The sequence below is a fragment of the Scyliorhinus canicula genome, chromosome 4 (genome assembly GCF_902713615.1).
Source record: "Scyliorhinus canicula chromosome 4, sScyCan1.1, whole genome shotgun sequence".
Taxonomy (NCBI): Eukaryota; Metazoa; Chordata; class Chondrichthyes; order Carcharhiniformes; family Scyliorhinidae; genus Scyliorhinus; species Scyliorhinus canicula.
In genome coordinates, this window is record NC_052149.1 from 106144198 (window position 1) to 106216286 (window position 72089).

Here is a 72089-nt window from a genome sequence, read left to right on the forward strand (position 1 = left end):
AATCCTACATCATCCCAGTTAGAACCGTACACACTTACCAGCACCACCAGCCTCCCTTCCAATGCCCTTGTCACCTCCACATACCTACCTCCCTGGTCTGCAACCACTTTCTCCATCTGGAATCGTACTCTTTTGCTAACCAGTACTCCTCGAGCCCTGCCATCAAATCTCGAATGAAACACCTGGCTAACCCAGCCCTTCCTAAGCCTCACCTGATGCTTCACCCTCAAGTGAGTCTCCTGCAGCATTGCCACATTGGCCTTCAAACCTTTCAGATGCGCCAGCACACTTGATCTCTTGACTGGGCTTCCCAACCCCCTCGCATTCCACGTAACTACCTACCAGGGGGTCTCTCGCTCCCCCCCCCACCCTTCTTATCCACCATCATAACTCTGAGTCCTGCCCCATGAGCCTGACCCACCCCTATCCATTGTTAACATCGAACCCCCTCCCTCCCTGCCAGAATCCCCCTGCACTTCCTCTCAAAAAACAACCTCACCCAGTATCGATCCCCTATCCCCCTTTTTCACACCTCTTAGGTCTATCGAAACCTGCTCGCCAGGCTCTAATGTCCGCAGCCCCTCCCCTCACCTCAACTCCGTTCACTAGCCGACTTAAGTTAGCTAGCGCAGGGGCCCCCACCCAAGGCTTTCCCACCCCTCCCCTCCAGCCCAGTCCCAGGAAAACAATCAAACCCAAACATCTCACCAAAATAAAATAAAACCGTCGCAACAAAGAATGATAATCAAAAAAACTTAACCTCTATAACAGCGTAAATTAGAAAATAGCAATACAGGTCAAACAAGAAACATTTATACACTCTCCCACTCCCCATTCACAGTCCACAACCCATCTTCAGTTCCATTCTTCACTTCTGTCCCAAGCTGTCTGCCTTCATGAATGCCTCCGCCGCCTCCACTGTCTCAAAGTAGAAATCTCTGGCGTTGTAGGTCACCCTCAGCTTCACTGGATACACCACTCCAAATCACACCCCGCTGTTGTATAATGCTGTCTTCATTCGGCCGAAAGCCACTCGCCTCTTTGCCAGCTCCACCGTCAATTCCTGGTAAATACGAACACCCGCACCAGCCCACTGCACCTCCTGCTTCTGCTTCGCCCAGTTCAAAACCCTTTCCTTCATGTAGTACCTGTGGAAGTAAATGATCACTGCCCTTGGCGGCTCATTTAACTTTGGCTTCGGCCTCAGCGACCGATGGGCTCTGTCCAGTTCATACCGAGAAGGCTCCTCTCCCTCCCCCATCAGTTCCACCAACATCTTGGCAAAGTACTCCGTTGGCCTCGAGCCCTCCACCCCCTCGGGCAAGCCCACAATTTTGTCACCTCAAGTGGTTCTCCAAGTCTCCCAGCTTGGCTCGAAGCCCCTTATTTGCCTCGGCCACCCTCCGCAGCACATCCCCATCGAGGTGAGCTGATCACTGTGGTACGACATGGCCTCCTCCACTTTCTTCATCCTCGCGCCCTACTCCCATGGCCGATGTCTTTGCCACAGCTACTCTCACCGGGGCAATTGCAGTCTCTACCAACGCCTTCAAAGCCACCGCCATCTCCTTCCTCAACGCCTCCATGTGCTTCGCAAGCTGCTTCTCCAGCTCCAAAGACATCACCTCAGTCATCTTCTCTGCTGTGAGCAGTGCGGCCCCACCCAGCAGCCCAACCTCGCCATCTTGCTAACTCCCTGGTTGGCCCTCTCACGTGATGGTGAACATTCACTCTCTCCCTTCTTCACGGCGGTTTTCCTTAAACCTTTTGACATCCTTTGCCTTCTTTATATCTTCCTACATTTAATCATTCGCAAATTGCCCCAGGAACGAACTTTAAAGCTCCTATATACATGCCTCGAGCAGGAGCCACCCAACATGCGACTTCCCATCTGCATGCTGCCACCAGAAGTCTAGTGTTTGTGTTTTCTAATAGTTTCCTTTCATATTCATCTCAGCTCTTATAATTTTATTTCTAGTATTCTTTCGCTAAACCTTAAAGTTCTCCTAATCTTCCAGTTTACCACTAGCTTTTGCAATATGGTATGCCCTAGTTTTTGCCTTTGTGTCTTCTTTGACTTCCTTGGTTAGCCATGGAATGTTTTTCTCCCTTTTATAATTCCTGTTCCTCTCAGGAATGTACTTTAATTGAGTGATATTTAATATCTCCCTGAACATCTTCCATTGTTCCTGAATTGTCCTACCTTCAATTATCTGTGCCCAGTCTACTTGGGCCAAATCATTCCTCAGGCCTGTATAATTACCTCTGCCAAGGCTAAAACGCTAATATGTCACTCTGTCTTCTTCCGCTCAATCAGAGTTTGAAATTCTAGCATGATGTGATCACTCCTTCCAAGAGGATCATTAACGACAAGACTATTTTTCAAACCTTCTTCATTACATATACTCAATCTAAAATAGCCTGCTCTGTGGTTGGCTCCATAACATATTGCTCTGAGAAACAATCCCTCATAGTTGAATATGGTTGCCATCACAAAGGAGAAGGTGCTAGAGAAACTAAAAGGTCTGAAAATTGATAAATCTCCGGGCCCAGATGGGCTACATCCTAGAGTTCTAAAGGAGATAGCTGAAGAAATAGTGGAGGCGTTAGTTATGATCTTTCAAAAGTCACTGGAATCAGGGAAAGTCCCAGAGGATTGGAAAATCGCTGTTGTAACCCCCCCTGTTCAAGAAGGGAACAAGAAAAAAGATGGAAAATTATAGGCCAATTAGCCTAACCTCGGTTGTTGGCAAAATTCTAGAATCCATCGTTAAGGATGAGATTTCTAAATTCTTGGAAGTGCAGGGTCGGATTAGGACAAGTCAGCATGGATTTAGTAAGGGGAGGTCGTGCCTGACAAACCTGTTAGAGTTCTTTGAAGAGATAACAAATAGGTTAGACCAAGGAGAGCCAATGGATGTTATCTATCTTGATTTCCAAAAGGCCTTTGACAAGGTGCCTCACGGGAGACTGCTGAGTAAAATAAGGGCCCATGGTATTCGAGGCAAGGTACTAACATGGATTGACGATTGGCTGTCAGACAGAAGGCAGAGAGTTGGGATAAAAGGTTCTTTTTCGGAATGGCAACCGGTGACAAGTGGTGTCCCGCAGGGTTCAGTGTTGGGGCCTCAGCTGTTCTCTTTATATATTAACAATCTAGACGACGGGACTGGGGGCATTCTGGCCAAGTTTGCCGATGATACAAAGATAGGTGGAGGGGCAGGTAGTATTGAGGAGGTGGGGAGGCTGCAGAAAGATTTAGACAGTTTAGGAGAATGGTCCAAGAAGTGGCTGATGAAATTCAACGTGGGCAAGTGCGAGGTCTTGCACTTTGGAAAAAAGAATAGAGGCATGGACTATTTTCTAAACGGTGACAAAATTCATAATGCTAAAGTGCAAAGGGACTTGGGAGTCCTAGTCCAGGATTCTCTAAAGGTAAACTTGCAGGTTGAGTCCGTAATTAAGAAAGCAAATGTAATGTTGTCATTTATCTCAAGAGGCTTGGAATATAAAAGCAGGGATGTACTTCTGAGGCTTTATAAAGCACTAGTTAGGCCCCATTTAGAATACTGTGAGCAATTTTGGGCCCCATACCTCAGGAAGGACATACTGGCACTGGAGCGGGTCCAGCGGAGATTCACACGGATGATCCCAGGAATGGTAGGCCTAACATACGATGAACGTCTGAGGATCGTGGGATTATATTCATTGGAGTTTAGGAGGTTGAGGGGAGATCTAATAGAAACGTACAAGATAATGAATGGCTTGGATAGGATGGACGTAGGGAAGTTGTTTCCATTAGCAGGGGAGACTAGGACGCGGGGGCACAGCCTTAGAATAAAAGGGAGTCACTTTAGAACAGAGATGAGGAGAAATTTCTTCAGCCAGAGAGTGGTAGGTCTGTGGAATTCATTGCCACAGAGGGCGGTGGAGGCCGGGACATTGAGTGTCTTTAAGACAGAAATTGATAAATTCTTGATTTCTCGAGGAATTAAGGGCTATGGGGAGAGAGCGGGTAAATGGAGTTGAAATCAACCATGATTGAATGGTGGAGTGGACTCGATGGGCCGAATGGCCTTACTTCCACTCCTATGTCTTATGGTCTTATACACTCTATGAAATCTCCCTCGAGGCTACCCTTGCCAATTTAATTAATGTGGTCAATATGCATGTTAAAATCACCCATGATTACCATTGTGCCCTTCTCACAAGCCCTCATTATTACTACATTTATACTATGCCCCATTTGGAAGTATTGTTCAGGGATCTGTAAATTAGTCCTACCAAGGACTTTTTTCCTTGTTTTTTATATCCACCCAGATCAATTCAACAGGTTGTCTCTTAGTGCCAATATAATTTCTTATACAGCCTTGATGGCATCTGTAACCAATAAACCATCTCCACCTCTTGTTCCAACCTGTCCATCCTCTCAGAATACTGAATACCCCAGGACATTCAACTCCCGTCCTTCTGTAACCATGCTTCAATAATCCCTACCAAATCATACCCATTTGTGTCTGTTTGTGCTGTCAGCTCATTGACCTTATTGTGCATTTAGGTACAATATTTTCAAATATGTCTTTCTGATTTGTCTTTCCCTTGCAGGATTTTGTTGCGTACTATGCTTTTCACACATTCTGACCTTCTCCTTTATTAATCTCTGATAATACTCAGTCTTAGGTTGAGGTATGACAAGGTTTGGAGAGGGAATTCCAGAGCTTCGGATCTTGACAGTCAATACCATGGCCACCAGTGGTGGAGTAATTAAAATCAAGGATGTTCCGGAGGTCAGAGTTTGAAGCATGCAGGTATCTCAGAGGGCAGTGGGGCTGGGAGGTGATTACAGAGATAGATGGGATGATGTCATGGAGGGAATTGAAAACAAAATGAGAACTTTTAAATCAAGACATTGATAAACTGAGAGCCAGGACAGGCCAACGATCCTACGAGTGATAGACAAATGGGACTTGGTGTGTGTAAGGAAGCAAACAGCATAGTCTTAGGTGAGCTCAAGTTTAGGGTAGAAAATGAAAAGGCAGCCAGGAATGCATCGGAATATCCATGATGTGGAGATGCCGGCGTTGGACTGGGGTGAGCACAGTAAGAAGTCTTACAACACCAGGTTAAAGTCCAACAGGTTTGTTTCAAACACGAGCTTCTGGAGCACTGACCTGACAAAGGAGCTGCGCTCCGAAAGCTCGTGTTTAAAACAAACCTGTTGGACTTTAACCTGGTGTTGTAAGACTTCTTACTTGGAATATCCAAGTTTAGTGGCAATAAAGACATGGATGAAGTTTTCAGCAGCAGATCTGACAGAAACAGTCAGGCAACATTAATCAAGGGGAAGGAAGCAGTCTTTGCATTGACACAGTAATATGGTTGGAAGCTCAGGTTTGCCTGGTATTTGCTCTGGTTGATCCTCTGGCAGCGGCGAGGGCGAAGGATGTGGACAGTAATGAGTGAACAAAGTTTGTGGCTTTTAGTCTTCCCAATAGTCAATTGGAGAACATTTCTGCTCACCCGTTACCAGCTCGCAGGTAAGTCTGACAACTTAATAATAGTCAGGAGAAGTGGTGGTGCGGTAGGGCTTTGTGTCATCAGCGTACATGTGGACGCTGATGCTGTGTTTTCAGATGTTGTTGCCAAGGTGCAGCAGGTAGGTAAGAAATAGATGGGGGTAAACAATTCATCCTTGGGGACACCAGGGGTAATATTGCAGCAGCAAGAAGAGGAGCCATTTCAGATGCTTGACTGTGATTAGACAGGTAAGGATGAAATCAGGTGAAAGCAGTCCCACCCAACTGGGTAGAGGTAGAGAGGCATTGGAGTACAATGAGGTGGTCAACCATGTCAAAGGCTGTAGACAGGTTAAGAAAGATAAGGAAGGAAGGTTTATGTTTGTCACAGTCAGTTGGGATTGAATTTGAACTTGTATAAGTGCTGTTTTGGTAGTGTGTTGGGAGAACCCTGGAGTCTGCTCCACCGGCCCCCCAGCCACATGTCTCTCAGCGGTGTTCTGTTTACTGGCAGCAGGATTCTATCTTCCTGCTTCTTGTCAATGGTATTTCCCATTGAAGCCACCCCACACTGCCAGGAAACCTGCGCTGCCGGCAGGAAAAGAGAATCACCTTGGCAAGAAAATTCCGACCCTGATCAAATGGAAAAGGAAGCCCCAAGATAGCAAAAATGTGGTCAAGGACTTTGGTGAGGAAAGGGAGTCTGGAGATAGGGCAGTAGTTTACAAAACCTCTGGAGAGTTAAAGTTTATTTTGATGAGAGGGGTGATCTAAAGAGAATGCCTGAAGAATGCTTTTCAAAAGTCTGTATACATGGCATCCACAGCTCTACCCTTATCAATCTATCCCTTACTCCACCAAATAACTTGTTCAAGGTTGTCAATGATGTGAGGTCAAATTAATTGGAATTTGGAAAAATATGTGCAAAAAATAAATTATTGGCCTTTAATAAATCTGTATCAATTTTCACTCATAAACCTATACATTTTCAAATGCCAATTAATTTTGTCCCAGATTATTGTCTTTAAAGATTTCCCTACTAGTAATGTTAAGGTGCAGTTATGCATTTATTCCTTTCCTATATTTTTTGAACAAGGGTATAACATTTACAATCCTTAACCGCTCTGGCACCAAGCCCATATCAAAAGAGGATTAGAAGATTGTGGTCAATGCCTCCACAATTTACACTTCACTTCCCTCAGTAAAGTTCGGATGCATCCCAACCAAATCGGGTGACATTACAACTTTGAGGACTGCCAATCTTTTAAGTGCCTCCTCTTTATTTTTATCCTTTCCCATATCACCGCTGCCTCCCATTTTGTTTACAGCAGCCTCTTCTTGGTTCCTAAATAGACCCCCCCCCCCTCCCCCACCCCGTTTCTTTGACTACCTGTTTACTATTTAGGTGTTTATAAAATACATTTTGGGTCCCCTAAATATTGGCTACTTCACTGTTCAAATGTTCTCTCCTAGCCCCTACTATTTCCTTTTTTCACATTTTCTTTGTACTTTCCATTGCAGCTTGATTCATTATCATGAATTTGTCATAAGCCTCCTTTTCTCTGTTTCATTTTACTCTCTTTATCTTTAGTCATCCAGGGAGCGATATAGAATAACTTATTGTTAAGGTGAAAGTTTCCCCAATTTCCCCCCTTTTAAAATAAAAATACCACATGCAGCTTAAATCATGTTGAAATGAATCATGTCAGAGTGAAGTTCTCAAAATGAAAATGTACCTATTAGTCAAAAGCTGGATGGCTGCAAACCACAGGTGAATCTCCTTCCCACCCCAACCTCCCAACCATAGCTACCCAGGAGTGAAACGTAGTCCTGTGTAAAGGGTGGGGAAGGGAACCCCTTCCACAGAAATTCTTCATCTCAGGCCCTACAAATGGCAATAATTAGCAGTCATTAATTAATCTTTTTGGAATGGGACATTTATTCTCAACAAAGAAATTAAAACATTGATGAAGGCACAATGTGGCGAGCAATCCCGCACTAGTGTGACACCACTTGAGGTGATCAGTGGCAAGTAACATTTTTGCCATCCACGTACCAGGCAATTAACATCTCTAACAGGAGAGAATCTAACCTTCTCCCCTTAATATTCAATGGCATCTCAGCCATCAATACCCTGGGGTTACCATTGACCAGAAACTGAACTGGACCAACCATATAAATACTGTGGCTACTAGAGCTGGTCAGAGGCTGGGAATCCTGCAGTGAGTAACTCAATCCTGACTCCCCAAAGACCGTCCACCATCTACAAGGCACAAATCAGGAATGTGATGGAATACACTCCATTTGCTGGATGAGTGCAGCTCCAACCACACTCAAGAAGCTCAAGGCCATCCAGGCAAAGCAGCCCACTTTAATGGCATCCTATCCACCATCTTTAACATTTAATCCCTCTACTACTGGTGCACAGTGGCAGTTGGGTGCACTATCTACAAGATGCACTGCAGCAACTCACCAAACTGCCTTCGAGAGCACCTTCCAAACCCACGACCTCTACAACCAGAAGAATAAGAGCAACAGGTACATGGGAACATCACCAACCGTAAGTTCCCCTTCACATCACACGCCATTCTGACTTTGAAATGTACCGCGCCGTTCCTTTATTGGTGCTCCATCAGAAATCTGGAACTCGAGGTAGAGAGCACAGAGTCTCACTCTATGCGGATGATCTGCTCCTCTATATCTCGGACCCACAAAGCAGCATGGACGGAATCATCGCGCTCCTGAAAGAGTTTGGAGCCTTCTCGGGCTACAAACTCAACATGAGCAAAAGTGAGATCTTCCCAGTACACCCGCAAGGGGTGGGGGGGGCAGCACTAAAGGGGCTGCCGTTCAAACAAGCCCGACACAAATTCCGCTACCTGGGGATCCAAATAGCCCATGACTGGAAAGGGATCCACAAATGGAACCTCACCAGCCTGACGGAGGAAGTTAAAAAGGACCTGCAAAGATGGAGCACACTCCCGCTCTCCCTCGCGGGGAGAGTCCAGACGATCAAAATGAACGTACTGCCCAGGTTCCTCTTCCTGTTTAGATCCATTCCGATCTACCTCCCCAAGGCCTTTTTCAAAGCGCTGGACAAACTTATCATGGCGTTCGTATGGGGGGGGTAAAAATGCTAGGATCCCAAAGAAGGTCCTACAAAAAACAAAATCCAGGGGGGGGCTAGCCCTCCCGAATCTACAATTCTACCACTGGGCGGCAACAGCCGAGCGAGTAAGGGGATGGATCCAGGAGCCAGAAGCCGAGTAGGTGCGTGCGGAGGAGGCCTCCTGCATGGGGACCTCCCTCTGGGCCCTCGCCACGGCAGCACTCCCATCCCCACCCAAAAAGCACTCCAGCAGCCCAGTGGTGACAGCCACCCTCCAATCCTGGAACCAACTGCGGCAGCAACTTGGCCTGACCAAAATGTCGGACAAGGCTCCCATCTGCAACAACCATAGGTTCACACCAGCACTGACTGATGCCACCTTCAAAAGGTGGAGGCAGGACGGAGGGACACTGACAGTCAGGGACCTATACACGGACGACAGGATCGCAACACTGGACGAACTGACAGAGAAATTTCAGCTAGCTGGGGGGAACGAGCTACGGTACCTGCAGCTCAAAAACTTCCTACGAAAGGAGACAAGGACGTACCCACAACCGCCACGACAGACACTACTGGAAGACCTACTGGACGCAAGTATCCTAGAGAAAGGGAACTGTAGCGACATGTATGACCGACTGGTAGAAAGGGATGACACCGTACTGGACGCAACAAGAAGGAAATGGGAGGACGACCTGGGGATGGAGATAGGGTGGGGACTCTGGAGCGAAGCACTGCATAGGGTCAACTCCACCTCCACGTGTGCAAGGCTCAGCCTGACGCAACTAAAAGTGGTACATAGAGCCCACTTAACGAGAAACCGTATGAGTAGGTTCTTCCCGGAGGTGGAGGACAGATGTGAACGGTGCCAAAGAGGCCCGGCCAACCATGCCCACATGTTCTGGTCTTGCCCCAGACTTGTGGAGTACTGGACAGCCTTCTTCGAGGCTATGTCCAAAGTGGTGGGGGTGAGGGTGGAGCCATGCCCGATAGTGGCGGTCTTCGGGGTTTCAGACCAGCCAGATCTATTCCTGGGGAGGAGGGCGGACGCCCTTGCCTTTGCCTCCCTGATCGCCTGCCGTAGAATCCTGTTTGGCTGGCGGTCAGCAGCACCGCCCAGAGCTGCAGACTGGCTGTCCGACCTCTCGGAATCTCTCCAAATGGAGAAAATCAAATTCGCCATCCGAGGGTCGGACGACGGCTTCCACAGAACGTGGGAGCCATTCATGCAATTGTTCCGGGACCTGTTTGTGGCCAACGTACAAGAGGAAGAATAGTCGGGTGGCCAAGAATCAGGGGAAAATGGACGGGAATCGGGGGAAGGTAGCCGGGGGGGGGGGGGGGGGGGGGGGGGTTACGGGTTCGTTATGGGGGTTTGATGGCAAGCTAAGGCACAAAACCAAACTATAAATAAATGCCTATAAACATGTGCCTCGGCCATATTGGGGAATGTAAAATATGTATGCCGGCTAAAGGGGGCGGCCACAATTGTTGTTATGAAGATGCTTACCTGTAAATATACATGTTAAATTTTTGTGTTTTCTTTTTTTTCTCTCTAATAATTTGTAATTTGTCATATATAAAATATGAAAACTCAATAAAAAACATTTATAAAAAAGAAATCGGGAACTCCCTCCCTAACAGCACGTGGATGCACCCGATAACACAAACTTATTTTAAAATTAATTTATGGGATGTCGGCTTTGCTGACAGAACCAGAATTTATGGCCGATCCTTATTTCGCCTCGGGAATGTGGTGGTGGTGAGCCCCCTTTTTGAACCACTGCAGTCCATGTGGTGTAGGTATACCCACCGTGCTGTTAGGGAGGACAGCATCACATCATATTTCCACTTGTGCCTTGTAGATAGTGGACAGGATTTGAGGGATCAGAAGGTGACTTACTTGCCACAGGATTCCCAGCCTCTGACCTGATGTTGGAACTGCAACAGTTCAAAAAGACATCTCACCACCTTCTCAAGGGCAATAAATGCTGCCCCAGCCAGCAACACCCACATCCCAAATACAAATAATTTTCAAAAGTGTCAACTAGCTTGCTGACACTTATTTTCCAGAGGCATATATGAAGACTGGGCAACTCAAGAAGAAAGCAGATTGCTACTAGTATCTGTGACACCTGGGCTGGTTCAGGACAGTGCTTTCAAAATCTCTTGTTGAAACACTCGCACTAACAAAACGATCTGGTGATCGACGCACATTAGCTGCTGATAACGACAATGCACTAAACTGGCTGGAACATTACGTTCATTCTCTGTACATTAAATTGATATTAATAATAGGTATGTAGTAAAATGTGAAGAAACTGCCCTTGCAAACCAATGTTTTGTAGAAAACAGGGTGGTCCCATCAGGTTAGAAAGTTTCATAGATGGAACATTAAAAGCTTTGTTTCCCAGGAACACAATCTTTAAAAAAAACATTTGCAGATCACGCTAATAACTAGGAAGCTATTTAAGTTTCCAATTGTCAAGCAGAGAAGTGTTCCTCAGTTAAGGGTACTGTTAGGGTTCCCTGGAGTTGCCAGGAATTGAATATCAATCTCAAGGACACTGCTGTGTATAATCCTGGAAAAAAGTCTTAGGAACATTAAAAAAGATAGTTTTTAAAAAATAATTTCTTTGTACATTTCTCGTTCCCAGATATAAAACTATTGAAGAGAGATGGTGGGGGGGATAAATGCTGTTCGCATCATCCAGTTGGTCAATTAGTCATGTTGCCTTTCATTTAGCGTAGGAAGGTAGTACATCAAAAGAATGGATGTATTACCAGATAAAAGGTTGGAGAGTGGAGGCAAATCTTCTGATTAAATCTCCAGAAAGACATTTAATCAGATTTGGAAACCCTGGGTACTCTTCTCAGGTGTTCTTCACACTCGATATAATTGTTCATGAAGAGTGGCTCATTTGGAGAATGTTCATGGTGTACTTGGAGAACCAAGGCCAGAATGCCATCCACCAGAACTCAATGAAAGACTGTTGGATGCTTGTTTGTACCAAGTGGATTTCTGGCAAGATTGGAAGGCCATGGAGCAGATTAGGTCAACTCAAGAGAGAAAATGCAGGAAAATCTCAGCAGGTCTGGCAGCATCTTTAAGGAGAGAAAAGAGCTAACATTTCACAACCAGATGACCCTTTGTCAAAGCTAAAAGGCATAGAAAGTGGGAGATGTTTACACTGTAGGGTGAGGGAATGAAAGATTAGTCATAGTCACAGAAACCAAGGGAAAATGAAAAATGAAATGAAAAATGAAATGAAAAGAGTGCTAATGGCATTCCCCAGAGAGAATAAAATGTGTGAAAGGCCAAACAGTCGAGAAATTAATATCAGAGGATAAGCTGTGACAGATGTAGATGTGTGGGGGAGGGGGGAAATTGGTGGGAGGGAGGTAAAATGAGAAAAAGGGGGGTGAGGGGAAACAAAGTGGGGGGGGGAAGATAAGATAGAAGGAACAATTGGGGGGAAAGGTATATATACAGAAAGACAAGAAAGAAACAAAAGATTCAGTTAGAATGAGATGGAATGAAAACAAAGGGGTTGAGGTGGGGTAGAGCTAATCATCAGAAGTTGTTGAATTTTATGTTGAGACCGGAAGGCTGTAGCGTGACTAACTGGAAGATGATACGCTTTTTTCTCTCCTTACAGATGCTGCCAGATCTGCTGAGATTTTCCAACATTTTCTGTTTTGGTTTCACATTCCAGCATCCGCAGTAATTTGCTTTTATTCAATTTTTATAGATTAGATGAACTAGTCAGGGGGCAATGGGAGAGTGGCACTGACAGATGGTGTGTGGGGCTAAGAGACGAGGGGAGAGCGCCAGTCAGCAGAACCAGGGAGAATGATGGGGGAGCACAATGTACATGGCACAGACATGTCATGTTATGGAGTTGCTTAGTTTGAATTAAAAGACAGGTGCCTATTGAGTCCTCTGCACAAATTACTTGCATGTGACCAATGCTTTTCCACCTGTCCAAACTTTGATGCATCATTGTTACATTGTGGCTCTCTGGCCTTCATACCTGTGATATGGGATGCATGATTGGCACCACACAGAGTCAACTTTAAATATCTTACCTTACTAAGAGAATAATTAGCTGCAAACTAATACTGCATCTACTCCACCTGTTCGGATACCGGACCAGGCCCCAACATGTATTCAGATACTAGACAAGAGCCCCAAACAACACAGTTCAAATCCCACTTTAAATAAAGTTAACAAAACAGATTTATTGCTCAGCTGTGTAGACTTTCAGGACAAATTCAGTATACTTCAGTTCAATCTAGCAGCATTTGGCAAAACTGCTGTGCAAATTAAAATCCTTCTGTCTTGTCAGGCACAAATCCTATGGCAAACTGTAGCCATCTAAGATGGACACTGGGCTACAAAATGGAGAACTGCTAAGACTGCAGGGAAAACAGTCACAGTGAGAACAAGCAGCTTGCAGAAGACTGTTTTGCATTCTGCATGTACAGAAACCAGTTTCTGGCCAGGTGCAGAGTTTCAGCCAAAGGTGCAAATGGGAAACAGATCTGCATAGTAATGAGGTGATCCAGATCCAGACCCCGGACAATAGAAACATTTAAGTATCAATGGATACTTTTCCATAGACGCCCAGACAGAATGGCGCCAAAGCAACCAACACAAAGAGCCGTAGGGACCGCCCCACCCATCGAGGAACGACCCTCAGATTGGGGAGTTTGAAAGATATCGATTGGGAGAGACCCAATCGATACCTGGCAGGTGAAAGAACCCGCCCCAAGGGGCACGGACTTCTAGGACCTATAAGAGTAGGTCCCGCACATGGTTCGGTCTGTTTTGCTCCGGCCCAGATCTGCTGTTGCTTCCAGACTCCGGCCCTGATCTGTTACATCGCATCCTGACTCCAGTTTCATCACCGGCCGTTGAGCATCAGCCATCGAACTGTAAGTGCCAACACAACGACCGCTACGTGATCCAGACCTTGCTAGCCTTGACAACTTTGCGAATCAGAAAGTTGCAGACCAAGAACGGGACGAAGGCCTTGTTCCCTGACCTTGCCTGTTCCTGTCTAGATAAGTATTTAGTTGTTTAGTATTAGAAGTAAGTTAGTCTCTTTAGCGTATGCATGTGTATTTATTATATTTGTTATAATAAACACCAATGGTTTGGACTTACTAATCGGTGTACGGATTTATTACTTTGAACCTGACCTTGATATACCTGTGACGGTGTCTCAATACGGCACCTGGCGACTCCGAGCATAATTACACATACAGAGCCATAGTACTGTTAAGCACGCGGCCTTTAAATGGAGGCGTGTTAATCACACTCCAGTAAAACGAGCAACAAAACTACAAAACTGCAGGCAGACCTGACTCCTCCCATTAATTATATAACCTGTATCCCACTAAGTTGTTAAGTGACCTACTTAGCTCGGACTAAATATAACCGCTCATAAATGTCCTACTCTCCAGGGAATCTACAGCAATCATAACAGTGTTCCATTAGCCCTCTATATAAAATTCTATAGTAAATGGTTAGAAACAATCATGATCTAACCTTTTATTACTTCTTAATTACAGCGTTAGCAGACATAGAGTCTGGATGCAGCAACCTAGGGTCTTTAATAATATTACAGCAGCAAATATATACCTTAATCCAGGTTTTTAAAACCTACTGTAACAGATATAAAATACAATATATACCAATTTCTACATTCATCACAAAACTAGCAATGCGCCTTGGGTCCACTCACTCAGAGCATCCAATTGCACCTGTGTAATAATTTCTCATTTCCTGCATCTTCTATCCTATCGCGTCTCTGAGTCAGATGATTGAATTGGGAATATTATGTGCTGTGGCCCACACCTACTTGTAGCTGGGTCAAGATTGGCCCAAATCATTTCACACATGGTTCTTACTATCATTGACATATGCAATTATAAATCCATTTTCATTAGACGCTATGGTGTAACCTTCAAACTTGCACTGAATACCATCTGACCATATATGCACCAACAACTTGCATTCATATGGCATCTTCAGCAGTGTAAAATGACCAACATGCTTTACGGGAATATTACCGAACAAAGAAGATATCAAGCACAGATTGTTATGTCAGAACAGATTATCAAAACCTTAGTCAAAGAGTTGACTGGAAAGTATGTCTTAAAGGAGGAAAGATGAGTAGAGAGCTGGAAAGGTTTAAGGAGAGAATTTGAGTAATTAGAGCACAGCTGCCAGCAGTGAAGAGATTGAAATCAGGCATGTGCACAAGTGAAGAATCGGAGTATTGCAGAGCTGTAGGAGGGTTGTTGGTTGGAGGATAATACAGAGACACAGAGGAACAAGGACATGGAGTAATTTGAAAAAAAGGATGAGAATTTTAAAATCAAGGCATTGCCAGACCTAGGTACAACATAGTACGGCAAGCACTGGAGTGAAGAATGAAAACTTTTGGTACAGGTTAGGATATGGGTTCCGGAGCTTTCAATGAGCAGAAGCATTCAGAGGACGGAAGATTTGAAATCGACTTGAAAAGGACTGGAATATAATGCTATAGTTACAAAGGCATGGCTGAAGGTTTCAGCAGCAGATGAGCTATGGCTGGGCTGGAGTCAGATGATGTTATAGAGATGGAAATTTGTAGTCTTTATGTCCATATTGATATGAGGCCAGAAGTTCATCCCAGGATCAAAAATAACTCCAAGATTACAAAGAGTCTGATTCGCCCTCAAACATGACCTGGGAGAAGGACAGAGACAGTAAGTAAGCTTTATGGCAGGGACAAAAAAAAGTAGCTTCAACCTTCCCCATAGTTACTTGGAAGCAAAACAGATCAAAAACAGCAGAAGGATTGCAGCAGGTGATGGGTAATGTTGAACATCATGCAGAATTATCTGTCGGAAATCTCAGGGAGTAAAATGTTGATAACTGAACTTCCTCATAAGGTACACCAAGATACCTTTGGACTGTCGGAGGAAAAAACATAGCTCATCTTCTGCTTTAATGTCTGAATATTTTCTGAGTAATTCCTATTCAAAGAAATAAGTGGCAGTAATAACGTCAGTGACTAGTGTAACAGCTTAAAGGCAGAGGGATCTGTTAACTGTAGCATGGAAAGATAAATATTACAATCCTTCTCTTCAAAGGATTTTAGAACAGTTAATTCAGGGAGACTAGTTTGAGAGAAACATCTTTCACAAACAAGTATGGCAATTTAGATGAAGTGATTGTCTTCAAAGGATTTAGGATCAGATATGCCATTATGTTTAATTCTGTCACAGGTACACAGAACAAAGAACAAAGAAAAGTACAGCACAGGAACAGGCCCTTTGGCCCTCCAAGCATTGGCCGACTATGCTGCCCGTCTGAACTAAAATCTTCTACACTACCTTTGAGTAGACAAAAGAAGGTGTACAAAGGAGCCTTGTTTTTAATAGTTCTTTGGAGGACTTTAAATGTTTAACCAGGAATCAAGCATTACTTTATGTGTTCAGTATAGATCTATACTGTATGTGAATAAGGCCTGTTCTATATATTCAGCCATTATGCAATTCATGCTCAAAGCATGAAAGTGTGACGACAAACAGGACGACTTCCGACTATTATAGACTGCACCGTGGGACAAGACAGGGGTGCCCCTTCTCCCCACTGCTGTTTGCGTTAGCTGTAGAGCCGCTGGCAATTGCTCTGAGGGCTTCAGAGGGTTGGATGGGGCTGGTTCAGGGGGGGTGGAGCATAGAGTTTCATTGTATGCAAATGACCTGCTTTTGTACGTTTCAGACCCAATGGCGGGGATGGATGGAATCATGGCGACCCTGGGGGAATTCAGCCGGTTTTCGGGGTACAAATTGAAAACAACAAAAAGTGAAATGTTTGTAGTTCAGGAGATGGGCCAAGGGGATCGGCTGAGGGAGCTGCCGTTCCGGTTAGTTGGGGACAGTTTCAGGTACCTGGGAATACAAGTGGCGCGGGATTGGGGTCGACTGCACAGGCTGAACCTGTCCCGGCTGGTAGATCAAATGCGAGGGGAGTTCCAGAGGTGGGAAGCGCTCCCGCTGTCGTTAGCTGGGAGAATACAGACAGTTAAAATGACGGTCCTCCCGAGGTTCTTATTTGTGTTCCAGTGTCTCCCCATTTTCATTCCACGTTCCTTTTTTAAGAGGGTAAGCAAGATCATTTTGGGCTCTGTATGGGCGGGCAAGTCTCCGCAAGTGAAGAGGGTGATGCTCAAGCGGAACCGGGGGGGAAGGGGGGCTTGCACTGCCGAATTTCAGCAACTATTATTGGGCAGCTAACATAGCCATGATAAGGAAGTGGGAGGTGGTGGGATTCGACTTGGGAGCGGGTGGAGGCAGCCTCATATAGGGGTACCAGTCTGGGGGCGTTTGTGACGGTGCCTCTGCCATTCCCGCCGGCGCGCTTCTCCACCAGTCCTGCAGTGGTGGCGGCCCTTCGGATCTGGGGACAGTGGAGGAGGCATGTGGGAGCAACGGGAGCATCGGTAAGGTCCCCGATATGTGACAATCATCAGTTTGCTCCGGGGAGGTTGGACGGGGTGTTCTGGGTATGGCGGAGTGCGGGGACCGAGCGGATGGGAGATTTGTTCTTGGAATGGAGCTTCCCTAGCTTGAGGGTGCTGGAGGACAAGTTTGGGTTGACGAGGGGGAATTAATTCCGGTATATTAATTTGCGGGACTTTTTGCGTAGGCAGGTGCCATCTTTTCCACTCTTGCCACTAAGGGGGATCCAAGATAGGGTAGTGTCTAGAGGATGAGTGGGGGAGGGAAGTGTCTTGGATATTTACAAGGAGCTCATGTGGGCGGAGGAGACGCAGACCGAGAAGCTGAGGCATAAATGGGAGGTGGAGTTGGGAGGGAGATTGAGGAAGGCCTGTGGGCGGACGCGTTGAGAAGAGTCAATGGGACTGCAACATGTGCCCGGCTTGGCCTGATTCAATTTAAGGTCGTCCACCGGGCCCACATGACAGTGTCCCAGATGAGCAGATTCTTCGGCGTAGAGGACAGGTGTGTAAAGTGTTTGAGAGGACCGGCAGACCATGTCCACATGTTTTGGGCTTGTCCAAAACTTAGGAGATACTGGCAGGGGTTCGAGGACATCATGTCTAGAGTACTGAACACGAGGGTGGCAATGGGTCCAGAGGTGGCAATTTTTGGGGTTTCAGAGGCCCCGGAAGTCCAGGGGGAGAAAGAGGCCAACGTCTTGGCCTTTGCTTCCCTGGTAGCCCGGAGACAGATACTTCTAGCTTGGAGGGAATCAAAGCTCCTGAAGTCGGAAGCCTGCTGTCAGACATGGCGAGTTTCCTGGGCCTCGAGGAAATCAAGTTCGCCTTGAGAGAGTCGTTGTTAGGGCTCGCCCGGAGGTGGCAGCCATTCATTGACTTCTTTGCGGAGAATTAATCAGCGGGGGTGTCAGGGGAATGTAGTATAGGGGGTTATTCAGGCGGGTCGGGTACGCTTTGGCGCCGCCCTTTTGGCACCGATCATTTGGCACCGCCATTTTGGCGCTAAATTGATTTGGCGTTCATTATTTTGGCGCCCAGCTGTTTTGCCGCCTTTGTTGTGTAGATGTTTGGTGTACTACGCTTTTCTATAGCTGTCAAATATCGCGACAATATTTATTACTGCTTCTCTGTCGGCGTGAAATGTAGGTGACGGCCTGTTTATTGACGCGTGCTGTCTGTCTATGCATTATGCTCTTATGTGAATAGAGACCAGGTTTTGAAAGAAGAAAATGTTTGAAATGTTTGTTACCTCAATATAAGCGCTCTGAGTGTGGATGACGGGGCGGTCTATTACTGTGCAGTTGAGGCACAGCGTTAGATAGCAGCTGGTGGCCCGTACAAAAACCTCAGCGAGTACTCACAACTCCACTGAATCTGCTTTCCTGCTCCTGTCTGCGGGAATTGTTTAATCCTGGATTCACAAACACAGTCAGGTCTATTTATCAGACAGTCATATTGGTGTCTCCGCTCTTCTGCGGGTGAACAGATGAGCAATTTGGGATATCATGACACTCACTTCCATACCGCGATGTTCATGGTAAATTAAACCTTGGAACACCCCCGTAGTAGCAGGGGTAATAACAGCTCTCAGATGTGGAAATAATGCAGCCGGAAATTATAGTTTGCTATTCCAGAACCGTTAACTCAGATGAGCCCAATCCCACTGAGCCTGCCCCTGGAATAAAACAGAGAATATGTCAAACTCTGCTGTTGTATTTCACACAGAAAATTCAGAATAAGAAATTCATCAGGACATAACAGAGCAACACGCTGCCTTTCACCCGAGTGCCACTGGTAGTCAGAGGATTGGCCGTCTCTGCTGAAATGAACAGAGACTGTTCTGATGGTCAGTACCCCGCTCCTGCTGCTACTTGAGCTGTGTACACCATTGTAGATCCTTCCTCTTCATGCGGTCAGACAGCTGCCCCCAGATGAAACATGAACGGCGCCAAAACAGATGAGCGCCAAAAGGTCGGCGCCAATTGATCGGTGCCAAAAGGGCGGCGCCAAGTAGTCCCATTTCCTATTCAGGAAGATCTAGGTGGGGCGGGCTATAACAATTGCACTATGTACTTTGTCTATTTACAGCCCTTTTGTTTTCTCATTCTGTAGAGTACTTGGTGGGCCCAATCCAACTCTGGAGGAGACCATTGCCTTCCCCGCCTGCATGGAGCTGATGCTCTCCATGATTTCTCCCAGATCTATTGGTGCTTCCAGCTCCCCCGCCTATCCTCCCCTGAAACTGGCATGTCCTGTTCACCGAGGAACTGTTTCATCCCCACGTCCCCAATGCGGGACTCGGAGGTGTACAGCGGTCAGTAGATGGTCTTAAATGTCCGATTGACCTCTTTTGGTTCCGTTACCAGTCTGCCTCTGCTAACCTTTACCTGCGGTATTTGCCCCGTGGCTGCTTGCTTTCTCAACTGGTGAGCCAGTAGGCGGCCAGTCTTTTTTCCGTGTTTGTAGAAGGACCCCACATCTGGCGGAGTTGGGACACTGCTTTCCTGATGGATAGCAGGTTAAAGTCCATTTGTAGATTTTTCCTCTCTGGTAGCAGCTCTGCGATCGGGGCCTTGGAGTACTTTCTGTCGGCCTCCAAGATGGAGTCAATCAGCTGTCGCCTGGCCACCCTCTCTTCCCTGTCTCTGCGTGCCTTGCAGGCTATAATTTCCCCTCTGATCAGAGCTTCCCAGAACGCGGAAGGTTCCGGTTGTTAGTCACGTAGTTGCCTATGGCCAGTGATATATTCTGGCAGAAGGCCTTGTCGGCCAGGAGATCGGTGTCCAACTTCCATGTGGGGCGTTGGGCACAGCTAATCTCTAACCTCACTTCCACATCGTGCAGGGCATAGTCACAAATGGCTATCGAGGACCATTCTATTCCTGGGAGCACCGATTTCCCCACTGCAAAGAAGTCGATTCGGGTCCATACCTTGTGGACTGGTGAGAAAAACGAGAATTCCCTCTCTCCCAGGTGCAGGAACCTCCATGGGTCCCCCATCTGTTCCATGAATGTTCCCAATTCCCTCGCCATGCCTGTCTTTTTCTCTGTTCTGGGGTTTCATCGGTTGGTCAATGGGTCCAGTATGCAGTTAAAGAGACCGTGGGTCACTCTTCTCACTATGAGGTCGTGCCCGTGCGCACCTGGGTTTCCCTTTTTCCAGGGGCACCCAACATGGCCGCCAACTGTGTGTACGCCACATGGGTGCGCCCCGACACTCCGGGGTTTCCCATTGTTTAGGAACCCTCCATAGTGGCTGCTTGCGGTGCCATCTTGATTCCTCGGCCTGCTCCCTGCCTACCGAAGCCAATTATGCTGCCAACTCTTTTCCCCTGTTCTGTCCCCTGTCTGCTCTGTGTTCCCCCCGTCCCCCATGCACCCCTCTCCCCATCTTCACCTCCCTGTCAGCCACCCCCGTCCCTGTGTTCCCTCTCCATACCGCTGTGCCTCCTCCCGACCTTGGGCAGGCGCTCCCTCTTCCCTGAGAGGTGTGCGTGTGGTGAATGTGATTCACACTATATATAGTTGCCAATATCACTCCATGTATATATGTTCGTTATCTACCCATTGTAAGTGCAGTTGCACTATCCGACCACCTGCGGGAGTCGCTCTGGGAGTACGCGAGAGTTTGTACTGGGCTCCTCCCTTGGCTTCGCCCAGGACTCCTCCCCCTGGGACCAATGTATAAAAAGCCAGCCTGCCAGTTCACCTGAAGTTCAACGATGAATAGGCTGGCTCTATTGTAAGTGTATTAAAGCCTCTGTTCAGATCCAACTACACGTGTTCGCTGAATTGATGGTTCCATCAATTTAATACACTTAAGAAGCTGCCGAAGTAAAGCATGGAATCCGCTCTAAAACCAGGACGTCTAGAACTCGATCCGCAGGATGCAGAGGCGAAAGAAACCTTCTGCCACTGGCTGAAATGTTTTAAGGCCTACCTGGCCGAAATCAGCACTGCTGAAACTACGGAGGAACAAAATCTCAGCCTACTGCATGCGAGGGTAAGCCACAGAATTTCTACACAATTAAATCCAGCCGGTTCCTACATCGCAGCGCTGGCGATTTTGGACAAAATGTATATTAGGCCCATGAACGAGGTCTTTGCCCGCCATGTCTTCACGACTCGCCGACAACAGGCTACTGAAACTTTAGCTGAATTTGAATGCGAGTTGAACAATCTCTCAAATGACTGCAATTACCAGGCCATAACCACGGCCGAACATAGGGAGCTTGCTGTGCGGGATGTTTTTGTAGCGGGCCTTCGATCCAGCTATGTACGCCAGAGACTATTAGAAAATGGGGCCCAGGTCATAGAGACTACCGTAGAGGCTGCTATCACGATGGAAGTTTCCTTCCGCAGACTCAACTCGTTTCCCGCGGACCCCGCTAACCCTGCATGGGCCCCCGACCTGAGGACCCCCCAAGCCTGTGCCGCAAGGCCCCAGCTATCACGCTGCCACAGCCGGTCCTACTGTCCCAGTCAACTACTCAAACTATCCAGCTGCTCCAGCTAATTACTCAGCTTCCCCAGCCAGCTACTCAGCTCGCCAAACCAGTTATTCAACTGCTCCAGCCTAGCACTATTCAGCTCCCCTAACCAGTTATTCAACTGCTCCAGCCTGCCACTTCTGTGGACAAAGCCAGCACCCGCGGCAGCACTGCTCAGCCCGATCCGCGACCTGCAGCAGCTGCGGGAAGAAAGGCCACTATGCTAAAGTGTGCCTCAGCAGAAGGGCCCCAGCCCTCAACACCCCAACAGTCCAAAAACAACGCCTCCAGCACCAGCAGGCCCACGGGACCCGCAACGCAGCGGCCTACGCTCAGGCTCCGCCCCCTCCCGCCACGTGCGATCCATGGGGGCCGCCATCTTGGCAAACCTCCACCATGCGGCCGGCCATGTGCGATTCATGGGGGCCGCCATCTTGGACGCCATCTTCATCACCACCCTCCACGTGCGATCCACGGGCCCTAGCTGCATCCCCAGACTCAAACAGCAAATCGGAGGAGTACAACCTCCCCGGGCAGTCACCACATGGCCCGCAACTCAGCGCAGTGCTCCTGCATCAAGCTCAACAGAACGCAGCGGCATCTACTCGACAGGACGCCCGATCGGAAGAATTCGACTCCCCTGGGCACCCACCACACAGCCCGCAACTCAACACGGTCACCCTCGACCAATCTCGCCCCAAGCATCTGAGAAATTCGATGACGGAGGTCCAGATCAACGGGTACAACACGTCGTGCCTCTTTGACTCCGGGAGCACAGAGAGCTTCATACACCCAGAGCTGGTAAGACGCTGTTCCCTCCCTATTTATCCCGTCAACCAAACTATCGCCCTCGCTTCGGGCTCCCATTCCATCCAAATCCAAGGCCGCACTACAGCAACGCTAACGATTCGAGGCGCTAGCTATTCCAAATTTAAACTGTATGTCTTGCCCGACCTCTGTGCGCCACTCCTCTTAGGCTTGGATTTCCAATGTAATCTCAAGAGTCTCACCCTCAGCTTTGGCAGGCCCCAGCCCCCACTCACTATCTGCAGCCTCGCCACGCTGTGCATCGCCCTCCCCTCCACTCTTCACCAACCTCACCCCGGATTGCAAACCGGTAGCCACCCGCAGCAGGCGGCACCCGCAGCATGCTGCACCCGCAGCATGACCCGTAGCCATCCTCGGCTACGTCGTGGAGAACGGAGTCCAGGGCCCAGACCCGGACCGCATGCGCACCCTCTTAGATCTCCCCCTCCCCCATGGCCCCAAGGCCCTCAAACGGTGCTTGGGGCTCTTTTCGTACTACGCACAGTGGGTCCCCCAATATGCGGACAAAGCCCGCCCACTCTTCAAGGCCACACTATTTCCCCTGTCTGCTGAGGCGCGCCAAGCCTTCAGCTGCATCAGGGATGACATCGCCAAAGCAGCCATGCGGGCCGTGGATGAATCCATTCCCTTTCAGGTTGAGAGCGACGCCTCAGAGGTAGCGCTAGCAGCCACTTTAAACCAAGCAGGGCGGCCCGTTGCACTTTTCTCCCATACCCTATCCACTTCAGAACTCCGACACTCCTCAGTCGAGAAGGAAGCACAAGCCATCATGGAGGCTGTCCGACACTGGAGGCACTATCCCGCAGGTAGGAGGTTCACCCTCATTACCGACCAACGGTCGGTCGCCTTCATATTCGACAACTCGCAAAGGGGCAAAATTGAAAATGACAAAATTCTTCAGTGGAGGATTGAACTCTCCACCTACAATTACGATATCAAACATCGACCGGGGAAGCTCAACGAGCCCTCGGATGCCCAATCCCGCGGGACATGCGCCAGCGTGCAAATCAGCCGCCTAAAAGCCATCCACGATGACCTCTGCCACCCGGGGGTCACCCGGCTCGCCCACTACATCAGAGCCCGAAACTTGCCTTTCTCCAACGAGGAGGTAAAAGCGGTCACCAGGGACTGCCCGACCTGTGCGGAGTGCAAACCGCACTTCTGTAGACCAGACAGGGCCCACCTGGTCAAGGCTTCTAGGCCCTTTGAACGCCTTGCGATCGATTTCAAAGGGCCACTCCCCTCCACTAACAAAAACATTTACTTCCTTAACATTATTGACGAGTTCTCCCGATTCCCCTTCGCCATCCCATGCCCCGATATGACCTCCCACACAGTCATTAGGGCCCTGCATACTGTCTTCACCCTGTTCGGTTTCCCCAGCTATGTGCACAGCGACCGGTGTGCATCCTTTATGAGTGACAAGCTGCGTCAGTACCTGCTCGACAAGGGCATCGCCTCGAGCAGGACTACCAGTTACAACCCCAGGGGGAACGGACAGGTGGAGAGGGAGAACGCGACGGTCTGGAAGACCATCCTACTGACCCTCAGGTCCAGGAAGCTCCAAGTTTCCCAATGGCAGGAAGTCCTCCCTGACGCGCTCCACGCAATTAGATCCCTCCTGTGTACAGCTACCAACCAAACCCCCCACGAACGGCTGTTCATTTTTTCCAGGGGCACTACCACAGGGGTCTCACTTCCGGCGTGGCTGAGGACGGCAGGCCCGGTTCTCCTAAGGAAGCACGTCAGGGCGCACAAGACCGACCCCATTGTTGAAAAGGTGCGCCTGCTTCATTCAAACCCACAGTACACATTTGTTGAGTTCCCGGACGGTCGCCAGGCACAGTATCCCTTCGGGACCTGGCACCCGCTGGATCCAGCCCCCCATATAGCCCCACCGAGGAACTCCTATCCCCGTTCCCTATGCGGCCGCCCCCTTGCGCCCCCGATTCTGCGAGCTCACCCCATCAGTCCCGAGCGCCAGCACCAGCCCGCCCCCCGCGCCCCCAGTCTCCATTCGACCAGGAGGTGTATGAGGCTCGGTCAAGACTCACCCCGGAGCCGGCAACCGTAGCCCAGACCTCGACGCCCGCCCAGCCACCGCAAGAGGCTGCAACCCTGGTGCTCCGCAGATCAAAACGGACAATTCGTCCACCGGACAGACTGACTCTTTGAGCCATCACCCCCACCGGACTTGATTTTTTAACAGGGGGTGAATGTGGTGAATGTGATTCACACTATATATAGTTGCCAATATCACTCCATGTATATATGTTCGTTATCTACCCATTGTAAGTGCAGTTGCACTATCCGACCACTAGGGGGAGTCACTCTGGGAGTACGCGAGAGTTTGTACTGGGCTCCTCCCTTGGCTCCGCCCAGGACTCCTCCCCCTGGGACCGATGTATAAAGATCAGTACCTTAGAGCCAGCCTGCCAGTTCACCTGAAATTCAACGACGAATAGGCTGGTTCTATTGTAAGTGTATTGAAGCCTCTGTTCAGATCCAACTACACGTGTTCGCTGAATTGATGGTTCCATCAGTGCTACAGTCCACCTGTCTTCTGTGCCAGCCCTCTCTGCTAGTACAGTGGCTGCCCTCCCAGGGCGGTCCAGCCTTTTGCCTTTATTGTCTGATTGCCTGCATTCTCTTCTCCTCCCCCTCACCTGCTTTCCCAGTCCTCTCTTCCTTCTGTACCTAGTGTCTTTATTCATAACAAGGCAGCGCAGTCCCGTGCAAACGTATAGCCCAGACTATAGTCTCTGATTTCATCTCTTTTTTTCCCCAGCCTTCATCGCGACCGAGCTTGGTCCCTGTCCAGGTCATTAGATTTCACAAAGTCCTTTGCCTCTGCCGGGGTGTTAAAATAGTCTTCTTTACCTTGGTACGTAACCCAGAGTCTTGCCATGAATAACATGCCAAACCGCACCCCACTCTTGTAGAGCGCCGATTTTGCCCTGTTGAACTTGGCCCTTTACTTTGCGAGATCTGCCCCAATGTCCTAGTAGACCTGGATTTTGCTCCTTCCCATGAACTCGCCTTCATCTGCCTGGCCCACTTCAGGATCCTTTCCCAGTCCTGGTACCGGTGCAGCTTTGCTATGACCACTCTTGACTGCTCCCTTGTTTTGGGCTTCGGCCGGTGCGACCTGTGTGCCCTGTCGAGTTCTCGAGGATTGGGGAAACTTTCTTTCCCAACTAAGTTGCCCAGCATTTGGGGCAATATAGTCTGTTGGGTCTCTGCTCTCAATGCCTTCCGGTAGGCCCATGATCCGAATGTTCTGTTGCCGGGACCTGTTCTCCTGGTCCTCGATCTTTCCCTTCAAATTTACTTGTGCTGCCACCAACCTTTTCACATCTGCCTCCAGAGCGACGATCCTCACTCTGGTCCGTCAAAGCTTTTTCAAGGTCCAGGATTGTTTTTTGCTGCGCCTCCACTTTCTTCCCCAGGATATCGATTGTGCGCTGGGGGGAGGCCACCGCCCCCATCACCACCTCTTTTACTGCCACCTGGATCTCCGTTTTTATTGCCTCCTTCATGGTGGCCAGTTCCTTTTTTAGGAAGCTTCGCCACCCATCCCCTGATGGGGAGGGGGAGGTTGTTGCTTGTATCGGCGCCAGTTCCGGTGAGAAGGAACATATAGGATAAGGAAAGTGGCGGACCCAGCCTTGGGTGGGGCTGCTCATAACACGGTGGAAATGCTGAATGGGATGATGGTGCAGGAGTTTGGAAAACAATTTGCGAAGCATTTTGAGGAGCAGGGGAGGGTGATGATGGAAACCTTAAGCAGTCAATTGCGGCGGCACTTGGCCCGATTCGGGAGAAGCTGGAAAAAACTTTGGAGACGGTGCAGGAGCATGGAGCGACGCTGAAGGGTGTTGAGGCGGTCTTGTCATGGCATCGTGAGCGAATCACCTCATTGAAAGATGAAACATTGCTGGTGGAGGAAAGGGAGAAGACTCTGAGGGAAAAGTTGGGTGACTTGGAGAACAAATCGAGGAGGCAGAAGCTCAGAGTCGCGGGGTTGTCACAGAGGGTGGAGGGCTCGAAGCTGACTGAGCACTTTTTCATAGAATTTTACAGTGCAGAAGGAGGCCATTCGGCCCATCGAGTCTGCACCGGCTCCTGGAAAGAGCACCCTACCCAAGGTTAACACCTCCACCCTATTCCCATAACCCAGTAACCCCACCCAACACTCAGGGCAATTTTAGACACTAAGGGCAATTTATCATGGCCAATCCACCTAACCTGCACATCTTTGGACTGTGGGAGCAAACCGGAGCACCCGGAGAGAACCCACGCACACACGGGGAGGATGTGCAGACTCCGCACAGACAGTGGCCCAAGCCGGAACCGAACCTGGGACCCTGGAGCTGTGAAGCAATTGTGCTATCCACAATGCTACCGTGCTGCCCACTTCTCTTCTTTCGGATGTTCGCCAATCATTTGGTGGGGAAGGGCGATGGTCCCCTCCAGAGTTGGATTGGGCCCACCAAGTACTCCGCCAGAAGCCTCGGGCGAATGAGCTGCCATGTGTAGTGATTATTGGATTCCACAGCTTCCAGGAAAAGGACAGGTTCTGCAATGGGCTAAAGTGAATCAGGACTCGGGGTGGGAAGGAAGTATCATCAGAATCTACCAAACTGAATGGAGTTGGTGAAGCGAAGTGCGGCTTTTAATCAGGCGAAGTCAGCATTATTCAGGAGTGGAGTCAGATATAGAGTGGTGTACCTGGCAAGGCTGAAGGTTACTTTTCAGTCAAAAGATTTTTTTTTCATACACGGAGGAGGTGAAGGCTTTTGTTAAGGAGCATGGACTTGGACTTGATTGAATGGATTCCATTGTGACTTTAATGGGGACAGTTGATACAGATTGGTTGAGATACGGTGTAGTCTATATCTGTTACATGTTTGGGATTGAGGGGGGGTGCGGTTGTCGAGGGGTAGTGGTCAGGGTAACAGTATGGGGAATATTTGCCTCCCCTGAGGGGAGTTTAATTATTGTAAGGGGATTGGACTTTGATTACTCATCCGTAGTTGGGGGAAACTGGGATGCGTCATTCTTCTTTGTTCTTTGAGCATACACACTGCATGGGGGGGGGGTTACCTTTGCGAGCTATAATGCTTCAGCTAGTCAACAGGAGTGAAGTGGGGGAGGGGCTGCGGCGAGTTGGATCTGCTTGGGCAAGGTTCAGTGAGCCTAGCTTATTTGTTTGGTGGGGGAGGTGGGTGAGAGAGGAGAGAGTCGTTTCACAGGAAAGTATTTTTTCAGTTTTATGGGGGAGGGGGATTGGGGAGCAGGGTGGGAGGGAGCGGGAGGGAGAAGTGGGGTAGCGGAACAGAGTGGGAGGGAGGAGTAGGGATTTTTGTCTCATCTTCAGGGTGGGGTTGGTGGCTGTCTTGGGTGGGTCCTGGGCCCGGGCCTACTGGAGGTGGTGACCTTGGTTTTCTATCTTTAAGAATTGGTCACAGTCAGTGGGTCCGGGTTGGGCGGGGAGGATTGATAAGGGGAGATTGTGGTTTTTTTTCTTTCCTCAAGGTTAGGGGTTTGGAAATGGTATCTTGTTTGTATGGATTTGTTTACTTTGTGTTTTAGAAAATGAAAACTTAAATAAAAATATTTATGTTAAAAAAATATACCGTGGGTGGAGCAAAGTTGCCAGGAGTTTTCTTTGCGTTCCAGGATGATGCTGAAATTGTGAGCAACTTTGGCGGAAGAGATTAGGGCCTGATAATGCGGTGGCGTCAAATCTGGTGATGAATGGCGGTTGTAAAAATTAATAATCAGACAGAGGATGTAATTTTCCCAGTCATTCTCATTATCCATTGGTAAGGCAGTTAGCTGTGACTTAATCGATGACAATATGAGGTTTATGACATATAGTGGGGATTAATTTCTCAGGAGAGAATAATGTTTATAAAGCTTGTTAAGTTTAAATGCTTTTCAAGGCTAAAAATTATAAATTGGGGGCATTGCAAATCCTGTGTTTGTCAATCAGCCCAGTATAATTATCCCATACTCGCTTTTGTGTACATATATTTATTGGATGTCTTTTTAGGTAGTCCCAGGATCGAGGATGATTTACTTCCACCCCTGTCTGATGGAGCCTGAGATGGTTGATATGTTCAGTGTGTGATGTGCAGATGCTTCCACCTGTGAGATAGGTGCTGCTTGAAGGATTATTTTGCAAATGACAAGTGCCTGCCATAAACATTCAGGTCTGCATCCCTTGGACTTAAAGGACATTCATATCAAGGGGAATGGCTAGGGTGAGGGGCACCATAGTGTTAATGCAGATAAGGGCATTATAGTGAATGTTTGAAGATGTGACTGATTAGAAATGAGCAAAAGTCATTGCATTCCCACTGCAGCATTCCTGGGCATGACACCTGGAAAACAAGCCTTTGCTTGAAGCCAGGAGATGGTAGAGCAAGGTGCTTGGCAGGGATGGGCGAGTCAGTGACCAGACAAAGGTGGAAGGGACAAGTGCAGGCAGTCCGGGTGCCTCCTAAATACGGTGCCCAGACCATCCCCCCACCCCCCACCCCCCCCAATGAGTTAACGGTGGGGATGGCAACTTCCTCCTGCCTGCACCCCCACACGAGAATCTGAGAGCTCCTCGCAAACATGCATGTAATGAGCTGGACAGCACACAATTGCACATGGTCAATCCTCCTACCCTCCACTGGAAATCGCTGCCACTTCTGCCCCTGCCTCTGAACGCAAGACTCCAGATTGGACTATACTGGAAGCCTCTACAACATTCATGCTAATATGTTTTCTATATCCAATAATAACCCATCACCACATCCTTAATAACACATGTTTAGTAATATTCTGTAGAAGATGCGTTTGCCCCGATCTATCAATAGCAATTGGCCTTTTAAAAGAATTTTGAATTAATTGAATGACATTGGTGTGGTGTTTAATGAGCTCGATTTGGTGGTAAAAAAAATTTAAAACCCAAATGCTAACAGTAGCGTTATCTTTAAAATATTTAATTCTAAGCTTTTATTTACAGAAAATATTTACAGTTACAAAAAGGGATGATTGAAGACTACCACTGATTTAAACAACAATCTTTGTCAGTGAATAAAGCCAATTCTCTGTGTTATCGGTAATACATTACAATGAGGAAAAGGTGACTTTGGTTGGCACTATACAGTAGTAACTGAACTGGACATTCGCTCGAGGTCTTGCAACGAGTTTGCTGATGGTCTATAACTTAAACAGAATCAGAAATGTTTCAGTCTCGCCATTCAGGACATGACCAGGGTTGAGTATGACCGAGACGGCTGCCCCTGCTCGCACTTTGCAAGTGGTTCCAAAGTATAAGGTGTTGGAACTCCCTGTGGAGTTTCGGGTGTGATAAGTCTTCCGCTCATCGACGCTGAATGTCACATTCTTCCATGTGTCTAACAACATCACCTGGATGTAGATGAAGTAATCGCCAGGGCTTTGTATTTCCAGTGAGTTTTTATTTTCATTGTACCAGGTGCAGTTACCGGTGCGAACATCGCCCATCGTGGTCTCCCAAGCGAGTGCCTGATTCTCGCCCTGTCTCTGTTTGGACGCTGTTGCGGTTTCAAAACAAAATATTATAGATAGTCAAACTTTGCGCATCATCCCCCCAGAATAAAAATGTTCGGTTATTACGGAGCACATTACTGAGAGAGAGAGAGAGAATACGCTGGCGGGTGCAATCTTTTCGTAGTTTACACACCAATCATGTTTGGGATACAATGATTGCATAAGGAGACTCACACCTCGTATAAATGCTGCTGATATCAGTGAAGTGGCAAAGCGTGGGCAGGGCTTTCTCTCTCTCTCTCTCTGCTATAGACGGGTCATAGGGACTCCAAACGTCAATTCTGTTGCTGGCTCCACAGATGCTGGCAGAACTGCTGGGTTTATCCAGCATTTTCTGTGTTTTTTAAAAAACTTTTAAGCCCCATAAACATACGCAATGCCGTTTACTCACTGGACCCACCCTCCACTGCAGGTCACACCTCGTTCAACGTGTTTACAAACAACAGCACATGGGAAATGACCTCGGGAAGATGTTGCCAATCATGAAAGACTGGGGAACACTCAATGCGGGTCAGGCAGCATCGGTGGAGAGAGAGATTAGAACAGCTTGGTTTCTAACTCCCTGGGCCAGGGAGGGGAAGGCAGGCGTTTCAATCTCCAACCCTTAAAAAGGTGCTTTTTCTCTGCACTGACCTGCCGAGCATTTGCAGCATTTTCTAGGTGCTTTCAATGTGATATTGGCAGGAATTTTGCTGGAATGAGAAACAAAATAACCGCGCCTTCCAGTCTATGAGAATAATTCATAATTAAAACCAGCCCCCCCCCCCCCCGACCAGCCCTCACCATCCCCCCCCCCCCCCCCAAAACAAAAACCTCCATAAGAAACCCCTCTTCAGCAAACATCGCAACCGCTGCCAATATTTCGGAGTTTATAGAAGCAGACAGCGGGTCTGGCAGCATCTGGGGAGGGTTCACGTTCGGAGCACTTTTTTTAAAATGTTTCAACCATACAGTTGGCACCAGATTGCAAGGGCATTAAACAGCGCCAGAGCTGAACAAACATATCCCACTTTCTGATATATATACTTACCAGCTGCCCAATGAGTTATACATTTCTCTCTGTTGGGTGTCTGTTGAGAGAAACAGAGCCATTAGAACGGGTTGGAGGGCGATGCTGAGTATCGTACTGTGAGTGTGATTTTAAAGTAAAACGTACCGCGACTGGCTGCTGTTGCTTTCTAAGGAAGTAAAAGGAGAGGCCGCTTGCTGCTAGAACCTGGGCCATGGTTACCATCATAATCAGAGACAAATAGAAAAGCGCTCTCGGGCACTTCCGACGATTCCCTGATGGGGCTTCCAGCTCACGCAAAGGCGCTGTCACTTCCATGGGCATTTCTCCTGGTATTTGCAAGGAGACTTGGATATTCAGGAGAGCTGGAGTGCAGCTTGACTGCAGTGGATGAGGAGCACCCACCTTATATACACATATGTCCCTTGCCATCCCCCCACTCTATGCAAATTGTCTCAGTGTGGTGCGATTTACCACACTTCCCACTCGCCGGCAAAATCGTCTGCCGTTCTTTTTCAATCCTGTGTCAGTGAAACTCAGCAAACCCTAAAGTCACTTTCACTTGGCAGCTTTCCACTGTCTGAAGACGTAAGTAGCAGCAATCGACCAGCAGGAGGAATATTCCAAAGGCAGCCCTGGAACAAATGAATGATCCACAGTGCAAAGTGCAAAAGGGGCAGTTTGACTGCAGGGAGCACTGAAAACTAATTCCCACACCAAAACCCAAGCTAAAGTTTCAGACAAATAATCAGATGAAATGGGTCAGATGGTTTGGGTGGAGAAATGCTACCACTGTGCACACGAAGCATTCGTATTGAACCCCGGCTATTTGGAGGAGGGCATTGACTGAAGGGAGTTCGCGGGTCCAGCTGTGTTAGAGCCCCATCATGAAAACAGAGGCATGTGACAGCCTGGGGTAGAGAACAGAACATTGATCACACTGTTGTTCCTTGGAGATCCTTTATAATAATCTTTCTTGTCACAAGTAGGCTGACATTAACACTGTAATGAAGTTATTGTGAAAATCCCCTGGTCATCATATTCCGGTGCCTGTTCGGGTACACCGAGGGAAACTTCAGAATGTCCAAATTACTTAACAAGCACATCTTTTGGAACTTGTGGGAGGAAACCGGAGCACCCGGAGGAAACTCACGCGGACGCGGGGAGAACGTGATGACTCCGCACAGTGACCCAATCGAACCTGGGACCCTGGTGCCGTGAAGCGACAGATTAGATTAGCAGACATATACCTACAGTTAGGTCAAGTCTCCCAAAATGTAGCAAAAAAGAACACCCCGCAGCGTTGCTCCAAAAAGTGGGCCTTTGCAGCTGCTTGGCCGCAAGCCTGTAGGCTCGCAACATCTGTGCAAAAAAAGATTAGTTGTATTTTGGAGCACCAAAAGTGGGTTTAATTCGCACAATTGGGTCTAATGTTGTGTTGGGGTCAAGGTTGGGGTTAGGGGTAGGGTTAGAGTAAATAGGGGCCCGATGGTCAGCATGGACACATTGGGCTGAAGGGCCACTTTCTGTGCTGTAAAAACTCTATGACTATAATGTGATATCACCTCAATAATCGATTTGCATTTGCAGTGTGCATAGCAATAGATCTATGTACATATATACATACCAAAAGACATATATACATATACATGTCCAAAGACATATACATACCCAAAAACATATATACTTCTACATGCCCAAAGACATATGTACATATACATATTTGATGCTTTTGAATGTGTCCCCACTTCCCAAATCCCAGCCAATTTTCCCAGAACTTCATGTTTGAATCCTTCAATCAGGTTTCCCTACTTGCCACAGTACCAGTATAGCTCTTACCAAAGTTACATGTGCCGTTCTCTGTGATTATAACAAGCAAAACTTACCCCTTCATCCTTCTTGGCCTGTCTTCAGCCTATGACACAGTTGACCGCACTATTTTCCTCGAAAACATTGCCTGCTGTCTTCTATCATCTGGTTCCAATCTTATCTATCTAATCATAGCCAGAGTATTGCATGCAATGGGCACCCCCTCGTACACCATTGCCACTTGTGTCCGCAAGAAGCTATACTTGGATTCTCCTATTTGTCACCTCCATGCTGCCCCCTCAGTGACATCATCAGAAAATAAATGTATGCTGATGACAAGATTTTAGCTCACACCCCCTCCCTGAAATTCTCCAGTTTTACTGAATCATCAGATAGCTATCAGATGAGCAGAAGTTTCCTCCAGTTAAATATTGGAAAGACAAAGCTATTCTCTTTGGACCCTTCAACAAACTCTGTTTTCTCGCTATTGATTCCATCTCTGTCCCTGGCAATTGCCAGACTTTTCACAACCTTGGTATCATACATGACTCCAAGATGAACTTCTGACCCCATAGCACACCATCACTGAGAAAACCTATTTTCACCTCTGTGTGGCACCATTTAACTTTGCCTCCGCATAGCTCCAGCTGAATCTCACTGCCATGCTCCAGTTTCAACTATTCCAACACCCTCCTGGCCAGCCTCATTCTATCTTTCATAAACTGGAGGTTATCCAAAAAACTCTGATGTCCATGTCCTTCCCCGCACCAAGTCTGTTTACAAGAAACAGCCTTAGCACACCAGAGACCACTAACCAACTCTATACATTCACCTACACTGTTTCCCAGTTGAGTGGCATTTGAATTTTAAAATTCTCATCCTTGTTTTCAAATCTCTTCATGACCTCACCCCTCCCCATCTTTGTCCTCTCCTCCAACTCCATAGCCCTTTGGGCTCATCTCATTCTGTCCTCCAGAACATTCCATTTCCGATTTTCATCTTGCACCTACTGGTGCATGAAGGCAGTCCTTTGCGTGTTTCCGTAGCTAGTAATTCCCGGAACAGGTTGCCAGTTTGTCGCCAGGGTCTTCAAGCTTGAGGGGCACTACTGCACATCAAACGTGGCTGACCAGGAGTTTCTCCCACTCTTACTGCTGGCCTTTGGCATGCTTGGAAGGATTTTGCAGGTTGACATTCAACCTGTTGGATTGCATCATGAACACGCCTTCCTTCGCCGCCAGTCCTGGGGTGGGACTCGATTCAGGAGCTTGTGGCTCAGAGGAAGCATTGCTCCACAAGAGTAACATCCCTAATTTTAATTGCCGTGCCTTTACCAGAAAAGCCCCAAAACTCATGAATGTGAGAACGTTCTATCTCTCAACTTCTCTTTCCTTCTTATCCTGGCAATCTATCTCTTTGACTATGGGTGTAGTCATCTCCATTACATTGTCTTACATAGTTTGGTGTAAAATTTTGTATTTTAGTGCTCCTGTAAAGTGCCTTGTGACTTATTTTTCGTATGAATGAAATTGTAAACTGTAGTTGATAATTTGAACTTGGGCTGAGGAATACAAGGGAAGTATTTGCAGATAATACGCAGGAAGGAAACATGATTAATTTTGTAAGGGATTGGAAGCAACATTAGGAAAATATTAAATCCAAATGAAATTTAATAGGAAAAATGTGGGATGTAACAAATCTTCAAACCAGTATTAACCATTGAAAATGCTTTCAAAAATCTTACAAACAGAGAAAGCTGCTAAAAAATAGGGCTGCTGAGATATAGATGAACCTATACAAAATATTGGTTGAGATTGCGTTTAGAATAATGGCCTTTATTTTGCTCTCAACTCTCGCCGTCATCATTCTGCTCAAACTCACAACAATCAGGGGCGAAATTCTCCCCCCCCCCACGACGGGTGGGAGAATAGCGGGAGGGCCTTCCCGACTTTTTTGGCGCCCTCCCGCTATTCTCCCCCCCCCCCCCCCCGCCGAAATCCCGACACGAATCGCTGCCGCCGTTTTTTTGCGGCCGGCAGCGATTCACAGCTGTTAGAAGGGCCGAAGTCCCAGCCCTTTACGACCTTTTTACGAACGGCAAACACACCTGGTCCTGCCGTTCGTAAAAACGTCGTGACCACCTGGAAAAAAATAACCATGGCACCGATTGGCACGGCAGTACCACGGCCGTGCCAAGGGTGCCGTGGGCCCGCGATCGGTGCCCACCGATCGTGGGCAGCGGGCCCGATGCCCGCGCACTATTTGTCCTTCCGCCGCCCCGCAGTATCAATACGCGGGGTGGCTGAGGGGCAACCCGGACCGCGCATGCGCGGGTTTCGCGCAAAACGCGATGACGTCACCCGCGCATGCGCGGGTGGAGTCTTCCCACCTGCGCATGCGCGGCTGACGTCATATGACGCGTCAGCCGGCGCTAAGTCCGACAAGCGGGCTTAACGATTTTCGTTAAGCCCGACTTGTCGGAGCCTCCGACGTCGGGCTGCTAGCCCCGACGGGGGACCAGAATCGGTCCCCCGTCGGGAAGGGGCGCGATGCCGTAAAACCCGGGCGGGTTTTACGGCAGTTTGACGATTTCTCCCGTTTTGGGAGAATTTCGCCCCAGGAGTTTAGTCATTCACAGTATAAGGTGGAAATCCAGAGGTATTCTCCACAGGATAAATAGTGTAAATTCCTGAGTAATGATGACTGAAAAGTTCAATTTGACCTCATGGTGTCCATGTAAAATCAGTCACACCCGGTAGCTTGAGACAGAACTGCTTGTGATGGCTGTGGTAGTCTGGTTAGAGGTATTACGGTACCTAGCAATGCTGGAACACCATTGGTGGATAATGCATGTTGTCTATTGGTCGAGACTGTATGGTAGCTCTGCCCTGCAAGGCGGGGTATAAGAGCCCGCGCAGCCCCAGCAGCTTCCCTTCTGTACCTGAGCTGCTGGGGAAACATCTAGCTTATTAAAGCCTTCAGTTGTACTACAACCTCGCTTAGTAGTCATTGATTGTGCATCAATTTAATAAGCTAGATTTAAAGAATGGAGCTCTGAATCAAGCCGGGGTGTCTGCAACTCAGCCCACACGCAGTAAACGCGGCGGCGACTTTCAAGCACTGGCTAGAGTGCTTCAACGGCAACCTCGGAACGGCAGAAAACACACCCACAAGAGAACAGAAACTGCAGTTCATACACTCGAGGGTGAGCCCAGAAGTCTACACCCTCATCGAGGATGCGAACGACTTCGATGCTGTGATGGAGTTGCTGAAAGGACATTACATTCGCCCTGTGAGTCAGGTCTACGCCCGGCATCTACTAGCAATGAGGCGACAAATTCCCGGTGAGTCACTAGAAGAATTCTACCGTGCGCTCCTAGTGATGGGGAGAAACTGCAGCTGCTCACAAGTTTCAGCAAACGACCACACTGACCTGTGGGAGCCGCCATCTTAGATGGACTCCCAGGACCCCAGTGCAGATGACCACACACTGCCCGACGAGAACACCCAGCTGCTGCCACGTTTAGCCGCGGTGACCCTGGACCAGTCTCGGCCTCGAACACTCTCAACTGCTACTACAATGGTGCTGTTCAATGGACACGAGACATCCTGCTTAATCGACTCTGGGAGCACGGAGAGCTTCATACACCCTGACACGGTAAGGCACTGTTCTCTCCCCGTCCACCCTGTTAATCAAAAAATCTCCCTGGCCTCCGGTTCCCACTCAGTAGAGATAAAGGGGTTATGTGTAGCAAACCTCACGGTCCAGGGAAGGGAGTTCAAAAATTACCGGCTCTACGTCCTTCCCCACCTCTGTGCAGCCACACTCCTAGGGTTAGACTTCCAGTGCAATCTCCAAAGTCTAACGTTCAAATTTGGCGGCCCTATACCCCCTCTCACTGTCTGCAACCTCGCGACCATCAAGGTCGATCCGCCTTCCTTGTTTGCGAACTTCACCCCGGATTGCAAACCCGTCGCCACCAGGAGCAGACGGTACAGTGTCCGGTACAGGACCTTAATCAGGTTTGAGGTCCAACGGCTACTGAGGGAAGGAGTCATTGAAGCTAGCAACAGTCCCTGGAGAGCTCAAGTAGTGGTGGTAAAGACCAGGGAGAATAATAGGATGGTCATAGGCTACAGTCAGACCATCAACAGCTTTACGCAGCTGGACGCGTACCCTCTGCCCCGCATATCCGACCTGGTAAACAGGATCGCGCAGTACAAGGTCTTCTCCACGGTGGACCTTAAGTCCACCTACCACCAGCTCCCCATTCGCATGAGTGACCGCAGGTACACTGCCTTTGAGGCAGATGGGCGACTCTACCACTTTTTAAGGGTTCCTTTCGGTGTCACTAATGGGGTCTCGGTCTTCCAGTGAGAGATGGACCGAATGGTTGACTGATAAGGCTTACGGGCAACATTCCCGTATGTTGATAATGTCACCATCTGCGGCCACGACCAGCAGGACCACGACACCTACCTCCGAAAATTCCTCCAGCCCGCGATAATCCTTAATTTTACGTAGCGTGTTTAGCACCAATGGCCTAGCCATCCTCGGCTACGTAGTGCAAAATGGAGTGATAGGTCCCGACCCTGAACGCATGCGCCCCCTTATGGAGTTCCCACTCCCTCACTGCTCCAAGGCCCTGAACCGCTGCCTAGGTTTTTTCTCTTACTACGCCCAGTGGGTCCCCAACTATGCAGACAAGGCCCGTCCTCTGATCCAATCCCTAGTTTTTCCCCTGTCGATAGAAGCCCGCCAGTCCTTCAGCCACATCAAAGCAGATATTGCAAAGGCCACGATGCACGCCATCAACGGGTCCCTCCCCTTCCAGGTCGAGAGCGACGTGTCCGATGTAGCTCTGGCAGCCACCCTCAACCAAGCGGGCAGACGCGTGGCCTTCTTCTCACGTACCCTCCAGTCTTCCGAAATCCGCCACTCAGTCAAAAAGGAGGCCCAGGCCATAGTAGAAGCTGTGCGACATTGGAGGCATTACCTGGCCAGCAGGAGATTCACTCTCCTCACTGACCAACGATCGGTCGCCTTTATGTTCGATAATGCACAGCGAGGCAAGATAAAGAACGATAAGTTCTTGCGGTGGAGGATCGAACTCTCCACCTATTACGACGAGATGTTGTATCGTCCCGGGAAGCTAAACAAGCCTCCTGATGCCCTGTCCCGCGGCACATGTGTCAACACACAAGTGGACCGCCTCCGAACCCTCCACGCGGACCTCTGCCACCCGGGGGTCACTCGCTTCTTCCATTTCGTCAAGACCCGCAACCTGCCCTACTCCAACGAGGAGGTCAGGACAGCCACCAGGAATTGCCAAATCTGCGCGGAGTGCAAGCCGCACTTCTACCGGCCAGAGAAAGCACACCTGATCACGGCTTCCCGTCCCTGTGAACGCCTCAGCATGGACTTCAAAGGTCTCCTCCCCTCCACTGACCGCAACACGTACTTCCTGAACGTGATTGACGAGTACTCCCGATTCCCATTCGCCATCTCCTGCTCCGACACGACGGCAACCACTGTCATAAAAGCCCTCCATTGCATCTTTACACTGTTCGGGTTCCCCGCTTACATACATAAGGATAGGGGGTCCTCCTTTATGAGCGACAAACTGTATCAATTCCTGCTCAGCAAGGGCATTGCCTCGAGCAGGACGACCAGTTACAACCCCCGGGGTAACGTGCAGGTAGGGAGGGAGAACGGAACGGTCTGCAAGACTGTCCTACTGGCCCTACGGTCTAGAAATCTCCCAGTCTCCCGCTGGCAGGAAGTCCTCCCAGATGCCCTCCACTCCATCCGGTCCCTGCTCTGCACCGCGACCAACCAGACACCTCACGAACGTCTCCTTGTTTCCCCCAGGAAGTCCTCCACTGGGACCCCGCTCCCGACCTGGCTGGCAGCCTCCGGACCCATCCTGCTCCGAAAACACGTGCGGGCGCACAAGTCGGACCCGTTGTTCGGGAGGGTCCGTCTTCTCCACGCTAACCCCCAGTACGCCTACGTGGCGTACCCCAACAGCCGACAAGACAAAGTCTACCTATGAGACCTGACGCCCGCCGGATCCCCGCGCACACCCCTTCCACCAGTCCCACCCACCATCCTACCGGGGTACCTTACAGCTGCCCCCTTCCCAGGAGGATCAGTTCTTCTGCCAGCCCCATCCAGGCCCCCACGCCCACTGACGCACCCCGCAGACGCTCCCTTCCCAGGTCAATCAGCTCCCCCACCAGCACCGTCTAGGAGTGTTGAAGCTGCCACAGAGATCGAAACCACGCTCCCGGAGTCACAGACGCCCGAACCTCCACCGGCGTCACCACCGAAGCTGCAACGATCACAGAGGACGACCAGGGCCCCCGATTGACTGATTGCTTCACTGTAATATGTATATAGTTAATTGTGAAATTGTAAAATTGTAAAATATTGTGTAAATAGTTATGATTATAAGTCAAAACGCTGTACGGAGGTATTACGGTACCTCCATAACCATAAATCCTACCATGTTGCAAAGTTATAATACCAAGCCACCACCCCCGCCGGACCTCTTTTTTAACAGGGCGTTAATGTGGTAGTCTAGTTAGAGGTATTACGGGACCTAGCAATGCTGTAACACCATTGGTGGATAATGCATGTTGTCTATTGGTCGAGACTGTATGGTAGCTCCGCCCTGCAAGGCGGGGTATAAGAGCCCGTGCCACCCCAGCAGCTTCCTTTCTGTACCTGAGCTGCTGGGGGAAACATCTAGCTTATTAAAGCCTTCAGTTGTACTACAACCTCGCTTAGTAGTCATTGATTGCGCATCAATGGCATGCCAACTTTATAATTATTGCTGCATTACTGGCCCTGAACTACATATTGTCATGTTTTAAATTTGGAATGTCAAATTTATCCAATATGATAGAAAATATTCCACATATTTATAAAAACATGTTACTTTTCTTTTAAATTTGTTTGTCTTTATTTTAGCCTCTTTCTGAATATGGTCAAACGTATATTTCACTTTCTCAAATTTTACTTAAAAACAAAAGATTTTAAGGGTTTTTAACTTCCTGGTTTGCTGTCTGTGAAAACGTCAAATGCACCTTCATGAACTTCTTGAATATTCTACTTGAAACAAAAATGCAATAGTGACAAGATTAATTTCATAAAGTCGATATAGATGTTTGAAAGGTAAAAGGGAAGGACCTGGGATTGGGTCTAAAAGACCAGGGGCGGGATTCTCTATCAGCCGACGCCGAATATTGGGCGGAGGTTCGGTACCATGCTGAAATCACAGCGAGCACCGATTTCATGCCAAATCGCTATTCTCCATCACCTCAACAGTGGCGCAAATTCTGTGGCCATCTAAAATGGCTGCCCGCAAATCGATGGGCACAGACTGGCTGCAGCCTGCAAATATACAAAGCTGCAGCTCAGATGTTTTTAACAGCCCAGGAAAAAGATCATCTCCAGGCATACCAGGAACAATAGAACTATCCTGTCAATCTCATTGTTTACCAGACACAGTGGCACTCAAGCTCCTGCCCCCAACACTTCCAGGCATGGCCACCGAGTGCCCACCCCAAAATCGATGTGGCAGCCTCTGATTGGACTTGATCGATCAGGGTGATGGAGCCCTGATCAGTTGATTGACAACGACCCAGAGACCGCCCACAAAAGGGTATGAAAATCCAAGCAGGTGAAAAGGTGCTGCACCACCTTGGGAGCTCTCTCTCGACTGCAGCCTTCAACAGCCAACAACAATGGTGAACCCTTCACCAGCCAAGAAGAGGACCATCCACGCCATCCACAGAGGGACCAGAACCGAGGACACAAACAACCAGGAACAAGAACTCCAGCACTGCCAGACTACCAGATCCAGATAAGGCCATATCAGCTCTGTACTTGCCAGTCACCTGGAAGTTAAGGTAAGGTCGTTTTAAGTGTACTGGTTTATAGTCCAATGTGCATGAACATGTGATTGATTAAGTAATTAACCGTGTGTATGTTAATAAACAAGTATGATACTAAACCACTTGTGTGATCATTTGTCCACACTGTGGTTTAGATAATGAAGGCGCAACATTTCTGGCGAACTCTGACGGGATTCGATTAGAAGTAACTTTGTTGCTCTGAAGAATCCCACGAAATCTATTAATTAGTTTAAAATCAAAACCACAGGTGTGAGTTCTGTATAGGACAAATCAACGAATTTCAGAAGTGTGCACTAACCACATGTGTACCTAACAGGGAAGGGTAGGGTAAACTGCAAATTTGGGCCGGAAAATAGCCACAAATTGTACCCGCTGTCCAATCGACTCTCCATCCCCTTGTTCCAAAAAGTAAATAAAGGAAATGGCAGCTCAATTAATAGAGAAGAAAATGTACCTTCAGCAGATAGAGACAGAGGTAGCAACGGTGAAGGAGAAGTGTCCCATATGGGAAGATGTACTGAGAAAATATTGTAAAGGGAAAGGCTGGCCCCTGTGGTCAGATTTCTGTGCAAGAGTCAGGTCCTGGGAAGCTAGAACAAATTTAGTGGGAAGAATTAAGCAAAGTATATGGGAAATGTGCGCAGAAGTACAAGAAGCAAATGGCTGTAGTGTGTGATGGAACCATCAATTCAACGAACACGTGTAGTTGGATCTGAACAGAGGCTGTAATACACTTACAACAGAGCCAGCCTATTCATCGTTGAACTTCAGGTGAACTGGCAGGCTGGCTCTAAGACACTGATCTTTATACATCGGTCCCAGGGGGAGGAGTCCTGGGCAGAGCCAAGGGAGGAGCCCAGTACAAACTCTTGCGTGCTCCCAGAGCGACTCCCCCTGGTGGTCAGATAGTGCAACTGCACTTACAATGGGTAGATAACGAACATATATACATGGAGTGATATTGGCAACTATATATAGTGTGAATCACATTCACCCCCTGTTAAAAAAATCAAGTCCGGCGGGGGTGGTGGCTCAAAGAGTCAGTCTGTCCGGTGGATGAATTGTCCGTTTTGACCTGCGGAGCACCGGGGTTGCAGCCTCTTGCGGTGGCTGGGCGGGCGCGAGGTCTGGGGTACGGTTGCCGGCTCCGGGGCGAGTCTTGTCCGAGCCTCATACACCTCCTGGTCGAATGGAGACTGGGGACGCGGGGGGCGGGCTGGTGCTGCCGCGCAGGACTGGTGGGGTGAGCTCGCAGAATCTGGGGCGCAAGGGGGCGGCCGCATAGGGAACGGGGAAAGGAGTTCCTCGGTGGGGGTAGAGGGGGGCTGGATCCAGCGGTGCCAGGTCCCGGAGGGATACTGTGTCCTGGCGACCGTCTGGGAACTCAACAAATGCGTACTGTGGGTTGGAATGAAGCAGGCGCACCTTTTCAACAATGGGGTCGGTCTTGTGCGCCCTGACATGCTTCCTTAGGAGAACGGGGCCTGGCTTCCTCAGCCATGCCGGAAGTGAGACCCCTGTGGTAGTGCCCCTGGAAAAAATGAAGAGCCGCTAGAGGGGGGTTTGGTTGGTAGCTGTACACAGGAAGGATCTAATTGCGTGGAGCGCGTCAGGGAGGACTTCCTGCCATTGGGAAACTTGGAGCTTCCTGGACCTGAGGGTCAGTAGGACGGTCTTCCAGACCGTCGCGTTCTCCCTCTCCACCTGCCCGTTCCCCCTGGGGTTGTAGCTGGTAGTCCTGCTCGAGGCGATGCCCTTGTCGAGCAGGTACTGACGCAGCTTGTCACTCATAAAGGACGCACCCCTGTCGCTGTGCACGTTGCTGGGGAAACCGAACAGGGTGAAGACAGTATGCAGGGCCCTAATGACTGTGTGGGAGATCATATCGGGGCATGGGATGGCGAAGGGGAATCGGGAGAACTCGTCAATAATGTTAAGGAAGTAAATGTTTTTGTTAGTGGAGGGGAGTGGCCCTTTGAAATCGATCGCAAGGCGTTCAAAGGGCCTAGAAGCCTTGACCAGGTGAGCCCTGTCTGATCTATAAAAGTGCGGTTTGCACTCCGCACAGATCGGGCAGTCCCTGGTGACCGCTTTTACCTCCTCGTTGGAGAAAGGCAGGTTTCAGGCTCTGATGTAGTGGGCGGGCCGGGTGACCCCTGGGTGGCAGAGGTCATCGTGGATGGCTTTTAGGCGGCTGATTTGCGCGCTGGCGCATGTCCCGCGGGATAGGGCATCCGAGGGCTCGTTGAGCTTCCCCGGTCGATATTTGATATCGTAATTGTAGGTGGAGAGTTCAATCCTCCACCGAAGAATTTTGTCATTTTCAATTTTGCCCCTTTGCGAGTTGTCGAACGTGAAGGCGACCGACCGTTGGTCGGTAATGAGGGTGAACCTCCTACCTGCGAGGTAGTGCCTCCAGTGTCGGATAGCCTCCACAATGGCTTGTGCTTCCTTCTCGACTGAGGAGTGTCGGAGTTCTGAAGCGGAGAGGGTACAGGAGAAAAATGCAACGGGCCGCCCTGCTTGGTTTAAAGTGGCTACTAGAGCTACCTCTGAGGCGTCGCTCTCAACCTGAAAGGGAGTGGATTCATCAACCGCCCGCATGGCTGCTTTGGCGATGTCCTCCTTGATGCAGCTGAAGGCTTGGCGCGCCTCAGCAGACAGGGGAAATAGTGTGGCCTTGAAGAGTGGGCGGGCTTTGTCCGCATATTGGGGGACCCACTGGGCGTAGTACGAAAAGAGGGCCTTGGGGCCATGGGGAGGGGGAGCATGCGGTCCAGGTCTGGGCCCAGGATGGCTAGTCTATTTGTGCGGAACACGCATTTCTCCTTGTTATATGTAAGGTTTAATTTTTGGGCCATCTGGAGAAAACGGTGGAGGTTGGCGTCGTGGTCCTGCTGGTCATAGCCGCAGATGGTAACATTATCCAGATACGGAAACGTGGCCCGCAGCCCGTACTGGTCTACCATTCGGTCCATTGCTCGTTGGAACACCGAAATCCCGTTAGTGACGCCGAAGGGAACCTGGAGGAAATGGAAGAGGCGGCCATCGGCCTCGAACGCCGTGTAGTGGCGGTCCTCCGGGCACATTGGGAGCTGGTGGTATGCAGACTTCAGATCCACCGTGGAAAATACCCGATATTGGGCGATCTGGTTTGCCATGTCTGCAATTCTGGGTTGGGGATACGCGTCTAGGAGCGTAAAGCGATTGATGGTCTGGCTATAATCGACGACCATGCGGAATTTTACCCCGGTCTTGACGACCACCACCTGAGCTCGCCAGGGACTGTTACTGGCCTCTATGATCCCCTCACTGAGCAGCCTTCGGACCTCCGTTCTGTTAAATACCCTATCCTGCAGGCTGTACCGCTTGCTGCGGGTGGCTACCGGTTTGCAATCCGGGGTGAGGTTGGCGAAGAGAGGGGGGGGGGCAATGCGCAGCGCGGCGAGGCTGCAGATAGTGAGTGGGGGCAGGGGCCCGCCAAAGCTGAGGGTGAGACTCTTGAGATTACATTGGAAATCCAAGCCTAAGAGGAGTGGCGCGCAGAGGTCGGGCAAGACATACAGTTTAAATTTGGAATAGCTAGCGCCTCGAATCGTTAGCGTTGCTGTAGTGCGGCCTTGGATTTGGATGGAATGGGAGCCCAAAGTGAGGGCGATAGTTTGGTTGACGGGATAAATAGGGAGGGAACAGCGTCTTACCAGCTCTGGGTGTATGAAGCTCTCTGTGCTCCCGGAGTCGAAGAGGCACGCCGTGTTGTACCCGTTCATCTGGACCTCCGTCATCGAATTTTTCAGATGCTTGGGGCGAGATTGGTCGAGGGTGACCGCGTTGAATTGCGGGCCTTGTGGTGGGTGCCCGGGGGAGTCGAATTCTTCCGATCGGGCGTCCTGTCGAGTAAATGCCGCTGCGTTCTGGCGAGCTTGATACAGGAACACTGCGCTGAGTTGCGGACCATGTGGTGACTGCCCGGGGAGGTCGTACTCCTCCGATGAGCTGTTTGAGTCTGGGGATGCAGCTAGGGCCCGTGGGTCGCACGTGGGGGATGGTGATGAAGATGGCGTCCAAGATGGCGGCCCCCATGAATTGCACGTGGCCGGACGCATGGTGGAGGTTTGCCAAGATGGCGGCCCCCATGGATCGCACGTGGCGGGAGGGGGCGGAGCCTGAGCATAGGCCGCAGCGTTTCAGGCCCCGCGGGCCTGCTGGTGCGGGGGGCAATGTTTTTGGACTGTTGGGGTGTTGAGGGCTGGGGCCCTTCTGCCGAGGCACACTCCAGCATAGTGGCCTTTCTTCCCGCAGCTGCTGCAGGTCGCGGATCGGGCTGAGCAGTGCTGCCGCGGGTGCTGGCTTTGTCCACAGAAGTGGCAGGCTGGAGCAGTTGAATAACTGGTTTGGGGAGCTGAATAGTGGCAGGCTGGAGCAGTTGAATAACTGGTTTGGCAAGCTGAGTAGCTGGCTGGGGAAGCTGAGTAATTAGCTGGAGCAGCTGGATAGTTTGAGTATTTGACTGGGACAGTAGGGCGACCGGCTGTGGCAGCGCGATAGCTGGAGGGCCTTGCGGCACAGGCTTGGGGGATCCTCAGATCGGGGGCCCATGCAGGGTTAGCGGGGTCCGCGGGAAACGAGTTGAGGCTGCGGAAGGAAACTTCCATTGTGATAGCAGCCTCTACGGTAGTCTCTAAGCCCTGGGCCCCATTTTCTAATAGTCTCTGGCGTACATAGCTGGATCGAAGGCCCGCTACAAAAACATCCCGCACAGCAAGCTCCCTATGTTCGGCTGCGGTTACGGCCTGGTAATTGCAGTCATTTGAGAGATTGGTCAACTCGCGTGCAAATTCAGCTAAAGTTTCAGTAGACCGTTGTCGGCGAGTCGTGAACACATGGCGGGCAAAGACCTCGTTCATGGGCCTAATATACATTTTGTCCAAAATCGCTAGCGCTGTGGTGTAGGAACCGGCTGGATTTAGTTGTGTAGAAATTCTGTGGCTTACCCTCGCGTGCAGTAGGCTGAGGTATGTTCCTCCGTAGTTTCAGCGGTGCTGATTTCGGCCAGGTAGGCCTTAAAACATTTCAGCCAGTGGCAGAAGGTTTCTTTCGCCTCTGCATCCTGCGGATCGAGTTCTAGACGTCCTGGTTTTAGAGAGGATTCCATGCTTTACTTCGGCAGCTTCTTAGGTGTATTAAATTGATGGAACCATCAATTCAACGAACACGTGTAGTTGGATCTGACAGAGGCTTTAATACACTTACAGCCTATTCGTCGTTGAACTTCAGGTGAACTGGCAGGCTGGCTCTAAGGCACTGATCTTTATACATCGATCCCAGGGGGAGGAGTCCTGGGCGGAGCCAAGGGAGGCGCCCAGTACAAACTCTCGCGTACTCCCAGAGTGACTCCCCCTGGTGGTCGGATAGTGCAACTGCACTTACAATGGGTAGATAACGAACATATATACATGGAGTGATATTGGCAACTATATATAGTGTGAATCACATTCACCACAGTGTGCTGCTTGGCGCAATTGTTAGAAACCGAGGAGGTCCTAGAGACCGTCCGCGGACAATTAATGGAGAAGGAGGAAACACGGAAATTAAAGGAGGAACACCTGGGTAAACTAGCTGATAAGACAGGGAAATTGCAGATCTTAAACGTGCCAACCAGACTAGCAGAAATACGCCTCAGTAGTTTCCAAACCCAGTATGACAAAGCCTATCAAGACACTCAACATGCTGTCTCGATAAGAGAGGAGGCTGAAGGTCACTCAGTTAGAAACAAAGTGTGCCAATTTACAGGCAGCATTTAAAGCGTTCCACCAGTACACCAAGGAGCAGAGACAGGTTAAGACCATAAGACATAGGAGCGGAAGTAAGGCCATTCGGCCCATCGAGTCCACTCCACCATTCAATCATGGTTGATTTCAACTCCATTTACCCGCTCTCTCCCCACAGCCCTTAATTCCTCGAGAAATCAAGAATTTAGCAATTTCTGTCTGAAAGACACTCAATGTCCCGGCCTCCACCGCCCTCTGTGGCAATGAATTCCACAGACCTACCACTCTCTGGCTGAAGAAATTTCTCCTCATCTCTGTTCTAAAGTGACTCCCTTTTATTCTAAGGCTGTGCCCCCGCGTCCTAGTCTCCCCTGCTAATGGAAACAACTTCCCTACGTCCATCCTATCCAAGCCATTCATTATCTTGTACGTTTCTATTAGATCTCCCCTCAACCTCCTAAACTCCAATGAATATAATCCCACGATCCTCAGACGTTCATCGTATGTTAGGCCTACCATTCCTGGGATCATCCGTGTGAATCTCCGCTGGACCCGCTCCAGTGCCAGTATGTCCTTCCTGAGGTGTGGGGCCCAAAATTGCTCACAGTATTCTAAATGGGGCCTAACTAGTGCTTTATAAAGCCTCAGAAGTACATCCCTGCTTTTATATTCCTGCTGACTACATTAATGCTGACTACATTAAGTGCCAGCGAGAAATAAATAGACTAAGGTCATTACTCTTGGTTGAAGAGGGATTTATGTGTACCTTCGAGACAGTAGAGGGAGAGAAAGAAGAGATGATAGATTGGTAAGTGTTACAGGAGATATATTGTACATTGTACGAACCGAGACTCGAGAGCAACACTCAATAATAAACGCACCAGCTGCACCCGCAGCACCGGTTGCACATACCACGCCGACGGCACCACCCCAGACCCCAGTAATTGTTGAGACCATCCCGGTGCCTATGAATCCGGTCACTACAGAAAGAAGGATAGGGAACGTCTTGGGTCCCGCTATCACCTACACCACCCCGCTCAGTGACCCAGCTAAACGATGCATGTCACAAAATCACTATCTTCGAACCCACTGCTGGTCCACACTGCTTTTTCAAAGAGGTTCGGCAGCAGAAGATTATGTAGGGGTTAGATGAGAGAGAAGAGGTTAAGTTAATAGCGTTGCGCCTTAGCCAGTCTGTTAGAGCAGCTTTGCCATCGCCCCAAAGCGTGGGAGGGGGCGACCCGAGATGAAATGAAAGAAGCCATACTAACTGCCGTAGGTTGCAGCTTCAGTAAAGGCTGCCTGGCCAAGCGGCCCACATGCCAGTTGTAAAGGCAGACGGGCAATGTTAAATCTCAGTCAATTGCTGCTCGATTCATTTAAATGGTTTTCTTGATTGTCGGAGGGCCCTCTTCTTGTGGCATTTTAGCAATGGTGAGTCAGGCTCGCCTCCAATCTTCATGTCAAATTCTGGCCCAGGACTTGTTCACATAGACAGACACTCAAGTACACACATGCTCTGACCTGCATGCTCTATTTAACTTTCCTTCCCATTCTTTCAGAGAGTCAGTTTAGGCCCGATTAGCAGCTGGCCTTGTGTGCTGTATGTTGCAATCTGAAGGAATGTATTTTGTTTATTGCTGTTGTCGGCCATCCTTCAAGCTAGCTTCAAGTTACTTGGAACTACCAAAATGTTGCATACCTTCTCGCTGACATCACTGGTCTGCACACCAAAACCTGTCCTTGACTTTGTTGCAAATGTAAAGTGCTATTTGGAATGTAGAAACTTACACAAGGAAAATTGCTGAACCTTTGTATCAGCATTCTCCAAGTCCAACGACAAGATCCCTCGCTCCACTGGTAACCACAAAATTGTACCCAGTTTCAGGATGTGCTTTAGTGCAGATGGCAGGGCACTTGGAGAGGCTGCCAAACAAAACCACAAACTCACACCAGGTATGGGAGACTTCAGGAGTGACGATAGACTAAAGAAACGGGGCTTATTATATGAAACAGAGAGGGCTAGAGGGAGAACCGATAGGGGCATTGGTAAGTCACTCACTAAAGGCCATAAAATTTGGAAGATGCATCGCAGAAAATGACCAGTGGACTCGGTCATGATGCAGTAAGAATCAGAAGTTTACAAAAACACAAGCGCCACTTCTCAGCTGTCCTTTAATCTTCTGGGACTGGCAAGAAAAAATAAAACACCAAAGTCAATAAAGGGAGAAATACATCTGGAAAATTCTTCTCCCGAGAATTTTTCTCCATTTCTCTTCAGTGATCATAATCCAGGAAACTATGCTGCTCGGATTCCTGTTACAATTCTTAACATTCCACAGAGCTTTTTGAAAGCATTTGATCTGCACCGTATGATTTTGTCATCACTTTGGCTCACCAGCTACATGGGCAGTGGTGGCAGCAGGGGAGCCGTGCGGCATCCCCAACTGGCAGGCACCTGTACCGTGGCCGTCGGCACCCACTATGGCACACTGCCCCTCACAGGTCAGAAGTCCCGCCAGTGACACCATCAACTAGCCCACCTCGCAGGAGTCCTGGCTGCCTGCTGTACCCCTGCCTCATCTATCCTGCCCCACAACCCGTGCACTGCACAGCACACCACAACTACAGTCCCAACAGGTGCCCACCCCCTCCCACGGAGCCCACCCATGGGCTCTGCCTGCATGCAGTGACGCACCAGCCCCTCTTTCCCCTTCCCCCCCCCCCCCCCACCCCCTCAACCTGGTGACACACTGTTGGTAAGGTATCACATGGCCCATCAAAGGAGAACCCCCACGGTAGGCCCCCAAAGGAGGGTGCAGGACAGGGGCCGTAGAGCGTATTGCTGGCATGGGTAGCACCAGCCACTGATACCCCTGCCGTCAGGAATGGGTTGGGTGGGGTTAGAGGCCCACCCCCGGTGCCAGGCATCGATGGAGCCAAGGGTACAGGGAGCAGCAGGTGTTGTCACAGGTAGGCATGTGGGGACAGGGGCTGCAGTGCAAGCCAGGACCACCGTGCAGCCCATTGGACATGGTTAGGCATGGGATACTCACTTTGCTAACGTGTTTGCCCTTCACCCCCTGAACATACTGAAGCCTGGTATTTAGCCAGGAATGGTTGACATCTGCCTAGCTGCCACAGCTCTAGCGGACGCACTGCAGCTGCACGAGCAGGACCAAACTGGAAACTGCCCAAGGGGAGCAGGAGTAAGCCGGTGAGATGGAGAGCCGGCCGCCCAACAGGCTGAGGAGGAGATGGAGCGGAGGGGTCGCATCAGGTCTTGAGTATACCAGCAGTGTCTGTCATTCGAGTATGGGTTGGCCGAGCATGTTGCCAAAGACTCCAGCTAACCAGCGAAACCATAGGGCATGTCGGTCGGAACATGGCACAACTGGAACTGCAGGGTGTAAGGGAGGACACCAGCTCTTGGTGGCCATCAAGGTGATGGTCGCCTTGAACCTTTATGCCACAGAGTCCATCCAGGCGCCGAGTGGGGACCTGTCTGGGATCACCCAGGCCTCTGTGCAAAGGTGCATCCGTGCCATAATGGAGGCCCTGTGTGGCCGGGCAGCACAATACATCCATCTAAACATGGGCCAAGTGTACCAGGTTGGCCGGGCAGCGGGATTCGCTACCAATGCTAGGAAGCCAGAGGTCCAGGGGCTGATTGATGGGACACATGACCCCTTACAAGCATCGCCGCATGGGGGGGTGCCCTTCACGGACCGGAAGGGATTCCACTCCCCCAATGTACAGTTGGTGTGTGATCATCAGCTGCACATCATGCACGTCTGCGCCTGATTCCCAGGCAGCAAGCACAACGCTTCATCTTGGCACACTCTGAGGTGCCCAATACCTTTGAGGCACTCCCCCAGGTGACAGGGGATATCCACTATGGTCATGGCTAATGACGCCTATTCAGAGGCATTAGACCAACATGTTAAATGGGGCCAATGCATCGACCAGCAGTGTCATCGAGTGGTGCATTGGTCTGCTGATGTGTTCAGGTTCCGGGAGAGCTGTTGAGGCCGGCCAATAGCATTGGGAGGATTTCCCACATGTCGTAGCATGCTGTGTCCTCCACAACATCATGCAACAGAGAGGTGACATGCCAGAGGAGGAGGCTGAACGACAGGCCTTGTCTGATAAGGAGGTTGCGGAGAAGGGCCTGGGTGGACAGGATGCCGCACAACCTGTGCACCAGGGCCGTTGCGCACGGGGCGATCTAATTGCCTCCAAATTCACTGAATAGGCAGCCATGCCACTGGTGGGCCAAACATCCCCCACCCCCTGGCCAGCCAACCCCTCCCCTGCACTCCACCTCCACGCCCCCTCCCATTCTCCCTTCCATGCTTCCCATCTGTTTCACTACAGGGTGCTGGCCCTGGATTGGTAGTTTAAGCAGGGCTGATCCATGGGATTGAGGATAATGATGACCTTCTCCGCGATGAGCTCTGGTGCTCCACATTGTTTGACGAAGTCTGACACCTACCCTTGGTCGCATATTCCACTGCCTGCCCGAGTGATCCCTACATGCCTGCTGGCCATTTCATCTCATGTCGCATCGAACCGCTGGGGTGGTGGGTGGGTATGGGGTCTGAGGTGGTGGGCTGGGTATGGGGTCTGGGGTGGGGGGGTTGGGTCACTCACCGGGTAGGCTCTACCAAATGGTGCCCCCACATACCTGGCCCTGTCCCCTGCTGCCTCCAACGGCGACCTCTGGGGTAATCTCCGACTGCCTTGGGGGCCCTGGCCCATGTCCACCTCCAGCACCCACGCCCCACACAAAACTTTGACAGAAAGTCATCCAGCCTCGAAACGTTGACTCTCTTCTCTCTCCACAGATGGTGTCACACCTGCTGAGAATGTCCAGTATTTTCAGTTTTTGTTATCGGGTAGGCATGTTGCTCCTTGGCACTGTTTCTAACATCTCTCTCTCTCGCTGATTCTCTCTCTCGCTGATTCTCTCGCTCTCTCTCTCTCTCTGATTCTCTCTCTCTCTCTCTCTGATTCTCTCTCTCTCTCTCTCTGATTCTCTCTCTCTCTCTCTGATTCTCTCTCTCTCTCTCTCTCTCTCTGATTCTCTCTCTCAGGAGAGAGAATCTAACACATGACTGACTGATGTCAGTCGTACATCATCTACGTCATACATTAGCATATACCATCTGTTAAACCTTCATATTATACCTCCCCCAAATATACTCTCCTACGTTTTAACGACATGAAACTATGGGTGTAATTCTCTGTCCCATTTTCCGGTGTGGTATGTCCCCGCCGGGAGCGGGATTCTCCATTCCCGCAGCCGGCCAATGGAGTATCCCATTACGGCCACCCCATACCGCCGGGAAACCCGTGAAGCGGAGCATCCCGCCAACAGAGAATCCCGCAGTATGTCTTTAATGATTTACATTGCATTTCTGTAACACCTTTCACAACTACAGATTCTACTCAGCTCCAACTCCTGCTCTTCCCCTCAGCAAGTCACAGCCCTGTGGGATTGTATCTCCTACAGTATTCTCGGTCCTTAGGGAAGATGTCTTGGAGAAATTAGGACTTTCTTCTGCATCAGATAGGATGTCATCATCTGTCGAATAGGACACTATCTGCATATTTATTAGCGTCTCTAGGGAGTAGAGTATAAATTGTAATGGAACTGAAAGGACAATAAAGACTTTTCAACAAAAGACTGATGAAAATAGAAGACCGAAGAGAATAGATCTTTGAACGCTCTAGGACTAGAAGAGCAGAACTCAGGACACTCTGAGGAACCTGTTGCTCCGTCGAAGGGGTCTGGGAAGAAACTTTGGAAGAGGAATAATCTTCAGTGCCAGGAAAGTCTGTCATAGCTTTATCCTCCACAGCTGTATCAAAGACTAAAAAGGCATTGAAGATCTGAGTGTTCAATGAACTGAGACAATGTAGGATAAAATGACAAACTTCCTGGATGACTGCCAGGAAAAGAAGGAGAGGTTATTTCCCAATCGTTTTCCTAGAGGACCATTCACTTTCTGTAGGCAGTGGCAAGAAAGCTACACTCCTCTCTGTACAAGATTGTTCCACTATGGACCACAAGATGAATTGCTGTTGATATGGAGACAACACCGCCTGTCTTCTGTAATGAGTGGAATTTGCTGTAGACTATCATCTCTGGGTGCAGGTTGCTGTACAGGATTCTGCAGCTTCAGGAGTGTGAAGGATTCTGCCGCTGCTTCTGCGCTGACCTTCAGCTCTGAAGCAAAGAAGATTTTCAGTTGGGACCGAAGTCTGGGTACCAATTGATTATCATCCTGGGAAGGTACCACTTTTGAGCAGTGTGAACCTCTATGAACTTACTCCGGTGGTTTATGGGTGCCAGTCAGTATGCATTCCCCTCATTGTTGTGCAAGGAAGCTGCCCTAGCCTGTTGGGCCATGATTAGCTGCACTAGCTGCAGTTGGATTGGCAGCATATCCTCCAAGTGGGGCCTGGGGTTTTGTGCACAGTACTGAGCAAACTCCTGGAGATTTTCCAGCCTGGATTGCGTACCATTAAGGGTAAATGGCTAAAATCCAGGTGGACCTGGAATCCCAGCCCCGATATTTTCATGCCTGCCTAGTTCCCTATGCTATAGTGGAGACGGTTGAGACCAAACTTTGGCATATGGAAAATTTGAGCCTTATTCGGCCTGTGCACTTTGCTGATTGGGCAGCAACGGTGGTCCTCATCATGAAGCCAGATAAAACAGTCCACCTCTGTGAATCTATAAATTGACAGTGAACATGGCTTCAAGATTAGTCTGTTATCCATTACCTCACACTGAAAAGGTGAACATTGACCGGTGGCTGTACATTCACGAAAATGGGCATGAGCAATGCTTATTCACAGCTGGAACTCGATGAATCCTCACTGAGGTACATTGCGATTAATGCGCACAAGGGACTCTATGAGTGCACCTGGCTTCCGTTCGGAATCTCCTTGGCATGCGCAGTCTTCCAGGGCATCATGGGAAACATGCTGTGTGGTTTGCCATGCGTTGCATTTTATTCGCAACGTGTTAGTCACAGGGGCCACGGACCCCTGCAAAATTGCAGAAACATGATTGAGCGGAGAATTGGACGTGACACCAAAATTATAGTGAGGGCCAGGCACACACCGGATTGCCATGGTTCGGTCGCCTTGACAGCGGCATCAATGCGTTCTACTCAGAGAATACAGCCCCACGTTTCGCAAATTCCACCATACGACCTGGGAAGAAATCATCAACCTGCATTATGAGGGTACCTGAATGTTTCTCTTTTTTATAATCGTTATTATTGTCCCAGGTATGCTTACATCAACACTGCAATGAAGTTACTGTGAAAATCCTCCAGTCATCACACTCCGGCATCTGTCTGGTACACCGAGAGAGAATTCAGATTGTCCAATTCGCCTAACAAGCACATCTTTCGGAAGGGATTTGTGGGAGTAAACCGGAGCACCCGGAGGAAACCCACGCAGACACAGGGAGAACATGAGAACTCCGCACAGACAGTGACCCAAGCTGGGAATCAAACACAGGTCTCTGGCCCTGTAAAGCAACAGTGTTAACCACTCTGCTGCCATGCTGCCCATGTCAATGTTAATCACGCACGGCTTTAGTAAGTGGACAATGAAAAGGCCAAAACCACTTTCCTTAAAGTAGTTTTTTTGGGGGAGTTGCTGACTAGACCAGCATTTATTACCCATTCCAAATTGCCCTTGAACTGAGTGGTTTGCTAGACCATTTCAGAGGGTATTTAAGTGTCAAGCTGTGAATCTGGAGGCCAAATCAGGAAAGGATGGCACTTTTCCATTCTGAAAGGACGTTAGTGAACCAGGTGGGTTTTTACAACAAACAACAATGGTTTCACCCTCAATCTTCTAATTTCCGATTTTCATTTAATTCAAACGTCACCATCAGCCATGGCAGGATTCAACCCCAGGTGCCCAGACTATGACCCTAATTACTAATTAATTGACAATACCACAACACCGCCGCCACCCCTTGTTTGCATCATCTAAATGCGTAATTAATTAATTTCCCTCCCACCATAGTGCACTGTGAGCCTTGAAACTGTGTAAAACCCCCGGGGCTGTTAATATTGCAAATGTGCTGAGACACCTCAATGTGTCTCATAGTGTTGAAACAAACCGATTGGATTTCCACTGTCAGCTTTGACCTGTCACATCACATACTTTCAGACTTTTAATGAATATAGTATATTTTGGGGAGAAAAAAACCCAATGAAACCTGACAATTCTGAGCCTTTTCACTTACAATGCAGCCCTGTGCTTTAGCCTCTGCAGAATGATATTGTTTGAACGCAGCCGCGGATTCATTCTCAAACTGCTCCGCCAGACGGCAGGGTATCTGCGGCCAGTGCAATTGGACACATTTGCCTGCCAGCGAGATGAAACAAAAAAGCGTGGCCGCGTTTGGCACAGAGTAGGTTGCGTCAGCAAGAGCTCCGGCAAGGCGTTGAAGGAAAACAGCAGGCAAATAGCTCGAGAGTGGGTTTCCTATATTGCACACGAATGATCAGTCCCCAGCTGCTGCCACCGTGCAATTGGCCTGGCGTGGGCGCTGGTTTCCCCGCAAACGCCCGTTCAGCAGCTTGGAGTGAAACCACGGGGCAGGCGAACTCCCTCGTCTCTTTGTCAATTTCGATGCGCAGTTTGTTTGAAGTGACAGTTTCGCCACGGTTACTGTTTCGATTCTGGTCCCGTGAAAGTCACGCCGAGAAGGAGGAACGTGGGTGCATGGCTGATTCAATCCTAAAATGTAGATCACGCAGACGTAGCTCTTGGCTTACGGGTTGGAGGCGGCGAGAGCAGGGACGTGCCGATTCTTTCCGCGCAGGCTTAAATTCAAATTGCATTTTTCCCTCGACAGCCCTGTAACATCCCACGCCGGGCAGGCTTTTGCCTCGGAAGTGACCCGGTCCAAACTGCAGGCAAGAAGTTGGGATCGCCCAATGGGCGGGCAGGCGAGGCTAAGTCTGGGGTTCGCTTGGGGGGTGGAGTAACGGCGAAGAAAAGTGTGCAAAGGAGCAATGTGCTGTTACTTCGGTGAATAACGAAAAGAAAAAACAGAGGCTACATAATTTTGAAAAAAAGAGACATGCACTTTGAAAAGGGTCGCCCAATGTCTTCAAGCCAGTGAAAACATTTTTAAGTGAGTCACTGTGAGGGCAGAGAGGTTAGAGTGGGAGTGAAACATTGTCACTGGGCTAGTAATCCAGAGGCCTAGGTTAATGCTCTGGGGACACGGGTTCAAATCCCATGATGGTGGAATTTAAATTCAATTCATCAATCTTAAAAGTTAACGACCATGACACAATTGTCACTCTAAAAATCTTTCACTCTCAACTTTCAATTTTGCCTTGGCCTGATTTGGCCCACCTGGATTCCAGATCCCCAGCAATGTGGTTGAATTTTAGCTGGTCTCCCAAAAAAACCACGGTTCAAGGGAAATTAGGGATGGACAACAAATGCTGGCCTCCTCAACAATGCTCACGTCCATGGAAGAATTTAAAAAAGACGCTTGGGCTCATGCCAATGGACCTATCGAGGTAAACCAAAAAGTGGCCATCAAATCAGCATTTGGTCTGTCGAGTGTCGAAGAGCTGCATCATGAGCAGCCAGTGAAGTTTAGGACACTGAGAGGTACAAGCAAAATGGCTGATGCACCTGGAAGGTGTGTTTGGGTTCCAGGATGGCAGGAGGGGTTGAGGATGAAAGAGTAGGCGTTGCCTCACCTGAACTTGCTCAGGAAGATGTCACAGGAGGGAAGAAGATGTTGGGAGTAATTTGAAGGGGTGGACCATGATATCACAGAGGGAGCAAATCTGTTAGAGGAGTGGGGTGGGGAAGGGAAGATGTGTTTGAAGGTGGCTGAAATGATCCATTGAACGTTGAGGGGTGGGAGGTTAAGTTAAAAGGGAAACCCTAGCATGGTTAGAACAGTACAGCACAGAACAGGCCCCTCGGCCCTCGATGTTGTGCCGAGCCACGCTCACCCCACTCAACCCACGCATCCACCCTATACCCGTAACCCAACAACCCCCCCCTTAACCTTACTTTTATTAGGACACTACGGACAATTTAGCATGGCCAATCCACCTAACCCGCACATCTTTGGACTGTGGGAGGAAACCGGAGCACCCGGAGGAAACCCACGCACACGGGGAGGACGTGCAGACTCCACACAGACAGTGACCCAGCCGGGAATCAAACCTGGGACCCTGGAGCTGTGAAGCATTTATGCTAACCACCATGCTACCCTGCTGCCCTAAGGTTCTGGGAGAGGGGAAGGAATGAATGAAAGCACAAAACTAGGGCAAACACATTGAGGACCCTGTCAGCCATGAGGGCTATCCTCATTTGTGGAAAATGGAAGGTATATTGGAAACACTGGGTGGCAAATGGCATCATGACAACATTGATGAGAGGGAAAATATGCAGATGATTTTGAATCTTTCGAAGAAACAAGGTGGGAGGAACATAGAACAGTACAGCACAGAACCCGAGCAATGATCACCCTACTCAAACCCACGTATCCACCCTATACCCATAACCCAACAACCCGCCCCCCCCTTAACCTTACTTTTTAGGACACTACGGGCAATTTAGCATGGCCAATCCACCTAAACCGCACATCTTTGGACTGTGGGAGGAAACCGGAGCACCCGGAGGAAACCCACGCACACACGGGGAGGAAGTGCAGACTCCGCACAGACAGTAACCCAGCCGGGAATCGAACCTGGGATCCTGGAGCTGTGAAGCATTTATGCTAACCACCATGCTACCGTGCTGCCCCTTGGAAAGAGCACCCTACCCAAGGTCAAAACCTCCACCCTATGGGCAGCATGGTAGCATGGTGGTTAGCATCAATGCTTCACAGCTCCAGGGTCCCAGGTTCGATTCCCGGCTGGGTCACTGTCTGTGTGGAGTCTGCACGTCCTCCCCGTGTGTGCGTGGGTTTCCTCCGGGTGCTCCGGTTTCCTCCCACAGTCCAAAGATGTGTGGGTTAGGTGGATTGGTCATGCTAAATTGCCCATAGTGTCCTAATAGTAAGGTTAAGGGGGGGAGTTGATGGGTAAAGGGTGGATACGTGGATTTGAGTAGGGTGATCATTGCTTGGCACAACATCGAGGGCCGAAGGGCCTGTTCTGTGCTGTGCTGTTCTATGTTCTATCCCCATAACCCAGTAGCCCCACCCAACACTAAGGGCAATTTTGGACACTCGGCAATTTATCATGGCCAATCCACCTAACCTGCACATCTTTGGACTGTGGGAGGAAACCAGAGCACCCGGAGGAAACCCACGCACACACGGGGAGGATGTGCAAACTCCGCACAGACAGTGACCCAAGCCAGAATCGAACCTGGGACCCTGGAGCTGTGAAGCAATTGCGGAAGGTGAGTTAAGACATCTGTCAGAACCAGTGGGCTTACCACATGCCAGGGAAAGAGATCATGTGCCCTGGTGCACCTCCTGTTTCTGGACCTCTTATTCCCTACCCCCTCCCAAATCGCCCCCCCCCCCAAATCGTCCCCCCCCAAATCGTCCCCCCCCCAAATCGTCCCCCTTCCCAAATCGTCCCCCTTAATCGTGCCTGTTATTTTTTTCGCTTTTTAAGATTAGCAAAAAGCTATCCAAACAGTCAGAGAAAGGTGTTCCTTTTATGACAATACTCTTTATTGGTATCTGCTTACAAACATCATCTGATTATATAGGCAATATGGGGTATTAATGTAAAGAGTAGCAACGATATTATTCTGTGTTCGTTTGTCTGCACCCAATCAGTTATCCCACCACAACTATTTCAAAAACAGGAGTACGAGGAAAGGTTGAGGGTGCTAGGCCTTTTCTCATTAGAACGGAGAAGGATGAGGGGCGACTTGATAGAGGTTTATAAGATGATTAGGGGAATAGATAGAGTAGACAGTCAGAGACTTTTTCCCCGGGTGGAACACACCATTACAAGAGGACATAAATTTAAGATAAATGGTGGAAGGTATAGAGGGGATGTCAGAGGTAGGTTCTTTACCCAGAGAGTAGTGGGGGCATGGAATGCACTGCCTGTGGAAGTAGTTGAGTCGGAAACGTTAGGGACCTTCAAGCGGCTATTGGATAGGTACATGGATTAGAGTAGAATAATGGAGTGTAGGTTAACTTCTTAAGGGCAGCATGGTAGCATTGTGGATAGCACAATTGCTTCACAGCTCCAGGGTCCCAAGTTCGATTTCGACTTGGGTCACTGTCTGTGTGGAGTCTGCACATCCTCCCCGTGACTGCGTGGGTTTCCTCCGGGTACTCCGGTTTCCTCCCACAGTCCAAAGATGTGCAGGTTGGGTGGATTGGCCATGAAAAATTGTCCAAAATTCTTTGATTAACCTAGGACAAAAGTTCGGCGCAGCATCGTGGGCCGAAGGGCCTGTTCTGTGCTGTATTTCTCTATCTAGTACACATCTTATTTTAACAGCATTGTGCAAGTTGTTAATTTGACAGGAAAATATTATGTTATTTAATACACTGTAGATGATAACATTGATTTTGGTGACTGCCTCAGCCTTCATTAACATGCTCTGCACATTGCATCAGAGATGTGTGGTGAATCATAGGTGCATGTTGGCAGTAAATCCATTCTTGGAGGAAAGATTCAATACTTGCAACCCTGATTGGACAGAACCTTTCAGGTTTTGTTATGTATGTTTCAACAGCCTGTTCTGTATTGAAAAACTATACCATCTTTCATGTTGCAGCCTACATGGTTTCATAGCTGGAGGGTTGTGGAAGGGAAAGAGGGAGGAAGCAAGAGAAGGAGAAGAGTGGGCAGTCATACTCATTTGCTGGTTCCTGAGCTCTATCCTCGCTCCCTGGACATACTGACACAGCACTGACTCACCTTGCTCAGGTTAACTGAGTATCACAAGGAGTGAAGCTCCTTGAGTAGCTCGTGCTGCACATGTGGATGATAGTCAGAGCTGGCCTGACAGGAAGCTGAATGACAGTTCCTCTGGCTTCGCTTCTGGTGGAATTTCCCTCCTGTACTTTTATTTCCTGTTTTTTCTCCTTGGTCTTCCAGAAGATGTTTTCACAAATCGCTGAGTGCAGCTGAAAAACTGGTGCATGGTGCCCAGCAGGAATAGTGAGGTTACCTGCTCCAGCTCCTCCAATCACAACTTCTCTCTTTCCTGCCCTTGCTGCTCCTCCAATCATATTTTCTGCCTCTGGACGAGCAACAAAAGCAGGTGGGAGAGAATCTGTGATTGGAGGAGCTGGGCAATCGTTAACTTGAACACTGAAAATTGTTTCACTTGTTTCCCAATATATTGTGTTCAACAAGGTTAGGAAATTCAAGGGAAGACAGCGTGACAGCTTCAAAAGAAAGCCCTCAGCAATTCATACATTATAACTGGTTCATTTCTTCTTCATAAATAAAATGAAGTGCATTGCTGGACAACCTTTACAAACCAATCAACATGAAGGAGAGAGGAACAGACAGCACAACGCAGAGCCATTGGAAAACCAGCCTGACAAGCAAATCACCAGAAATGTAAAAAATGAAACAGTAAGAAGTCTTACAACACCAGATTAAAGTCCAGCAGGTTAGTTTGGAATCGCTAGCTTTCGGAGCGCAGCTCCTTCATCAGGTAAGCTTCATCAGGTGAGCTGCGCTCCGAAAGCTAGTGATTCCAAACAAACCTGTTGTACTTTAACCTGGTGTTGTAAGACTTCTTAATCTACCACCCCAGTCCAATGCCGGCATCTCCACATCAAACAAATGAAAGGAAGGGCCTGCATAAATCCAGCATGGGAGAGACCCTCCAAAGCGGCGAACTCTAGGAGTACGCTGCGCCATGTATTGACGGCCTCATGACGTTGCCTGAGGCCTGCCACTCAATGCTCCCGACCGGCCGAGTTCCCGACGGCATGTTCCCGCTCAGTCCAACGGCACCACGGTCGGGGGAGGGCCAATCCGCGGGCAGAGAGGGACATTATTCGGGCTGGGGGCACTGTCGGGGGGTGGTCCGGGGCGTGCGAGCTGGCCGAAGGGGGAGACTTTTGCGGTCTGGGTCCGCGAGTGGCCGGCGCCATGCGGCGCGGTCGCTACAGGCTGCCGCTGTGCACATGCGCGGCCACGAACCCAGCAATTCTCCAGACCGTATCGGCAGCTAGAGCTGGGTGCTCTACGCTGCCGTCCTGCTGGCCCCAAGCAAAACGGGAAACGGTGCCCGTTTTGCACCACTATTCCTGGCATAAAACGCCACCATTCCATGCCGGCGTGGGGTCATAGCCCCAGAATCGGAGAATCCAGCCCAGAATCTGTGATTGGAGGAGTAGCTCTACCTTTCCTGCATCTGTTGCTCCTCTAATCACTGCTCTGCTGTCAATTCTCAATCTCAGCAACTGGCAGTTTAACTGACAGCTAATGATGTTAAAAAAAACTGACAATTGCTAAGAGTGGGAACGACCTTTAACAGTTTCATGGTTGAGTAACTTTAAATTAAAATTACAACTGTCAGTTTCACTGCATTAACGACATTTTAAGGATAGTTCATTGGCTGCAAAATATTCTTTTCTGAGTGCAGGGACTTGTATCAATATTTACCACTAACACTCTCGCTCTCAAAAAATGCAAAAAGATCAAAGTGTATTATTACTTCTATATTACACAGATTGAAACTCTATACTATGTAGATGATGTGTCTCATAAAAGTCTCTTGGGTGGTGGACTCATTATCTAAGAAACATTTTTTAATGCCACGTGGAACCGAGCAGTCTGATTGGCTGATTTCAGAGTTGTTACTAAGAGATGTTAAATCTTCACATGCCTCTGGCATTTCACAGTTGCCTAAACACTGGATAAAAGCTAATTACCGTGGGTGCTGTTTGGCCTTTCACACCTTTTATTCTCTCTGGGGACTGCCATTAGCACTCTTTTCCCTTGGTTTCTGTGGCTATTAGCACTCTTTCCCCTTGGGTTCTGTGGCTATGGCTCAACTTTCATACTCTCACCCCACAGTATAAATATCTCCCACTTTCTGTGTCTTTTAGCTTTGACAAAGGGTTAGCTGGACTCGAAACGTTAGCTCTTTTCTCACCCTACGGATGCTGCCAGACCTGCTGAGGTTTTCCAGCATTTTCTCTTTTGTTTTCATACTCTAAACACTGCTCTCCTTGCTGATCATCTATGGATGACTATTTATTTGGGATCTGCCGCCTCCAGGTACTTTTTGTGATAAATACATTTTCACACCCTTAAATAATACCTCATCTGACATGTGTTAACACTGTTCATAAGAAGCTCTTTAACCTGTTCACACTTAGAAATCTGACTCTCAGCGAGTCAGGTTGGGAGGAGCAAACCACTGATTGCTCCAAGCAAAATGTTCTTGGTCAATTTCACAATCTATTTCACATACTAAAGCATAAATTAAGCTCTTTTGAAGATCCCAGTTAAGAACTTCATACACAGTGACAACTGATTTCCAAATTATTCAGGCTACTTAAACTGCATGAGAATTTTTGATTCTGCAGAAGAAGTAGAATACTTTCTCTTGCCTTGGTGCACCATATTATTCAATATAATTATTTCACACAAGGGATGTAATCGGTTTCTATTTTGTCAGTAATCCCACAGAAGTTTGAAAGATCAAATGACTCCTGAGCAACAAAGTGGAATGATTGAAATAGGTCTTCACTCTCAGGGCATTGGAGCCCTCAGTCGTCTTTGTGTGGCACCGCTACTAACAGGCCAGAGGACAAAGCCTGAATGGTTCACAGTTGTGAATGTGTTTACCAGATGAGCAAGTCTGAAGACTCTGCTGATTGCTGTTTCTCACTAAAATATATATTTAACTTCTACTCTGCAACACACATTTATCATGACATTTAATACCTAAAAAGACTCATAAAAACACCAAGATAAATAGTGAGATAATAGAATCATAGAATTTACAGCGCAGAAGAAGGCCATTTGGCCCATTGAGTCTGCACTGGCCCTTGGAAAGAGCACCCTACTCAAGCTCATGCTTCCACCGTATCCCTGTAACCTAGTAACCTCACCTAACTTATTGGACACTAAGGGGCAATTTAGCATGGCCAATGCCTGCACATCTTTGGACTATGGGAGGAAACCCGAGCACCTGGAGGAAACCCACGCAGACACGGGGAGAAAGTGCAAACTCCACACAGTCACCCGAGGCCAGAATTGAACCCAGGTCCCTGGAGCCGAGGCAGCAGTGCTAACCATCGTGCTGCCCAATAGATAAATAGACAAATAAAACAAGATTGAAGTCAATGGAAAAGACTCCTGAGAATCATGTGCAGTGTGAAACAGGTTACCGGTTCACCATGAACCTGTTACACATTCATGACAATTTTACCCCATAGTGCTTGCTCACAGTAAACTTGCACTAAAATAAACATAACTCCAGCCAGGATTCAATCCTCTACTCACAAGATGATTATGGATGACAAAGGCCATTTAGCCTAGCTTACTTTGCTCCTCCACACACCCCACCCCCCACACAAACACCACACTGCCCAATTGCCTCCAATTTGTTTCTAGGGATTGCACACCATTTTTCAACTAAGAGCATTCTTGTAAAACTGACAGTTGCTATGAATAATTGGACTTTGGGGCAGCTTCAAGATTCTCTGGTTGACTTTTAGAAACAAAATTGGAATGACAAAGTTGCCCAAAGCTCAGAAACAGCAGCACAGCATCTGTCAACACCATTATCCCAACAAGACTAATAACAAAACTCTGCAATCTTTGACTTGACCCCTCCCTGTGCAGCTGGATTCTTGACTTCCTCACCAACTGACTGCAATCTGTCAGGCTAGGCAACAGCACCTCATCCACAATAGTCCTCAACACAGGGACCCTGCAAGGATGTGTACTCAGTCCTCTACTGTACTCCCTATACACACATGCCTGTGGCAAGATTGAACTCCAACTCAATCAATAAGTTTGCAGATGATACAACTGTGGTGGGCCGTATCTAAAAGAACGTCGAATCAGACTACAGAAGGGAGATAAACCACTTGGTTGCATGGTGTACCGAAAACAACTCTCTCCAAAGGTCGGAAAGACCAAGGAACTGATCATCGACTTCTGGAAGCGCAGCACGACGCATACTCCTGTCTGAATCAATGGCTCCGAAGTGGAGATAGGTTCCTGGGGGTCACCATAACCAACAGTCTGTCCTGGTCCACTCACGTTGATGCAACAGTCAAGAAAGCCCAACAACGTTTCTACTTCCTACGGAAGATAAAGAACTTCGGCATGTCTGCATCGACTCTCAGAAACCTCTACAGAAATGCGATAAAGAGCATTCTATCTGGCTGCATCACAGCTTGGTATGGCAACTGCTCGGTCCAAGATTGCTAGAAACTGCAGAGTGTGGTGAACTCAGCCCAACGCATCACACAAGCTTGCCACCCTCCCATTGATTCTGTATACACCTCCCGCTGCCTCAGGAAGGCAGACAGCATTATCAGAGACCCCTCCCACCCAGGCATTGCCTTCTTCTAGACCCTTCCATCAGGCAGAAGGTACAGAAGTCTGATGACCCGCACATCCAGACATAGGAGCAACTTCTGCCCCACAGGTACAAGACTCCTCAACGACTCTCCCTCGGACTGATCTGTTCCCTGTAAGAACACTATTCACTACGCCCTGTGCTGCTCTTGCTCATGTACTTGCTTTGTTTGGGCCCTTGTTCTGCACTGTAACCAATCACTGTCGATGTACCATTTGTCAATGTACTCTGTTGATTATTCTCTTTGTCTACTATGTACATACTGTGTACGTTCCCTCGGCTGTAGAAAAATACTTTTCACTGTACTTCGGTACATGTGACAATATATCAAATCAAATCAAATTAAATCAGTGAAACTGACTTGAAAGATCGCCTTTAAAATAAAAAGTCGGAACTGTCAGCCTTTTGTGTGGCACTAAGAAAGGTCTTTCAGGTCTGTTCACTGTTCAGCCTCCATCTACGACATTGTACCTGGGCCCTCTCTAGCCACCACTTGTGGATTGGGTGAACAATTTGCAGAACATCTCCAGTCATGTGTCATTTTAATTACCAGCCTATTCCCGCCAGGCCAGCATTTGTTGCCCATCCCTAATTGCCCATGAGAAGTGGTGGCATGCTGCCTGCTTGGCCCTTTGCAGCCCATGTGTTGGAGGAGCACCCTGTGTGCTATTGGGTAGGGACTTCTAGAATTTTGACTAAGTGACTGAAAGAACAGCAATATATTTCAAAGGCAGAATGGTGAATGTCTTGGAGGGGAACTTGATGGTGTGTCCATAAATCTGTACCCTTGTCCTTCTAGGTGGTAAGCGACGTAGGTTTGAAAGGTGCTGTCGAAGGAGCCTTGGTGAAGGTGCAGTGGACCTTGCAGATGGTACACACTGCTGCCACTGCTTGTTGCTGGTGGAGAGAGTGAATTTTCGATAGGTTAGGCAGGCATTTGTCCTGGATGGAGTGTTGTTGGAGCTGTGCCCATCTAAGCAAGTGGAACATTCTACCCGTGCCTGTGTGGGTCTCACCCCCACAAACCCAAACATGTGCAAGGTAGGTGGATTGGCCACGCCAAATTGCACCTTAATTGGAAAAGAAATTGCGTACTTTAAATTTAAAAAATCTAAACAAGTGGAGAGTATTCCATCAAACTCCTGACTTGTGCCTTGTAGATGATGGACAGACAGCAGTCAGCAGGTGAGTTACTCACTGCAGAACTCCCAGCCTCTGGCCTGCTCTTGTAGCCACAGTATTTGTAACTGTTGTCCACGTCTTGCCACATATAGTCTCCGATTGTTTCAGTATATGGGGAGTCATGAATAGTGTTGTAACTGTTCGAGTTAATTTTCTGGTCAATGGTAATCCTCCCAGGATGAGGGGAAGATGTAGGGTGGACAGGATAAAATTGTTCCCTTGGTGGAGAATTCTAGAATCAGGGGACATAGATTCAAGAAACGTGGCAGAAGGTGTAGAGGAGACATGAGGAAAACTTTTTTTATGCAGCGGGTAGTCTGGAATTCACTGCCCGTGGTGGAGGCAGAGACCCTGAACTCTTTTAAAAGGTATCTGGATCTGCACCTTCTGTGCTCGAAGCTTCAGGGCTTTGGACCCAGTGCAGCAAGGTGGGATTAGAATGGCATCTGGGTGTCCTAGGGCTGGCATGGGCAAGACAGGTCAAATGGCCTCCTTCTGTGCTGTAGCTTTTCTATGATTCTATGACATTGGCATTGTGAGTTTCAGCAATGGTAATGCCATTGAGTGTGATGGGAGGATAGTTAGATTATTTCTTGCTGGAGCAGGTCATTGACGGGCACTTTTGTGGTGCAAATGTTACTTGCAACTTATCAGCCCAAGCCTAAATCTTGTCCACGTCTTGCCACATATAGACTCCGATTGTTTCAGTATATGGGGAGTCATGAATAGTGTTGAACATTGTGCGATCATCCACGAATATCCATCTTCCTGACCTTATGATGGAGGGAAGGTCATTGATGAAACAGTTTAAAATGGCTAAGCCTACTTCACTACCCTGAGGAACACCTCAAGTAAACAGAAGTCCCAGGGCTGAGATGATTGACCTCAAACAACCGCAACCATCTTCCTTTGTGCTCGGCATGACTCCAACCATGACGAGTCTTCCCCTGGGGGTGGCACGGTATCATAGTGGTTAGATCTGTTGCTTCACAGTGCCAGGGTCCCAGGTTTGATTCCCAACTTGGGTCACTGTCTGTGTGAAGTCTGCACATTCTCTCCTCAGTGGATTTGCTCTGGTTGCTCCGGTTTCCTCCCACAAGTCCCGAAAGACGTGCTGTTAGGTGAATTGGACATTCTGAATTCTCCCTCTGTGTACCCAAACAGGTGCCGGAATGTGGCGACTAGCGGCTTTTCACAGTAACTTCATTGCAGTGTTAATGTAAGCCTACTTGAGACAATAAAGATTATTATTATTGATTCCCATTGACTTCAGTTTTGCTGGGGCTCATTGATACCGTACTGAGTCAAATTCTACCATGATTGGATTTGAATCTGCATCCTATGAGTTGTTGCTATAGTACATTTTCCTGCTCCCTTCATTACTTATTACAATTGACTATAACATCAAGAGACTTTTAAAAAGAACTTAATTCAAATGTTTTCAAAATACTTTAAATGTCAAATAAGAAATAGTGAGTGGGTAGAACTAAAAATAATCTTAAAAGGTCAACTGAACTACCTGAAATTGTAAACAAAACTTACTTGTTTTAGCAATTTGAGATTGTGCAATAAACCTTTATTATACTCCATTGATACGAGTATGTATCGAGTCAAGGCAGATTTATGTCATGTTACATGCCTGTTGAAGCAATTCTTGAAACTATTTTTTTTCTGCAAAGGACGGGGGTTGATTTTATTCACATTATTTCAGTGTGCATTTCACACAAATATGAGGAATTGCTTTTGGGTAGGAGATGTCTTAGAGAATATTTATTCAACTTCTGGACACATCACTTTAAATTGAAAGTTCAGAGAACATAGTGAATCTATCTAGCCACTCAGAAGTGATTTGACTGCTGGTGGCTCTCTCTGCTCCAAGGGAGTTAACAGTGGGGGCTCTTCATGGGAGGTGGAAATCACTGGAGCTCAGGGCGAATGGCTGATTAGGTCTGTTATGGCAGCAAAAAGCAAAAAGCTTGAAACAAAGAGTGATTATTGGTACAGAACAGGACAATATGGTGTGTAGGGAATATAAATAATTTGTAGTCAGGGTCATGTGTGGATTTGGCTCAGCATAATGGTAATATTATAATTTCAACTGTTCAAATAGCCACAAGAGTGGGAGTGTTGGGGATTCGTCTAATTTTTCAGTTTTGCCGACAGCAAGTTAAGCCAAATAGGCAGATTCTAGTAGCACAATTGATTTCCTTAAATGACCTTCTGTTATTAGAATTTCATGAATGTGGGAGAAGCGTCATTGGCGGTATTTTGATATGAGTGACACATTGGGCAGGATTTTAAGGCCCAGTCATGGCGGGCTATAAAATGGAGCGAGCTGATCAAAAATCCATTGCTTTTCGGCACGATCAGAAAATCCCTCCGGTAGGAGGGACCATAGTCTGGAGACCTAATAAGACTGGAGAAGTTTGTCCTCAGCCTTGATGCTGCCATCAGGATTCATTCACAACTAAGTTTTGATTTGATTTCATTTGATTTGAGTTATTGTCACATGTACTGAAGTACAGTGAAAAGTATTTTTCTGCGGCCGAGGGAACATACAGAGTATGTACATAGGAGACAAAAAGAATAATCAACAGAGAACATTGACAAATGGTACAGCGACAAACAGTGATTGGCTACAGTACAGAACAAGGGGCCAAACAGAGCAAATACATGAGCAAGAGCAGCATAGGGCATCATGAATAGTGTTCTTACAGGGAACAGATCAGTCCAAGGGGGAGTCGTTGAGGAGTCTAGTAGCTGTGGGGCAGAAGTTGTTCCTATGTCTGGATGTGCAGGTCTTCAGACTTCTGTACCCTCTGCCTGATGGAAGGGTCTGGAAGAAGGCAATGCCTGGGTGGGAGGGATCTCTGATAATGCTGTCTGCCTTCCTGAGGCAGCGAGAGGTGTATACAGAGTCAATGTGGGGTGACAAGCTTGTGTGATGCGTTGGGCTGAGTTCGCCACACTCTGCAGTTTCTTGCGATCTTGGACTGAGCAGTGATGCAGCCAGATAGGATACTCTCTATTGCAAATCTGTCAAGGTTTGGAAGAGTAGATGAAAATTTGCCAAATTTCTTTAGCTTCCGTAGGAAGTTGAGATGTTGTTGGGCTTTCTTGACTGTTGCATCAATGTGAGTGGACCAGGACAGACTGTTGATGATAGTGACCACCAGGAACCTAAAGCTATCGACCATCTCTACTTTGGAGCCATTGATGCAGACAGGAGTGTGTGTCGTCCTACGCTACCTGAAGTCGTTGATCAGTTCCTTGGTCTTTCCAACATTTAGAGAGAGTTGTTTTTGGTGCACCATGCAACCAAGTGATTTATCTCCCTCCTGTAATCTGATTCGGCGTTGTTTGAGATACGGCCCACCACAATCGTATCATCCGCAAATTTATAGATTGAGTTGGAGTTAAACCTTGCCACACAATCATATGTGTATAGGGAGTACAGTAGAGGACTGAGCACACATCTTTGCGGGGCTCCAGTGTTGAGGACTATTGTGGAGGAGGTGCTGTTGCCTATCCTGACTGATTGCGGTCTGTTGGTGAGGAAGTCAAGGATCCAGCTGCACAGGGAGGGGCCAAGTCCAAGACTGCAGAGTTTGGTTATTCGTCTTGTTGGGATAATAGTGTTGAAGGCTGAGCTGTAGTCGATAAACAGCAGGCTTACATAGGTGTCCTTGTTATCGAGGTGTTCAAGTGTTGATTGTAGAGCCAGGGAGATAGCATCTGCTGTGGACCGGTTGCAGTGAAAGGCAAATTGCAGTGGATCGAGACCATTTGGGAGGCTGGCAGTGATCCGCCTCATGACTAGCTGCTCAAAGCATTTTATGATAATAGACATCAGGGACACCGGTCGGTAGTGTTGAGGCACGCTACATTGTTCTTCTTTGGTATTATGGTGGCATTCTTGAAGGAGGTGTGGCCCTCAGAGTGGAGGAGTGAGGTGTTGAAGATATCTGCAAATACACTCGGCAGCTGGTCTGCGCAGGCTCTGAGTGCTCGTCCAGGGACTCCGTTGGGGCCCGTCGCTTTCCGTGGATTCACTTTCAGGAAGGCAGCTCTTACCTCCGAGGCTGTAATAGTGGGAATGGGTATGTCCAGGGCTGTTGGAGCGGGTGGTTGTATATTTAGTGCTTTGGTAGCTCTCATGATGGGAGAGTGACTTTCGTACCTTGACTTCCTGTGTTTACCTTATAATCTACTACTATAGCCCAGCAATATAATCATGAGGTCATTTCGAAATTAGCTGACAGGATGTGTGAGAGAGTTTCTGCAATATTTACCTAAGGAGTAAATATACAGAGTGAACTCTCTGGTGACCAAACCTGTGGAACTAACAAATGTAAAATTGTAACTCAATTTCCTTCTTTGTGGAATTATTCATCAGTCTTAATTTGGAACGGGAGCAGGAAGAAAACTAAATGGAGAGAGAGCTGGGTGGAGATCATGGATCTCTGAGAGTACCACCCACTGTTTCAACAGATAAACTACAGGAGTAAGTAGCTTCATATGATCTGTGAGAGATTAAATTAGACACTAATGTGGATTATAAACCAGTTGTCAATCTACCTTTATTTACATCTAAAAAGTCACAACTCATGATTTTATACCCAATCTCTTCATTTTTATGATTTTGTCTCCTGATTTATGAAATGGCAGAGTTCACATTACAAGGATGCTTGCTGAGGGCTGAACATTAAGAATACATAAGAAATTACAGCATTGTCTTCAATAAAATATGTTGGCCTGGCTGCCCTTACAAGAGCTGTGTTGAATGTACTTTGTTCCCATTTGATTCATGCACTTCCCCATACTTCTTTTACATGTCCCTTGATGATTATATCCATGCTATTCCTACACTCACTTTAAACTGGAAAATTTTGTCAGCTACTTCAAATTTGAAAACATGTAGGTGGAAGTTGCACGTTGTAAGGCAGATCCCAGCAGCATAATTGATCTCCTTAAATTACCTTCTGTCATTAGAATTTCATGAATGTGGGAGAAACATCATTGGCAGCATTTTGATATGAGTGATACAATGGGCAGGATTTTATGGCCCTGTCATGGCGGGCTATAAATTGCAGCGAGGTGAATAATAAATATTTTATTAGTGTCACAAGTAGGCATACATTAACACTGCAATGAAGTTACTGTGAAAATCTCCTAGTCACCACACTCCGCCGCCTGTTCGGGTACACAGAGGGAGAATTTAGAATGTCCATTTCACCTAGCAAGCACGTCTTTCGGGACTTGTGGGAGGAAACCGGAGCACCCGGACGAAACCCATACAGACACGGAGAGAATGTGCAGACTCCACACAGACAGTGACCCAAGTTGGGAATCAAACCTGGGACCCTGGTGCTGTGAAGCAACATTACTAACCATTGTGATACCACTGACTTCGGCACAATCGAAAATCCCTCCAGCAGGAGGGACCATAATTTGGAGACCTGAAAAAACTGGAGAACAAGTTTGTCCTAAACCTTAATGCTGTCATTAGGTTTCATTTACAACTAAGTGTGCTTTTATATTTGGTGCTTGGGTAGCTCTCATGACTTTCGCACCTTGACTTCCTGTGTTTACCTAATTTACTACTATATCCCAGCAATAGAATCGTGAGGTCATGTCCAAATTAGTTGACTGGATAAGGGAGAGAGTTTCTGCAATGTTTACCACAGGAGTAAATATACAGCGTGAACTCCAGTGACCAATACTGTGGAACCAACAAATGTAAAAGCATGAAACTCAATGTTCTTCCTTGTGGAATTATTTATCAGTCTTGATTTGGAACCACCCACTGTGTTAACAGATAAACTACAGCAGTAAGTAGCTTTATATGATCTGTGAGAGATTCAATCAAACACTAATGTGGATTATAAACCAGTTGTCAATCTACATTGATTTACATCTAAAAAGTCACAACTCATGATTTTATACCCAATTTCTTCATTTTTATACCTTTGTCCCCTGATTTATGAAATGGTAGAGTTCACATAACAGGAATGCTTGTTGAGGGCTGAACATTAAGAATATTTAAGAAACAACATTGTCTTCAATAAAAGATGTGGAGATGCCGGCGTTGGACTGGGATGGGCGCAGTAAGAAGTCTTACAACGCCAGGTTCAAGTCACAACAGGTTTGTTTTGAATCACTAGCTTTTGGAGCGCAGCTCCTTACTCAGGTGAATGTAAAGGTTGGCTCCAGAAACACATACATATATAGACAAAGTCAAAGATGCAAGACGATACATTGAATGCGAGTCTTTGCCGGTAATTAAGTCTTTACAGGCCCAGATGAAGCGACTGGAGAGAGGGATAAATAAAAGATGTTGGCCCTAGTTTTGCTGCCTTTTCAAGAGCTGTGTTGAATGTCCTTTGTTCCCGTCTGATTCATGCACTCCCCTATACCCCTTTTTCATGTACATTGATGATTATATCTATGCCATTCTTGCTCTCACCCTAAACTGGAAAATATCATCAACTTCCTCCAATTTAGAGTTTCGGTGGCAGCATGTAGGTGGAGGTCGCAGGTTGGGTGACTCCTGCTCGAGGCTGTGAAGAAGGGGGCAAGTGAGAGTTTGCCGTCAAGTGAACAGGTCAGCTCGGCAACAGGAAAGATGGTGGAGGCTGAGTCACTGGGAAGATCCACTCTCCTCACAATGGAAACTCTGAGCGAGGTATTGGCTGGAGAACTAGAGAAGCAGTTTATTAAGCACATGGAGGTGCTGAAAAGGAAGATGATGGCTGCGATAAAGGAGTGAGTTGAGGGGCGCTATTGC

The 72089-nt window shown here is 48.4% G+C and overlaps 1 protein-coding gene across 1 annotated transcript; it reads right to left on the reverse strand.

Moving 5' to 3' along the window:
• Positions 1-29439: 29439 nt before the first annotated feature.
• On the reverse strand, positions 29440-54917 carry LOC119964888. Its single transcript, XM_038794974.1, has 4 exons — positions 54843-54917; positions 31209-31972; positions 31083-31122; positions 29440-30036 (listed from the first exon to the last, which is right to left on the reverse strand). Exons 2-4 carry the CDS (start codon positions 31491-31493, stop codon positions 29681-29683), a joined length of 681 nt encoding a protein of 226 aa, XP_038650902.1. The 5' UTR covers positions 31494-31972; positions 54843-54917; the 3' UTR covers positions 29440-29680.
• Positions 54918-72089: the final 17172 nt, after the last annotated feature.

What these genes read in the sequence shown, in the direction of transcription:
- LOC119964888 (XM_038794974.1), bottom strand. Translation starts at nt 31,493, where the DNA reads ATGGCAAGGGACATATGTGTATATAAGGTGGGTGCTCCTCATCCACTG. An exon ending in AGCAACAGCAGCCAGTCGCG is followed by an intron (nt 31,123 to 31,208) that starts GTACGTTTTACT and finishes TTCTCTCAACAG; the next exon opens with ACACCCAACAGAGAGAAATG. An exon ending in TATAACTCATTGGGCAGCTG is followed by an intron (nt 30,037 to 31,082) that starts GTAAGTATATAT and finishes AAACCGCAACAG; the next exon opens with CGTCCAAACAGAGACAGGGC.